The 68,732-nt window shown below is 35.4% G+C and overlaps 8 protein-coding genes across 10 annotated transcripts in view; 5 read left to right on the top strand and 3 right to left on the bottom strand.

Moving 5' to 3' along the window:
• EBS1 (EMS-MUTAGENIZED BRI1 SUPPRESSOR 1) overlaps window positions 1-13,334 on the top strand; it is a 16,216-nt gene extending 2,882 nt beyond the window's left edge. The window contains exons 6-37 of one of the 2 annotated variants that reach the window (XM_021431068.2): window positions 70-166; window positions 251-363; window positions 483-598; window positions 1,205-1,262; window positions 2,138-2,290; window positions 2,413-2,511; window positions 2,626-2,790; window positions 2,978-3,046; window positions 3,788-3,876; window positions 4,010-4,172; window positions 4,606-4,740; window positions 4,838-4,943; window positions 5,036-5,130; window positions 5,239-5,351; window positions 5,464-5,674; window positions 5,876-5,944; window positions 6,082-6,224; window positions 6,556-6,657; window positions 6,883-7,030; window positions 7,553-7,609; window positions 7,684-7,814; window positions 7,964-8,052; window positions 8,163-8,515; window positions 8,631-8,723; window positions 10,093-10,157; window positions 11,087-11,189; window positions 11,318-11,476; window positions 11,564-11,704; window positions 11,849-11,892; window positions 11,976-12,090; window positions 12,398-12,550; window positions 12,683-13,334. In XM_021431068.2, coding sequence (XP_021286743.1) covers window positions 70-166; window positions 251-363; window positions 483-598; window positions 1,205-1,262; window positions 2,138-2,290; window positions 2,413-2,511; window positions 2,626-2,790; window positions 2,978-3,046; window positions 3,788-3,876; window positions 4,010-4,172; window positions 4,606-4,740; window positions 4,838-4,943; window positions 5,036-5,130; window positions 5,239-5,351; window positions 5,464-5,674; window positions 5,876-5,944; window positions 6,082-6,224; window positions 6,556-6,657; window positions 6,883-7,030; window positions 7,553-7,609; window positions 7,684-7,814; window positions 7,964-8,052; window positions 8,163-8,515; window positions 8,631-8,723; window positions 10,093-10,157; window positions 11,087-11,189; window positions 11,318-11,476; window positions 11,564-11,704; window positions 11,849-11,892; window positions 11,976-12,090; window positions 12,398-12,550; window positions 12,683-12,850 — 3,915 coding nt within the window. In that variant the 3' untranslated portion in view covers window positions 12,851-13,334. Of the gene's footprint in view, window positions 1-69; window positions 167-250; window positions 364-482; window positions 599-1,204; window positions 1,263-2,137; window positions 2,291-2,412; window positions 2,512-2,625; window positions 2,791-2,977; window positions 3,047-3,787; window positions 3,877-4,009; window positions 4,173-4,605; window positions 4,741-4,837; window positions 4,944-5,035; window positions 5,131-5,238; window positions 5,352-5,463; window positions 5,675-5,875; window positions 5,945-6,081; window positions 6,225-6,555; window positions 6,658-6,882; window positions 7,031-7,552; window positions 7,610-7,683; window positions 7,815-7,963; window positions 8,053-8,162; window positions 8,516-8,627; window positions 8,724-10,092; window positions 10,158-11,086; window positions 11,190-11,317; window positions 11,477-11,563; window positions 11,705-11,848; window positions 11,893-11,975; window positions 12,091-12,397; window positions 12,551-12,682 lie in introns of both variants that reach the window. The other variant, XM_021431067.2, reaches the window with a different exon arrangement.
• Window positions 13,335-18,740: 5,406 nt separating this feature from the next.
• Window positions 18,741-24,612, top strand: KT2/3 (potassium transport 2/3). Its single transcript, XM_021430674.2, has 11 exons — window positions 18,741-19,214; window positions 20,026-20,244; window positions 21,037-21,195; window positions 21,303-21,360; window positions 21,727-22,044; window positions 22,134-22,373; window positions 22,470-22,787; window positions 22,937-23,128; window positions 23,352-23,427; window positions 23,516-24,082; window positions 24,160-24,612. The coding sequence occupies exons 1-11, from the start codon at window positions 18,979-18,981 to the stop codon at window positions 24,291-24,293; spliced, it is 2,517 nt and encodes an 838-aa protein (XP_021286349.1). The 5' UTR covers window positions 18,741-18,978; the 3' UTR covers window positions 24,294-24,612.
• Window positions 24,613-25,714: 1,102 nt separating this feature from the next.
• LOC110418060 (uncharacterized) lies at window positions 25,715-27,751 on the top strand. Its single transcript, XM_021430676.2, has 2 exons — window positions 25,715-26,352; window positions 26,496-27,751. The coding sequence occupies exons 1-2, from the start codon at window positions 25,993-25,995 to the stop codon at window positions 27,087-27,089; spliced, it is 954 nt and encodes a 317-aa protein (XP_021286351.1). The 5' UTR covers window positions 25,715-25,992; the 3' UTR covers window positions 27,090-27,751.
• A 3,752-nt stretch (window positions 27,752-31,503) lies between these two features.
• Window positions 31,504-35,705, bottom strand: LOC110417613 (serine hydroxymethyltransferase 7-like). Its single transcript, XM_021430053.2, has 4 exons — window positions 34,481-35,705; window positions 33,484-33,889; window positions 32,438-32,539; window positions 31,504-32,339 (listed from the first exon to the last, which is right to left on the bottom strand). Exons 1-4 carry the CDS (start codon window positions 35,531-35,533, stop codon window positions 32,116-32,118), a joined length of 1,785 nt encoding a protein of 594 aa, XP_021285728.1. The 5' UTR covers window positions 35,534-35,705; the 3' UTR covers window positions 31,504-32,115.
• Window positions 35,706-39,884: 4,179 nt separating this feature from the next.
• On the top strand, window positions 39,885-46,522 carry LOC110417668 (T-complex protein 11). The gene is made up of 11 exons (XM_021430123.2): window positions 39,885-40,417; window positions 41,364-41,488; window positions 41,578-42,022; window positions 42,137-42,252; window positions 42,521-43,304; window positions 43,544-43,996; window positions 44,219-44,407; window positions 44,489-44,716; window positions 44,849-45,197; window positions 45,355-45,535; window positions 45,769-46,522. Exons 1-11 carry the CDS (start codon window positions 40,235-40,237, stop codon window positions 46,250-46,252), a joined length of 3,537 nt encoding a protein of 1,178 aa, XP_021285798.1. The 5' UTR covers window positions 39,885-40,234; the 3' UTR covers window positions 46,253-46,522.
• Window positions 46,523-46,894: 372 nt separating this feature from the next.
• RECQ4A (DNA helicase (RECQl4A)) lies at window positions 46,895-57,569 on the bottom strand. The gene is given in 27 exon segments (XM_021430382.2): window positions 46,895-47,522; window positions 47,623-47,700; window positions 47,857-47,951; window positions 48,050-48,182; window positions 48,761-48,816; window positions 48,948-49,109; window positions 49,190-49,270; window positions 49,402-49,560; window positions 49,648-49,770; window positions 49,994-50,062; window positions 50,161-50,231; window positions 50,299-50,422; window positions 51,165-51,300; window positions 51,368-51,519; window positions 51,604-51,724; window positions 52,827-52,954; window positions 53,062-53,148; window positions 53,516-53,647; window positions 53,723-54,086; window positions 54,389-54,519; window positions 54,608-54,778; window positions 55,191-55,616; window positions 55,914-55,971; window positions 56,487-56,626; window positions 56,628-56,661; window positions 56,755-56,866; window positions 57,430-57,569. Coding segments are annotated over 26 exon segments (3,645 nt in total). The 5' UTR covers window positions 56,778-56,866; window positions 57,430-57,569; the 3' UTR covers window positions 46,895-47,131.
• A 1,054-nt stretch (window positions 57,570-58,623) lies between these two features.
• TH1 (thiamine biosynthesis protein) lies at window positions 58,624-62,333 on the top strand. Of its 2 annotated transcripts, none has more exons than XM_021430486.1 (10): window positions 58,624-58,692; window positions 58,877-59,197; window positions 59,473-59,547; window positions 59,731-59,806; window positions 59,897-59,972; window positions 60,160-60,294; window positions 60,745-60,809; window positions 60,917-61,044; window positions 61,188-61,444; window positions 61,596-62,333. In XM_021430486.1, the coding sequence occupies exons 1-10, from the start codon at window positions 58,645-58,647 to the stop codon at window positions 62,143-62,145; spliced, it is 1,731 nt and encodes a 576-aa protein (XP_021286161.1). In that variant the 5' UTR covers window positions 58,624-58,644; the 3' UTR covers window positions 62,146-62,333. The 2 variants fall into 2 exon arrangements, with proteins under 2 accessions (XP_021286161.1, XP_021286160.1); XM_021430485.1 differs by having other exon boundaries at window positions 61,185-61,444.
• Window positions 62,334-63,414: 1,081 nt separating this feature from the next.
• SNRK2.4 (Protein kinase superfamily protein) lies at window positions 63,415-66,858 on the bottom strand. The gene is made up of 9 exons (XM_021430241.1): window positions 66,398-66,858; window positions 66,027-66,101; window positions 65,849-65,950; window positions 65,573-65,626; window positions 65,389-65,481; window positions 65,200-65,292; window positions 64,661-64,765; window positions 64,472-64,570; window positions 63,415-64,135 (listed from the first exon to the last, which is right to left on the bottom strand). Exons 1-9 carry the CDS (start codon window positions 66,515-66,517, stop codon window positions 63,812-63,814), a joined length of 1,065 nt encoding a protein of 354 aa, XP_021285916.1. The 5' UTR covers window positions 66,518-66,858; the 3' UTR covers window positions 63,415-63,811.
• Between the last annotated feature and the right edge of the window lie 1,874 nt (window positions 66,859-68,732).

Raw genomic sequence — 68,732 nt, 5'->3', positions numbered from 1 at the left:
AATGTTTTCTAACCGTAAAACCTGCATGTCATCCTGAAGTTAATGTTTTCTTTTATTTCCATTTTGCAGGAACGCAAACCTGAGCTTACTTCTGAGATAATGGCTTTTAGGGATTATCTATTGTCATCAACGATATCAGATACTCTTGATGTTTGGGAACTGAAAGGTACATTTTTGTTCAAGGTTTTTTTTCTTCTTGTTGTAACTTCTCTAATCTTAAAATCCCTCCCCACCCTCCCCGCCTTAACAGATTTAGGACATCAAACAGCTCAGAGAATAGTACAAGCCTCTGATCCTTTGCAGTCAATGCAAGAAATCAGCCAAAATTTTCCTAGTGTAGTTTCTTCTTTATCTCGGATGAAGGTAACTTCTCAGTATCACTTTCAATGTTGGAGCAGCTGTAAATAACTGTAATATTGGCTCCAGATTAAGGTATCCAATTGGTTTTTCTAATCAATGTTTACAAATTTGTGCATTTGCAGCTCAATGATTCTGTAAAAGATGAAATAATTGCAAACCAGAGAATGATCCCTCCTGGCAAGTCTTTAATGGCTCTGAATGGTGCTTTAATCAATATCGAAGATATTGACCTTTATCTGTAATACTTTTTCTCCTTTATTTCTTTTTCTCTTCACTGGAGATCTTATCTGTTTAGAATTCATGACTTGTTGGAATATCTATCTTTTGCTCCATCTATACCTGAAGATTTTGGGCATAGTTACCACACAATTTTAATTGAATTTCTATTTTAAAATTGAAAAATACACAAAATAACTTTTTTCATGCAAATGAATCACTGCTGTGATTTTTTTCAATTCTATCAAACAGACCCTGTCATGAAATTTCAGATTTAATGGAAGAAGACTTTCTTAGAAGCGGAGTCAATTTGTATATCTGCATAAGGTTTTACTCCAGGGAAAGCCTGATGTTTGATATTGTGATATATTCTTTCAAAAGCCTTATATTGTTGAATGTTTTGACATAATCTAGGGATAGCACTCTTGAGTTAGGGTCATAATAATTGAATTTTTACAGCCAGTGGTTCTCAAATTCTTGTTTGTTTATTATAACAGTGCATTCTTTTCTCCATTTCCTGTGTATGTCATTAGCTCTTTGTTTGGTATCACTTGAATGCCTTTTGATGTGACTCAATCAATGTAATATTACTTCTGATACTGTGTTTTTTCTATTATTTTCTTTATAGGTTGGTTGACTTAATCCATCAGGAGCTATCATTGGCTGATCAGTTTTCAAAATTGAAGGTGAATGATTCTAAGTTCCTTTTTGTTTGATTGATCAGTGAAAGCTACTCAAAAATGCGCTTTATGTATCATATTCATTTTGCTCAATATATATAGCCTTATTTTTTTAATTTTTTAAATTAGTAACTGTTTTTTCCTTTTATGTTTCCTTTGAGCCATAATTAAATATGTGCATTTTCTACACTTGTTCAGATAAGTTTGAAAATGCCCCAGTTGAGAAGAGAACAGTACTAGTATAAGTACTGAAGCAGAATGTGTAGATGTGTGTGTGTGTGTGTACAAGCAAGTGCATAGGCAACAAAAAAGAGCTAGATTGATGTTCATAATTTGGTAGCTAAAGATAAACAAGTTGATCCAATTCAGCATAATTGCAAGGGCTTGTTTGATCCCTGGTTACTTAGAAAAGGCAAATATACCCAGTGCAGGGTCCAAAATTCTTGGTGCCTGTAACTGAGGCCCCCTTTTATTTTCCCTCAAAAGAACTGATTATTATGTGGCTTCCAACAAAATAAACAATTTATATCTGATATTTCTTGTGATCAGGATTTCAATAATTAATTTCATATGAGAAATGCATGTATGTAATATATCAGGGCCATTTGTTGTGCTAGCCTACCATGATTCTGTTCTGCATGATGTGTTTAATTTATTGTTAACTGCAAAAAACAAATCAATTGTCTGTCACCATTGTTCTAGTGCTATTTTCTGCTCAACTAGCATGGTTCAATAATTATATATATTTGATGAGTCTCCTTATTTCTAGGTATTAGAAGATCTTCCATGATACATGAGCTTCTTATCAAGGCATTCTGGCACACATCTCATGTTTGTCAGCCTGCATATATTAGTAAATTATTGATTCTAATTTTTTTCAGATCCCTCAAGGCACCGTACGAAAGCTTCTATCAACTGTGACTCCTCCTGAGTCGGATATGTTTCGTGTTGATTTTCGTTCTTCCCATGTTCATTATCTCAATAACTTGGAGGAGGATGCTATGTATAGGCGATGGAGGAGTAATATAAATGATGTATGTTAATTTCTCATAAAATCTCTCTTAAGACTAAGATGGTTCTGCATGCATGAGCTTTCCTTGGAAAGCATGTCTGCTAATGGTTGTTCAAAACATGTCTTCTGATGACATTTGTGCAGATTTTAATGCCTGTCTTCCCCGGCCAGCTACGGTATATCCGTAAGAATCTGTTCCATGCAGTTTATGTTCTTGATCCAGCAACAGTTTGTGGTCTTCAGGCATGTTTTTCTTCTGTCTTCTGGATGATTTCATCTCTCTCTCTCTCTCTTATTTATTGCGTTATCTTGCTCACATAAGTTTTCTCATTGTATTTTCTAACTGGAATCTTGCAGTCCATCGATATGATTACATCTTTCTATGAGAATAGTTTCCCAATGAGATTTGGGGTGATACTGTATTCTACACAGTTCATCAAGAAGATTGGAATGAGTGGTGGTGAACTTCATTCACCTTCTTTGGAGCATGACAGTGAAATCGAGGATGATAAATCCAGTTTGGTAGTTGCTTACTTTAGTTTTGCTTAATACTTTTTCTTGTACCTATTGTGATACTTGATATTATTTATGCTGAACCATGGTTTCTCCTCAGTTATTTCATGACTTCGTTCTGCTGCTAAGTTAATTGAAGTTTCTGTTTGGCAACTTACAGTGCTAATAAACGTTGTCGATTGTAATTGTTTTGCAGATTATACGACTTTTCATCTATATTAAGGAAAACCATGGGACTCAAACTGCTTTTCAATTTTTAAGCAATGTATGGCTTTGATATTACACCATCTCTTTTATTCTCATATTTTCAACTGTTGATTGGATGTAAAATTGATTATATCTCTGTAGGTTTTTGCTAATGACCTTATTCCAATGTTTCTTTGTTCTTTATCTCCTATATTTTCTGAAATATTAACTGCTTGGGGAGAACAAGAAGTTAGAGGTTCAATTATATGCCGCTGACTAACTTAAAGTTGTTGTGATGCTTATTTATCCTTTTCTTACACAAATCATCTTTCTTCTTTTTCAGTTAATGTTACACCCTTCTTGAATTTTGCATATAGAAACTCGTGACATATTTTTTGCAAAGGAGATAAGAGGATATATATGAGCAAACTTTACTATGTTAAATAGTAAATTAATGATTCTATACATGAATAGATCACCATATTCATTTCTTCATCATAGCTGTTATTGTTGCTGCTGTTCTTATATTTATTGCTATGATCACCGCAAAATGCCATGCTATGTCTTGGAATTGGAAATTTCTTATTTCTGTAGTTACTACACGTAAACCCATGCTGTAAATGGGAAGTCTTAGATGAAAGGAGAGAAAGTTGGGAGAAAGAGGGGGTGGCAGGGGAAGGCAGAGTATCTCTAATATATTAGGCTAGGGTCGCTATCTTCTCTACTAGGAAGGAGAATTTTCCAAAATCATGGATGACACATTTGCTATTTTGATGCATTTGGCAGTGTTAAATAAAATTTTTTGACATGCTTGTGGCAGGCAAATCGACTACGAATTGAATCTGCTGAGTCCTCTGATGATGCTCTTGAAATGCACCTTATTGAAGAGGCATTTGTGGAAACAGTATTGTAAGTTTTGAAGAGATTTATAGTTGATTTATTCTACTTACACGTGCTGTTCATATGTCTATATTTTATGCTCCACAAAGTTTAGAAGGTTTAGATTTGCTTGATTAAATCAATATGACTGTTGTTTCTGTAGACCAAAAGCAAAATCTCCACCACAAGAAATACTGTTGAAGCTGCAAAAGGAATCGACTTTTAAGGAACTGTCTGAAGAGAGCTCCTTGTTTGTTTTTAAGCTGGGTGTGGGCAAGCTGCAGTGTTGCCTTTTGATGAATGGTCTTGTCCTTGATTCTAGTGAGGTACTTATATCATTCATTTATATAATCACAGCATAGCTTATCTTTCCTATGTTGATGTTTTGTGCTTTTTGACTATTTGGTGTCCCTTTGCCTGTTTGGGCTGATTGTTTTATTGGATAACTTCATAACAGGCACATAAGAGTTCATGAATATAACGGGCAGTACAATTTTTTTATTCTGTGTTTAAATGTTCTTTTTCTTGTGGAGAATTATGGTATGCTAGTTTCTTTTACATTTAGTTTTGGCATATTACTTCCTTGCCTTAAAATCATTTGATGATTTATCATGTCAAGTACTATATAAGAGTCTTTCTTTTTTTTCTTTTTTCTGACATTGACTTTTTATCATGATGATCTCCTAGCTGTTTTTGTCATAAAGTTTTAAAATTTCAATTTAAACTCAAATATTCTTTTTTTGTGTTTACTCTGGGCAGGAAGCACTTATAAATGCCATGAATGATGAGCTTCCCAGAATACAAGAACAAGTTTACTATGGGCAAATAAATTCACACACTGATGTGCTGGACAAATTCCTATCAGAAAATGGTGTCAGTCGCTATAATCCACAGGTAAAGCATCACTTAGATTCTTTTTAGAATATCACATCTATATTAAGATATCATTACTAAGATATGTTCGTAGTAATATGATATTGGTTGGATGTAGATTATTGTTGATGGCAAGGTTAAACCAAGCTTTATATCTCTGGCTTCGTCAATCCTTGGAGGGGAATCTGTACTGAATGACATTAATTATTTACATTCTCCTGAAAGTAAGCAGACTTTATTTTAGTTATTAATTTTATTTTACTATTTCATGTAGTTGTTTGCATTCTAACGTAGTTAATGAGTTGATCAATTACAGCTGTGGATAATGTGAAACCCGTAACTCATCTTCTTGCTGTTGATATCACATCAAAAAAAGGGATAAAGTTACTTCGTGAAGGAATTCGTTATCTGGTTATTCTTTATGCTATGACTTTTGCTTTGATTCTTGTTTGAATGTGATGTTATTGTTATCATCACTATCATTATTGATGTTCTAGCAATGCTTGCACTATTTACTAGATTGGAGGGACCAAAGGTGCTCGTGTTGGTGTGCTATTCAGTGCTAGTCAGGGTGCTAATTTACCTAGTCTTCTACTTGTGAAGACCTTTGAGATCACTGCAGCCTCATATAGGTTTCCTAAGTCTAAATGTTTTATGGGATTTATTTCATCATACTGAATTTTGTTACTATGCTTTACCTGCCAATTATAATCTGATATTGCTTGCATTTATGCTGTGTTGCAGTCATAAGAAGAAGGTATTAGAGTTTTTAGATCAAGCATGCTCATTTTATGAGCATAATTACATTGTTAGATCTCCCACAGCAGCTGAAAGCACTCAAGCATTCATTGATAAGGTCTATGAACTTGCTGAGGCTAATGAACTGTCATCTAAGGCATATAAATCCTCTCTACCAGATGCTTCTGCTCAGGAGCTGAGAGAACAATTGAATAAGGTAACATTAGTTGATTCTTTGCTTTTTATGAGCTGTTCTAGCAGTCGCTCAATTCTTTTATTTTTCCTGTTTGACATATTTTAATTCTGTTCCAAAAGTGTTTCTCTTGTAAGGGATAGTAATTAAGTCTTTGACTCAATGTTGATATGTGTTTCTAATTCTCATAGAGATGTTAATATGTTAAATTGCAATTGTATGCAGGTGGCCCAATTTTTATATAGACAACTTGGGATTGCATCTGGTGTTAATGCAGTTATTACCAATGGAAGGGTGTGTCTTATCTCTCTTAAACGTGCCATAAATTTTTAGCATTTTTGGTGGACTGATTCCTTATTTTCTGTTTGCATTAACAACTCGTTTTTTAACTTCTTACGAAGCTTTATCATTCTTATTTTTCTGTTTGATAGGTTACTTCTGTAGATGCTGGTGTATTTCTGAGCCATGATCTGCATCTTCTGGAGTCTGTTGAGTTCAAGCATAGAATAAAGCACATTGTACAGATTATTGAGGAAGTTAATTGGCAAGGCTTAGATCCTGACATGCTAACAAGGTTTGTTAGTTTTCTGCTCAGTGGTTATCTACTTCATGTAATCTCCATCTCTCGCCCATCATTGCAGCATATGCAGTGTATACCCATACAGGAACTTGGGGAGCTTCCTATATTTTTTTCTCCCTGCATCTGTTGTTCTATATGCTCAATAACTTGCAAGCTACTGATTGTGCTGGTTTATGATATTCATTCCTGATTGCCAATAGACTTTTCAAGTTTGGTTGGGAATTAGATTTTTGTTATTTTCTACTGATAGAATACTGTATTTTTGAGCATTTTATCTTTCGGGTTAGACATACTGTGTCTATGCTGATTTTACTCCTGCTTCCAGTAAATATGTTAGTGATATTGTTATGTTCGTGTCATCTTCAATGGCTACAAGGGATCGAAGTACTGAAAGTGCCCGCTTTGAGGTTTTGAATGCACAATTTAGGTAAGGCTTCTAAAGCATATTGATGCCGATGAGGTTTTTGTTATTTCATTTCTTTTTATTCTGTGAAGAGTTGATTTTTTCCAAATTCATGCTGCTTTTCATTTCTTGTTTGCTGCTGACAAGTAGTGTATGTTTCACTTTGTTTTTGCTTATTATTTTTACTTCTCTGATTCCTTGTCCAGAAATGTATAACTAATGCCTTTTTTCTTTTTGAAACGTTTCCAGTGCTGTTGTTCTAAATAATGAGAATTCTAGTATTCATATTGATGCGGTTGTTGATCCTTTAAGCCAATTTGGTCAGAAACTATCCTCACTTCTTCGAGTTCTGGCTAAGTATGTCCATCCAAGCATGCGCATTGTACTAAATCCCTTGGTAAGTTAATATTTATAATTTTGGTTATTGTAACCACATTGTACTAAATCTCTGGTGAGTCAATATTTTCAGTATTGGTTATGTCTAACATGTGATGCTTGTGAATAGAAAATGTAATTGGGAGATGGGAGAGATATGTACTCATGCCAAGGGCAAAATAGCATAGGATTTTAGACTTGGTCCATGTAGAGGATGGGGGAGGGCCATTATATGAGGTAAACAAGCATTGAAAAAAAAAAATAGCAGCAAAGAGTTCTGACTCTATATCCAAAGTTGGAATTGTGTAATTTCACTGTAGTGAGAGTTTAGGGGTCTCACAATTCTCAAAACATTAGTAAAACCAGAGTTTGGTGTTATTGGTGTTGAAATTTTCATTCTGTATGATGAGGCCACTTCATGCGCAGCTTTATATTGAAGCTTGCTCTACGATCACTTTAGCTTTTATTTTGTTCCTTGCTTGAAATCTTATTTTTTATTGCAAAGCTGTCTAGGAAAATATTATATGCTTTACTTTTTTGGCAGAGTTCCCTTGTTGATCTTCCACTGAAGAACTATTACAGATATGTTGTCCCAACAATGGTATGCCTCTCACTTTAGAAACCACTAGATTTGACCCTCAAGAATGGTGTCTTAGCAGTGTTAGGTCCTTGCAGGATGATTTCAGCAGTACTGATTACACTGTAAATGGACCCAAAGCATTTTTTGCAAATATGCCATTGTCCAAAACACTCACCATGAATCTGGATGTTCCTGAGCCATGGCTTGTTGAGCCCATCATTGCTGTGTATGGTTCTTCCTCAATATTAACGTTTTGATTTCCCTCTGAGTCTATTGCCCCCCACCCTTTGTTCCTTATGGAATGTTTAAGAGTTGCAACATCATGTACCTTACTGCCTTGACTAATTTCTCTATCTCTGGATACTAATATTTCAGTCATGACCTGGATAATATTTTGCTTGAAAACCTGGGTGAGACAAGAACATTACAAGCAGTTTTTGAACTTGAAGCTCTTGTTCTGACTGGTGAGTTTGTTTTGTCTAAAAATAGTGTGAAATTTCTAAGCCTAACCAGAGGAGTGAATGAGTACTGTATATATTTTCTGTTAAGACTTATTTTTGGGTGTGTAATTTAGGTCATTGTGCCGAGAAAGATCGTGACCCTCCCAGAGGTCTTCAGCTAATTCTTGGAACAAAGAATACACCTCATTTGGTCGATACTATTGTCATGGCCAATTTGGGCTATTGGCAGATGAAAGTATCACCTGGAGTTTGGTACCTGCAACTTGCTTCCGGCAGAAGTTCTGAGTTATATCTTTTTAGGGATGGTGGTGACAATGAAAGTCAAGAGAAATCTTTGTCAAAGCGCATCACTATAAATGATTTGCGGGGTAAAGTAGTTCATCTAGAAGTAGTAAAGAAGAGAGGAAAAGAGCATGAAAAATTGCTTATTTCAGCTGATGATGACAGCCATTCAAAAGAAAAGAGGGTGAGTTCTTGCTGCTGTTTGAAATATTTTGTGCAATCTTCATTTTAGTGCACATGGATGACTGAGGAATCTGCATCATATAGCTTAACAAATTCCTTTTTCCTCCTCCTAGCAGGGACATAATGGCTGGAACTCAAACTTTTTAAAATGGGCTTCTGGTTTTATTGGCAGCAGTGAGCAATCAAAAAAGAATAATGACGGTTTGGCGGTAAGCTCTATGTATCTTTTTGTTTTCTTTTTAGTAAATCTCTTTTCTTTGTTTATTTTGTTCATTTGTGCTGCAATATAGATTTCACCTTATACAAACCTGGGAAAGGAATCAGAATAAGAAGAAAGATGATACCAGAAAATGGAAAGAGAATGATTGACACATGAACCCAGGTCAAAATAAGTGTGAAAAAATAGTTGATAGGGCCCACATAAAGCTGCTTAATTTTGTTTTCCTGTTGAAATTAATTTCCAGGTACAGCTCTAATATTGGCTTTATTAGTATTGTCCTTAGCACTAGCAATATCAAAATATAGCACATTAAGACATGCAACAACATTAAACTACCCAAAATGACTTTGAAAAATATTACCTAAACAATATGAGCTTTGTTATTTTTCAAAGTGACTTGAAAATAATACCCAAAATGACTTTGCTATTTTCTTATATTTATTAGAGTGATGTATAGTGTAGTGGTTGAATTATATTTCTACGTCAGTATTTCCTGATTGAGAAATTTTCTTGAGCTTTATGTTAATGAGAGGTGAACTTTGTGTCAATAAAGTTACCTTCCTCTTTAGGATTAGTCACTAAGCATTCTTAGGAACATGGATTATAAGTCAATCTTCTGATTATTTGTGTGCCTTTGTGCCTTTGTGCCTTTGAAGTGATTCATACGCTGGCATGGTCATGCTCTCCTTTGCTTTATTCATTGCTGTCCGAAAGTGTTATAGAAAGACTTTGTACTGAGCTTTTCTGATTGGATTAAATATCAAAATTCAAAATGTTATTTCTATAAATTCCCTTCCTTCTATCATCTCTAATTATATTTTATTAATTTTTGGCATCTTTTGGAGAGGATCAGAATTGACAGAAGCCATTTGATTTTTATATCTTACAAGATAACACTGTGGCTTAAAAAAGGACAAGAAAAATAAAAGGAAAAATGCAAAAAAGGGGACTGTAAGCTCTTTCAGAGCTTGATTTCATACCAATATGATTTAACTTAGGTTTACATGGTGATGAATGTACTTAACATGAGAAGGGAAAATTAGGGAAGCGAAACAAATAAGGACATGGAAAAAGGTGCAAGGATTGGGGGGGAAAAACAAAATCAAACCATCAATTAGGTGTAATAAAATGGTAAGTGGATGAAAAATGAATGTTTCTTATTATCATCATTCAGCACCTCCATTTCGGCTGAAACATGGGCAGCATTTTAGTTTTATTTTCTCAGATCTTACTTCGTTCATTCTCCTTATGGTATGATTCACTTGCAGACACGGCTTTGTATCCTTTTATTGTTTTGAGATTTATATTTAATGTCATTCTCAAAGTAGTGGTATGGTTGATGGCTTTTCCTCCCTCAGGAGCATGGGAAGGGTGGACGACTTGGAAAAACAATTAACATATTTTCAATTGCTTCAGGACATTTGTAAGTGTTCAAGTCCTTTTTCTTGAATCATTTAGTTGTCAGTGCTCCTGGTCTATAGTGTTTTCAGCATTTACATGTTTATACATAGATGTGTGTGTGTGGGGGGGGGGGGGGGGAATGCACGCATACATGCTGGTGTATATTGCCCTTGATAACCTTCATCCCTGGTTTAAAATGGCTGTTGTAGATTTTTTATTTCATACTGTTACCCTTGATAAGTTTAACTTTGTCTGCAATACATGAAATTTCTATATTTGTAGTGTAATTTGTGTTTTCCTCTGAGATACAAGAACAAGACTTATTTTATTTTCTTTTGCCAGACAGACTGTGGAAGGTGGATAAGATACCTTTTTTTTTTTTTTGAAAATTGATAAGATACTTTTGAACTGTGCATACTGTATAATTCATTGCAAATTTTCTGGTTCTGCTATATCAGTTCATATAGTAATTTACAACAGTTTGTTTTCTCAGGCTTAACTTCAGTATCTCTCTTCCAGATTGTAGTTTAAATGCACCACTCCTATTGAAACTTGTTTTCCTTTGCTTTATTGCTTGTGTTTTGCCTCATTTCTGTATAACTTTTAAGTAGGTTGTCATGGCAATGCAATTGAAGTAATTATTTTTGTGTCTTTTCTATCTAACTTTGCAGTTTGGTTGGGATGTCAGTCTGCTTATGACGGTAATCTAAACCAGTATTGGGTGTAGCAAAAACAATTGACATATTGCAGCCTCTTCTATTGTATTAAAATAAGACGTTTTTCTCTTGGTGAAGTTAAAATTGCTGCAACCTATAACGTTTCTCATATGACGTCTTCATGTTTAAGCACCCATCCCACATGTTTGATACTCTGCCTGTGCTATGACAACAATTTTGGTATATTCTCTTAACTTCTCCTTAATTTGTTTCTTTTCATTGATTTTTTTTGCAGATATGAGCGCTTCCTTAAAATTATGATTTTAAGCGTTTTAAAGAATACGCGTCGTCCAGTGAAATTCTGGTTTATAAAGAACTACTTGTCTCCTCAGTTCAAGGTTGTATATATCTTTTTAGTGGTCTTTCCATCTTTGTCTAGCACTTTCTTTTCCCCTTGTTAACCTATATTTTTAAGAAGCGCATGTCTTATGTGCATATACTCTCTGGTTATTTACACAAAATGCAGGACGTGATTCCACATATGGCACAGGAATATGGCTTTGGGTATGAACTAATTACCTACAAATGGCCTACATGGTTACATAAGCAGAAAGAAAAGCAGCGAATTATCTGGGCATATAAGATTTTGTTCCTTGATGTTATATTTCCCCTTTCCTTAGAAAAGGTATTGTTGTTTCTTGGTTCTTGTTTTTCAACTGTTCTTTTCTGTTGCATTTCTTGCCACCTTCATAGATGCAAAATGCATGTGCAGGTTATATTCGTTGATGCTGATCAAGTTGTTAGAGCGGATATGGGAGAACTCTATGACATGGATATAAAGGGAAGACCTCTTGCATATACTCCTTTTTGTGACAACAATAAGGACATGGATGGATATCGATTTTGGAGACAAGTAATGTGATACCACATCTGTCCCTGTGCCATGTTCAAAATTGACTTTTGCTGATGTTTCTGTATTATTCCTTTTGACACTTAGTAACACTAACTATAATAAAACAGTCTAATCATGCCCTCTTTGTTCCTCTTTCTTGTGCAGGGATTCTGGAAAGAGCATTTACGAGGAAGACCATACCATATAAGGTTTGTAATTACTTTCAAATTATGTAACGATAAATTTGTTGTCCTTAAAATGATGTTGAGCTTAATGTATCATACTTTTGCAGTGCATTGTATGTGGTTGACTTGGTGAAGTTTCGTGAGACTGCAGCAGGAGATAATTTGAGAGTCTTTTATGAAACTCTTAGCAAGGATCCAAACAGTCTAGCCAATCTGGATCAGGCAAGTTAAATTACTTACTGTCATTTTGTGCTTTTAGTTTTTGCTCTGACTTTACAATGTCAGTTTTCATGGCATAAATATTGTTTTTCTGCCCTCAAATTTATTACATAATGCATGTAGTTGCTCTTTATGTTTCTGGGATGTTGAAGGATCACAAAAGGGTGAGCCAAAAGAAAAAGAAAATTGTTAAAATTTGCATGTAAATGGCAGCTGGGTGTTTTCAATTCATTTTTTTCTGAGATTCGCATTATGGCTTAACATACAGCAATTGTATATGATATTCAAGCACCTATCATTACTATTTCAGGATCTTCCAAACTATGCTCAGCATACAGTACCCATATTTTCATTACCCCAAGAATGGCTATGGTGTGAATCATGGTGTGGTAATGCCACAAAATCTAGGGCAAAAACCATTGATCTTTGCAACAATCCAATGACGAAAGAACCAAAACTTCAGGTAATTGTATATTCTTCTAGATTTATGTTTTCAGTTCCAAGGAAACATATTTATGCTGGTAATCATTGTATCATCATACTATCCTTTTTCCTTGCATTACTTTAATTGTTATCTATGACTCATCACTCTCAGGGTGCTAGAAGAATAGTTTCTGAGTGGACAAATCTTGACTTTGAGGCCAGAAAATTCACTGCCAAAATATTAGGTGATGAACTGGACAACCCAGAGCCAGTATCATCATCTGAGACTTCTTCAAATGAAAGTTCATCGGAAGATCTAGAATCTAAGGCAGAGTTGTGAAAATGTGAAAATTTGGATTTCGAGCGCATTGCGATTTAACATTATTCTTGGCATCCAGTTCGTAGTGTGGTTCCCCAGGCAGACTTAAAGAGGCAACCATGATCTATGGTGCATGAAAAAGATTTTGATACTGGCATTTTGCCTGGGAGAATTGGTGAACTCCTTGAGAATACAACTTTCCAAACCAAAGCTTTGGTAAACATTTTTTGAAACCAAAGCTCTAATTGATACATTAGAAACATCCAATTTTACAAAGGTTTTTTGGATGACTTGCTATTTTACCAAGTTTGTTTGAAGAGCTAGGATGGAATAGAGAAATTTTTGTCGAATGTTATTTTATTAGAACAGTTGCATGCATACAATTGCATTTTGTAATAATTTTATCTGTATCTGTGTGCCCAGGCCTGGAGGGAGGGAGCTCAACAATGAGTTTCCATGTACCATTTCAGAATAACAATTCAAATTAAAGTTGACACATTTTGCAGCCGAATATAGTTTCCAAAAATGGGTTACTGGTATACAAAAACAAGAACAATTATTACTGTATCATTTTAACTGTATGGAAAGCCTAGCCTCTCCATGTCATGGGTAATTATTTTCTCTTCAAAAAGTTATTTTAATAGGTGTGCGGTATCGATATATCAAAATAAAATGACACTTGGTTTCCTTCTTTTGAAATGTTTGGTATAATAGACATTTTCTCTTATTCAAACCAACTAATTGACAACACCCTTACTTAAATCGGTGGTGTCTTCTTTGTCATCGTTTGATAAGATATTCAATGTTTACATTTATAAATTTATTTTTTAAAAAAATTATTTGTTTAATATGAAATTAAAATAATTTTTTTTGAAACCCTTGGTATGTTGTATATAAGATTCAATTTTTATTTTTTTTTTTTGAAGAGCTTGATCTGAAATCTACAGCTTTAACGGTAGAATTGCAAAATTCTTGAAAAATTTTTACAAATTTAATGATTTCATCTGTTTTCTTTTGTAATATATATACAAGTAATTTTTTTAATAAAAAAATATCGATTTGGATCAACATAACAATTCATAAATATAAGATAACATGTTTATGGAATGTATATGTTCATGAATATTAGGAAAGATATAGTGTCAATGTATTTATGTTTATCTCGAGGTTAAGTCTTTAACTTTATACATCTGTCTTTTTTCATTTCATTTTAAGAAAATTCATTTCATTTTTAAAAAAATTTTGTTGTTTAAGACATTCAGAACCAAGAAAAGCAAGAAGGCCTATGAGCGAACGCTGGGGATCATTGTGTTCTAAAACAGAAAAGTTTAAACCAAGATTAATGCTATACTAACCTAACCAAGTTTTAGAATACATTAGTGCCTTGAAAACATAGTTCAGCAAAACCTAATCTTTCTTTTCCTAATTTGGCAAAATGGGTAAACGGATGCTCTTCGTAGGCCTTTGTTTTATTAATAATCAAGTGTGGTTGACGGGTTCCCGATGAATGATCAGGTGACGATGATGCCTGGACAGCCAGAACTAGGTTCCCCTTCAAGCAATATGCAGGCTGTGTCGATATCTATAAAAAATAGTTGGGAGCAGCCTCTTCTACTATTTTCGAACAAACAGCCCCTCACACTCTGGGTGGAGTTTTTTTTTTTTTTTAAAGTTTACCACTCAATTTAAAAAATATTTATTTATTTAAAATTTTATATATTTAATAATATTACTAAATCTGCTAATTTGTTTATAATTTCGTCGACAGTGCTGTCAAAAAGTAAATTTTTTTGAAAAATTTATATATTAATAATATTTAAATATTATTTCAAAAAATAATATTTAATTATTATTTAAAAATAATTTATATATTAATAGTTAAATACTACATAAAAAATAAAAAAATTATTCTATAATTTAATATTTTATTAAAAGTCAAAATTTAAACTATTTCCTCTCCTAAAATTTCAAATCCTAATAATTCATTTTCTACCTTCATCAAAGAAAAATTAATTCGTATGACTCAATTATTTTTTTTTCAGCAATGGACTTAGTGATATTTGAAAATTAACTTGAAAACTCTATTGTAAACTTGCATTTAGAGGAAGAATTTATTGAAGTGGAATTAATGATTTTGCGAAAAAGATGGTTAACACAAATAAAAATATTATGTATCTTTTTATTTATTTGTTGGTAAAACCTATATTAATATTACCAATTACAACAGCGTAAGTTAAAAACATAAATTATGTAATCGAATGAGTTATAAGTAATTTAGTTCTTTAAAATGTTCGTCTTTTTCCAATTAATTAAATTCGCGTCCACTCTTTATTTATTTTATCTGAGTTTCAACTTTCAACTCAGCCACGGACTTAACACGTGCTTCTCCCCACTCAATGCTTTTGCAGATATGAGTCTATTTTTCTTAAATGCCGCATTACATGACCTTATTACAACAATTTATATATTATCAAGAGTACAACATAGGAAAAAGAAATAATGATGAATAATTGAATTGCGATATTTTGGGATAATAACCAAATATATAATTTGTCACCATATCAAAGACAGTAAATTCCCACCAAATTAATTACCATACCAATTCATTAAACTTTAGATACATTTCAGTTATCAATTTGGGCTTGTGCCTATAGTCTCCAAAATAGAGAATCAAGCCTAGGTCAGCTCCACCAAGGAAAATGATTGATACTCAAATTAGTAACCATAATTTGAATTTTCCACATCTAAAGTTCAATTTTGGTTAGGTGTAAGGTGAATGAAACAACGAAGGACTCTGGCTCACCAACATTCCTGAAATAGGAATATGCCATCGAGCCTTTTCACTTGCAATGAAGGGCACTTTTTCCCATCTCAGATTTTGCTAATGTGAGCTTCCGCGAAGGTGGTCCGTCTGAGAGTGGAGAATTCTCCCTGTCCCTATCGGTTCTTCCGTCATTCTGGGTTCATACTTTTTCCATCATTAATTGTTTTTTTAATAAAAAATCCATCAATAAATTAAATAATTAAATACTTTATATTATTTTTAATTAACATTCACAATTATTTAATCTAGAAGAACTACACGTTTCTCACTCGGTGAGGTCAAAATTTATAGTCAAATTTGATCCAAAGTGTTGTGTTTCTGGACAGCTTTTGAAGGGAAAAAACAAAAGATAAAGGAAAAAAAGTGTAATTAAATTGACATGACAATGCAACAATATGTATAGGTGGAGGGTTGTCTTGTGATTGTCTTATTATAGTTAGAAATTAAAAAGAAATTAGTGATCATAATAGCGATGTTTGGGCAGTTAATCAAGAAGGCGAATATATAAGCCCCACCAGACAGCTATACAGATAAGTGTCGGTCTTACGCCATGGGTGAAGTTAATGATTGTTGTTGGCTCACTGCCACCTGAGCTCATATTGGGCTAGACTTTCGGACCGTCTATTTCCAGATCTCACCGACCTAACACGAGCTTTCCTTCCACATTGCTCGAATTATAAATTACGTGGCATCCAATGGAACATGACCCTTTTTTATTATCTTGCTTCAAATTGGAAACCTGGCATTTAAATTCTTAGAAAATGTAAATGTACCATTCCTTCTAAAAGAAGAAGAAAATTGGGTGCAAAAGGAAAAGGAGCAGGCTGAAGTGGGAGGGAATACCCATGGCTTCTTCACCAAATCAATGTCTCCAATATCGAGCAAAGTGAGACGTACAATATGAAAAAAAATGAAAAACTTATTGCTGTGTACGATCACAGCATTATCACTTGCTGCTTTTTTGTGGCCAATGGAAATTTACATCCCAAAGAAATTCATTTGTTTATTTTTTGAATAATAATAGTGAAACATCCCATGAGAAATTACCTACAAGATGATGTCAGATTGCTCTATTCTTTTTAATTCCTACTCACATTGCACATTTGCAGCAGCATTAATATGGCACTGTGGGCATTTTCATCTTGGATTTGATTTTTGATGAGATGTGGGCATTAATTTGCTTGTGCTCCTCCACCAACATGATATATAGTGGAATGTGCATCAGCTGCCTGCCACAGCTTGTTTAAGACTTGAGATCACTTCTTTCATGATTACATCCAAAATAATCTTAAAAGGGTTACACTGATCAGTCGCTTTTCTTTTAGTTTTCGACTTAAGATTTGATAATATTAAATTTTTAAATCAAATATTTAATTAAAATTAATTGAAAATAGATAAAAAGACATGTGTTATATATATATATATATATATTTATTTGTCCCATATACCTCTAACTTAATTAATATAGAATTTTTTTTTATCACCATTCTAATATAAGAGTAGGATTATCAATAATATCCTATCTCAAATTAAATTTTAAAATTATTATCTGAATTCGCACCCGAATATCTTAAGCAGTTGGACAATAGATCGGTACTCAAAATCACTATTTGAACCTATGAGATATAATAAACTCGATTAAAAAATAGTCTAATCTTAATTAATTATGTCAAATAATACTCGATTGTAAGATACTGCTACCTCTAAAACTTTATGAAATTATGTCAGGTTGGGTTGAAATTACAACACTATATGTTGTCTTGAATTATCAAAAAGATGGTGCTACGCAAAGACCATTTGGAATTAACCTGTCTTATTAGTTGCAGTCACCCAACTGAAATAAATAAATAAAAAGGCCTATATTTCCAGTTTAACGTGGACACTCCAAGACATGAAACGACTACTAAAATCAAATTCAAAACCGTTTATTAGAAAAAAAACAAAATTGATATGAAGATTTTATTTTCTTTTTTCTTATGAATGATTAAGAGTGTGTGAATTATCCATTAGCAAATAATGTCCTTCACACCTACCTATTTGTCCTCTAATATTTTCTTTCTCTAAAATCACCAGTAGATTTGGACTTTAATTACACATCCAAATCAATACCTTCAGCAAAAATAATACAAATATCTTTAATTTCCTATGCGACATTAAATAATTTTTTCCTATATAACTATTTATATATAAAGCAATAATAATTGCAACTACCAACCACTGTGTCAGTATACCATAGATTGGACTAGGGAAAGAATTCATTGGGTTCTTCAACTGCTAGAGGTTGCTCCAAAAATTAGGGAAAATAAACAAATATATTTCACTATCAATGATCTATTTTTCTGCCTCACCAAAGAAAAGAGGGAGAAAAATAGTGTGACAGCAAGGCAAATTCAATTAACTTAATTTATTCATTCCTAGCAATGAGGAAGAAGTAACTAATTTTCAATCACATTAATCTGGCCTTTTCCATCAAAGCAAGTTGTATTAGGAATCACTCCGAAGCATTAACATCATTGCATTGGTGTGAACAACTGAAAGTAACAAATAGGGGGCCATTTAAACACTTAGTTCCACTACTGTTAATTAATAATTGCAATTAGCCAAACCATTAAAGTCTAAATTACAGTCATTGTGGGGTACGTAATGTCAAGATAAAGCTAAATGGGTGTGAGCATGAAGGCGACCAATGGATGGAATCGAAGGACGCATTATTTTATCATTGACGCTAGTGGGTTGATTCATTTTCATTGAACAGAGGAACTAGCTATAAGGCCAAATTATGGGATTGTTTGATGCAGGCAGTGCATCGAGGTGGAAACTCTTCCAAAGCTTGGCATACATGTCTATGATGATTCAGCGCAACAAAAGTGTGGTAATATTGGTAACATTATGGTATGATTATAATGTTGGAATTATATGTATCACAGAGAGAGAGAGAGAGAGGAAGAAAATGGCTTTGTTGCGGTCCTTACACGTGCAGATTAAGCCAAATATTGCACAAGCCACCAATTCCATTTGGTATCTTATCGCAACATATACATCAATCAATGCAGGTGGTTTCCATTAGCCATAAAGCCGGTTTTCCCTAGAGGCCTCATTTCACTTCAGAGGGTCACTTCTTCTGCTATTGTTTATGAGGACCACCAACCACTCTCCCACACCCACAATAATATCAACTCTCATCTCGTTCTCTCCTTTTTGGCCTGGCCTTTCCCTCCCGGCTTCTCTGCTTCCATTTAATCCAAGAGGAACTCTCTTTCACTGTCGTTCTCTCTTTAGTAATTTAGCTGATCTTTAAAACCCCACCGTAGAAGTGTCTGTAGAAATGGAAATGAAATTTACTCCAGAAGCTTTTAAGTTTACATCTAGCATGAAGAGGGTTCAGCAGCAAAACGAGCCGGGCAAGGCTGAAACTCCACACTCTGAATCAGATGAAGACACAGCTCTCAGTTTGAGTAGCTTGTCAAAGCTTATAATTCCTCCTTTGGGTGTTTCAAGCTATAACCAGAATCAAATAAAGTCCAAAGGATGGATCATCTCTCCTATGGATTCAAGATACAGGTAATACAGCTGATTGCTTGAGATGAATTATTTTGTCAAATAAAGATAATTTCTTATGTGAAGAATACGATTTGTTGGTACATGAAAAGCAAGCTTATGTTCTACAACTTTGTTACATAAATGCATGCCCGCATGCACATAGTCATGTTCAGTTAGATCAGCAAATTTACCTGCACACACACAAAAAAATTCAAAAAGGTGCACGTGAGATAGATGGTTAAAGCATTTACCTAACTTAGTGGAGATTACCCTAGCAATACCTGTAGCATAAATTTTCTCAGCTTTTTCTTTGTTTGAGTCGATATGGGTTTGACAGATACTTTGACTTAGTTCGGATGTGAGTTGACTTGATGCCTAGTTCTCGTAAAAACAGAAATAAGCTTGAGACTTCAAAATTACCTCAAAACTCGGATTTTGTGTAGTTTGATCTATTTCTAGAGTTAAACTTTCTCCAAATTCCTTGAATTTCCTGTCTTATATTATTACCTGCGTGCCCCATTTCTTGATTATACTTAACCAAATGGGTAGCAGCTGATCTTACTTCTTAATCACTTTTGGCATCTCACCAACCCCAAATCAACTATTCTCAGCAAAAAAGGAAAGAGTACGGTATGCTGGACTTTTAGTTTTGAAGCACTAGCTTTTACGGAAAGCTAAACCCGAAAGAAGGAAAAAGGAGTGGAAAAGGGTCAAAAGTGAAAAACGTGGATGTGTGCGGAGACCTTAGCTAACACTAGTACAATAATTGCAACCTTGCTTTTTGCAAGCAAATTCAAGTAAATTAATTAGTGCTTTGACGTATGCAATGCAGGTGCTGGGAAACATTTATGGTGTTGTTAGTATTTTATTCTGCATGGGTTTACCCCTTTGAAGTTTCCTTTTTTAGTTCCTCTCCTCCAAGGAAACTCTACATTGCCGACAACGTTGTGGACCTATTCTTCGCAGTTGATATTGTCTTGACATTTTTTGTTGCCTACATTGATTCAAGAACCCAGCTGCTTGTCCAGGACTCCCAAAAGATTGCTGTGAGGTTAGTTAACTCAAAATTCTCAATTAAATGTACAGTCATGAAAGGAGGAGATCAGTTCGGACTTGATGCTTAATCAGTCAACCAGAAACATTCTAGTTCATTCGAAAACATATAAAAAATGGAAGAAAGATGGTCTGGTTATGACATGTATAATCTGCAAGAGTAGGTTTCTAAATTGGTAATGAAATGGAAGGAGAAATATAATCCCATGACAGGTTCACACATATTGCTTTGTCTCTTATCATATGCAACTTGCTGGACCCGCAACCACGTTCTTATGGTAGTACTGCTCTTCAAACTGATAACCCTCCACAAAAGCAACGAAAATGCTCTTCCAATTTCTAGTTCTGCTTTGGGACAGGGAACCAGAAGGACACATAATTATTTCAATAATTAAAGGAAATCTACTTTTTGCCATATTATCATAATATTTCTTTCAATAAAACAGAAATTGGGTCAATCGAGATTGTTGGTGGGCTTCAAGAATCTGATTTGCTGCAAAGTCCCATCTAGTCATCATTGCTCCAACTTCAACTGTACAAAGTGTAGAATCTTGCCAGCTACCCTATTCAGTCAAACTAAATTTTGCGTAGTTTACAAATATTTTTTGCATAGTGGGGATTATAGTGTTTGCTGTCTGCCGGCCCCGCTCCCAAAACCCATTTCTGAGCACATAATTTCACTTGGATTAGGATGATTCCCATAATTAAAGCGACTCATCCAAATGGGTAATTGAGAATTATAGGTTCTGCGAATAAAGAAAATTGATGGTATGGTCTTTGGTGGGGATAGGTACCTGTCGACATGGTTCTTAATGGATTTGGCATCAACTATCCCATTTGAGGCACTAGGCTACTTGTTCACTGGCAAAAGCAAAGTGGGCATCTCTTATTTCCTTTTAGGATTGCTCAGATTTTGGCGTCTCAGGCGAGTCAAGCAGTTTTTCACCAGGTTAATATTGCTTCATTTATTCCCTGGTTTTTTAAATCAGGTTCTGATCAAAAAAAATTTTTGTCACCCCTTACTTAAATCTTACGTTTTTCTATCTTTACTTGTAGGCTGGAGAAGGACATCAGATTCAGCTATTTCTGGATCCGATGTGCTAGGCTTCTAGCTGTGAGTAAAATTTGCAACCATTTTTCCTTTTGGGAAAGCAAAAAACATAACCCTAATAAGAGTTTCTGTTAACTTTTAATCTAATGGACACAGTTGTGACTTTCAAGCCAGTGCCCGTCTAGGCCACGAGCAAATTTGGCGATTGATAAAATCACGAAATAAAACTATACTTAAAATTTATGGAAACAGGCTGGTGAATCAGCCTGAGGCCTGTCTTGTAGGCCCATCTTTGTATGTGTTTAAGCCCACCAACCGGTAAAGTATGGCTCCATGGTTGAAAATATGAGAATTGTTTCATATAAAACACTCAGAATTCACCAATATAATGATCAAATTTATATTGACTTGAATTTTTTTGGGATGCAGGTGACATTATTTCTAGTGCATTGTGCTGGATGCCTTTACTACCTGCTAGCTGACCGATATCCGCACCAGGGAAGGACGTGGCTGGGGTCAGTGAATCCAAATTTCAGGGAGACAAGCCTTTGGATCAGATATATCTCAGCTTTATATTGGTCCATCACCACTATGACCACAGTTGGTTATGGTGACCTCCATGCCGTGAACACTGTGGAAATGATCTTTATAATTCTCTACATGCTCTTCAACCTTGGCTTAACTGCTTATATAATCGGTAACATGACAAATTTAGTGGTTGAAGGAACTCGTCGCACCATGGAATTTGTATGTACTCCCGTCTGTTGCCTATTTAATTATGTCCATTCAATTAGGCTATATACTGAGTTTCATGGAATTTCTGGCTGATGGTGCAGAGGAATAGTATTGAAGCAGCATCAAATTTTGTCTCTAGAAACCGGTTGCCTCCTAGGTTGAAAGAGCAGATATTGGCCTATATGTGTTTGAGGTTTAAGGCTGAGAGCTTGAACCAGCAGCAACTCATTGAACAATTACCAAAATCCATTTATACAGGCATCTGCCAGCATTTGTTCTTACCAACAGTGAAGAAAGTATATCTTTTCGATGGTATATCAAGGGAAATTCTGCTGCACCTGGTAGGCGTACTACCTTTTGCTCCTGATCAAATTTGTACTGAACATTAGTTATAGCACAAGAAAATTTGACCTTCAGGAATGTCTCGAAATAATCAGGTTGCAAAGATGAAAGCTGAATATTTACCACCGAGAGAGGATGTGATCATGCAGAATGAAGCGCCAGATGATGTTTACATCATTGTGTCCGGAGAAGTGGAAATCATTGACTATGAGATGAAGAAAGAGACGGCTGTTGGAACTCTGCGTTCTGAGGACATCTTTGGAGAAATTGGTGCACTTTGTTGCAGACCGCAAAGATTTACATTTAGAACAAAGACACTTTCCCAACTCTTGAGGCTCAAAACCACAGATCTGATTGCAGCAATGCAGACCAAACAAGAAGATAACCTTGCTATCCTTAAAAACTTCCTTCAGGTCAGTTGATTCGCTAGTTTCAAGAGTTTATTCCTCTCTTGTTGATTTCTTTAAAATGCTATCTGTTTTGTCTGAGAATTCTTTCTCTGGTTACTAACTAAAATCTAGTTATTCAGAGGACTCAAAGTTGAACATGTAATGTGTTGCAGCAAAACAAAAGGCTTGAGGATCATAAAATCGGAGATTTAGTAATGGAGGGTGGAGAAGAAGATGGTGATCCCAAAAACATTGCTATTAGTTTGCTAACTGTGGCCGATGCAGGCAATGCTGCTTTTCTCGATGAGCTTCTGAAGGCAAGATTGGACCCTGACATAGGAGATTCTGAAGGGAGAACCCCATTGGTAAGTTTCTATTATCAGTCCAGTCATGTACCTCAGATGAATGTTCATGAATTAGCAATTACAATAGTTAGTCTTGCCTAGCTCTCTACTTAGGACCTTGAGCTCAGACTCGAAGGCTTCAGCACTGATTAGTTTTCTTTATAAACTGGTACGATCAGAATAAATTCAACTAACAGAAACCATCTATAATTAGTAATTGCTCCTATCTTGTGTGATTCCTCAGCACATAGCAGCATCAAAAGGGCATGAAGAATCTGTACTGGTACTCCTTAAGCATGCTTGCAATGTACATGTACGAGGTAAAATAAGATGTTCATGCCTTAATTAAATTCATCTCAGGATAAATCAAATTCTTAAGATTATATCTTCTTTTACCATACGTGGCAGATATGAATGGTAACACTGCATTATGGGATGCTATATCCTCAAAGCACCATTCTATCTTTACGGTCCTATACCATTTTGCCACCATTTCTGACCCGTTCACTGCTGGTGATCTCTTGTGCACTGCTGCAAAAAGAAATGATCTGACCGTGATGCAAGAACTACTGAAACACGGATTAAGTGTGGATGCAAAGGATCGCCATGGATTAACAGCGTTACAAATTGCCATGAGAGAGAAACATGAAGACATGGTTAATCTACTTGTAATGAATGGAGCAGATGTCATTAATGCAAATACATATGAATTTTCTTCCATAGCTTTGAATGAAATGCTGAAGAAGCGAGAGATTGGCCATCGAATTACAGTAACTGATACCACGTCTGGTGAAGAACTACTGAAGAAGCTTGAAAGGGATGATGTAGGCATATTAGGCAAATGCAGAGGACTAGACCCCCTAAGGGTGAGCATTTATAGAGGTCATCCTCTAATGAGAAAAGAATCTTGTTGTATGGAGCCTGGGAAGCTAATTAGGTTGCCAGATTCTCTTGATGAGCTCAAGAACTTTGCAGGTTTGTACCAAGCTCAAACAACTTATATCTATATATCATTTTTATTATACAGCAAGTAACTCAATCATTTGTAACAGGTGAAAAGTTTGGGATTGATCCAAGGAATGCGATTGTAACAGATGAAGCAGGGGCTGAAATTGATTCCATTGAAGTGATCAGAGATAACGATAAGCTTTTCATTGTTGAAGAACCAATAAATTACCCTATGTAATCAAACTTAATCGGATCAGACAGATCAACTCTTCTTCAGCAGTATGCGTTCCACAAGGAAAGCACAACCTTATACAATTTGTACATTACTAGCCTCACATAATCAGGGAAATGTTTTTCTTCCCTTGGTTTATTGTTTTTCCTTCCGGGCCATCAGGTTGAAACTGCTAACGGTTAGAGCCCTTAACTTGCCTCTCATTTTTCTCTTTGGATGCTTTTTGTGTACGTATCCAAAGGGTGAATCGTACTTCAAGTAATTTTCATAAGCTTGAGAAATTAAATGATCACTTGATTCAAAGTGATGATGATCTTTAGTTGAACATGCTCAATGCAAGATTGCAATAAGACCAAAAAAAATATGCTAAATTAATCAAATCGATTCCGTAACATCGTGGCTGATCATCATTTTGTTTAGCTAATGAATGTGTTTGAAGTTGAGGAAGCCGTGGGTCTTGGACGTATCTTACAAGGCGCAAACAAGAAGAATTCCCGTACGTATCAGAAAGTAGATTGTTTTCATAAGGGTTGGGCCCCAAATTTTGTAATCTCTTCAAGTTGATGTTACAACACGTTATTGAACCACCGAATATATCATGCAATTCACTCTCGGGAGTGTTGTCCTTTCATTGCTTTGGTCTATTCCAACTAACGAGAGTTTTCCCTGATGAGGTTCCAGATGAATGAATGCTCTCTATATGATGTGAAACCGCGGTTGCTTTGTTTTATTCTTCTTTTCCTTGGTAATACTGTCAACAAGAGTTTAGTTTATATCTGTTGGGCGATTTCAGGAATTTCATTGTTATCGTGCCATGGCCCATTCCCAAGGGCACAACCCTTAAGAAATACCACTGTAAAGAATCAGTCGGTAGCATATATATATATATACATGTTGAAACATAATCATATTCCTTTTAAAAGTTAAACAGATAAATCTTAAATTTGATGCCTAAAATAGAATGTCGGTTCTTGGAAGAGAAAAAGAATCCACATTGTAAAGTGTAAAAACATAAATTAATTAATCTCTCCCATGCAAAGAAACCCCATCATCCCTACTCCCACTTGAATAAAAACTGGCCAAGATAAGGAGCATTCCCTTGGAGGAATACAGAGCCCAACAGCTCGAAGCTAAGTAGATGGGGAAAAGGAGTAGTTGGAGAAGTTGGGGGAAAAAGGTAAAGGAGCCAAAGGGCACTCAATTCAAAAGGAGAACCAAATTAAAATGGAAGAATGAGAAGGAGAATCTCAGTCAAAGTAGTCAAACTTTTACAGCCCACGGAACAAAATCTAACATATCATAGAATAAAGAGCTGCAAGATTGTTTTGATTGATTTACTTTCAACATGTCCATGTAGTATTAATTGTACTGAACCTCCCTCTGGGGAGAGTACTGTAAGTATATTTATAATGAATTTTCATGTTTCATCATTTTTGTGCTTTTTTTTTTCCTTTTGGCTCTCTCTTAAATTTAGAAAAATGAAGCCAACAGATTCCCAATCATCGCCTCCACTCTATAGGAAACATACATAATTGCACCCAACAATCCTTTTCACCATAGAAACCCGAGCTATTAAGCTAGCTATTGATCACTTCTACGCCTTTTTCTTCATCTTCCAATATAAATATCTGTCAATCTCCATCAAATTTTTCTCCCACCATACCATCTTCTTATTGTTTTTAATTTTTTTTTCTCACCTTCTATTATGGATCCTTCATGCACCACTTCTTCTGTCTTTGGCTTCTACAACTTGCTCACCCGAGGACTTGAAGAACTTGATTGCTCCTTCCTTTCTTGTAACTTCATGTCAATCCAATTCCTCCAAAAAGTCCTCTCTTCACTCCGATCCTTCCATTCCCAATTGACCGTTTTGGTTCAAAGGCTTCACCTTCCTGTAGGAGAAAAATGGCTTGATGAATACATGGACGAAAGCTCCAGGCTCTGGGAAGCCTGTGTTGTACTCAAATCTGGCATCTCCGGGATGGAAAGTTATTATTCTTCTGGTGGCAGTATTGCTTCCTCACTCGATCATCATCCGCACTTCAACCCACAGTTTTCTCGCCAGGTCAGTGCAGAAAAACATGACCAAAACATATTGTTAAACACCAAAAATTGTCCAAATAGAAGCGTTCCATCTAGGGTTTTCTTCCTTGTTTATATTAGCTAATGTCAATGAAGTTATTTTATGATCGTCTATTCTTGCTGTAGGCTATACGGGCAATCATTGGCTGCCAAAGGGAAATTGTAGGGTTGGAAGAGGAAAACAGAAATCTGATGGTAACAAGAGCAAGACAAGTGGCACTAAGATTTGATGAGAATGTTCCTGTAGAATCAAAGTTGAATGGTTTCAATGGTTTTCGAGGTGTTCTTTATGCAATGAGGAATGTTAGTTCCTTACTTTTAATGATATTGCTTAGCGGGCTAGTATATTATTGCCCTGAATTGAGCTTTGTCAATAGAGAGCATGAGGGGAATGTGATATTTGGCTCAGCTTTCATGGTTTCAATTGCAAGACTGCATCAAAGGGTATCTAATGAAATGGAACAAATTGGTGGGCAGCCAGGAATTATGCTTTACGAATTCAGGGAAGCCAGGATTGCCGTGGAAGAGGTAAGAGGGGAATTGGAGAGAATTGTGAAGTATGGATCAGAAGGTGAGATCCAAGACAAGATTAACAACTTGAAGAGTTGCTTTGGGTTGTTGCGATGTGGGGTGGAGACTATAATTGGACAGATTGATGACTTCTTTGATGAAATAGTTGAAGGAAGGAAAAAGCTTTTGGACATGTGCACTCATAGGTAGGTAGATAAAGTTTGGACATGTGCAGCTATAGTTAGAGAGAGAAGTGAAAAAAAAAAAACTCCAAAAAAAAGGTGAAAGGATGTGAAAGTATCAGTTGTTAAAGTGGCATCATGTCACTCAGTTTCTTGGTTTATGTTTCCCTTGTTTATTTCTCTTTTGGCCCTTTTAACATGTTTTTAAGTTTCAACTTATTGTTAAAATGTTGGGAGTCAAGTGTTTGCAGCTGCAACAGTCTGGAAGTTGAGAGGGAAGAAGCAAACTTTTTTCTAAGGAAAACCCAGAAAAATGGAAATGGCTTAAGGGAAGGAGAATATGATTCTTGCTTCGAAGAAAAGCAACATTACTATCTCAAGATACGAAAAAACAAAGAAGAATATATAAGACAGCCATTAGCTTCTACAGAAAGCAAGATCTTCCAATCCAGAGCCAGAGGGCAGATTCTTCTCCTGTTAATAGTTTAAAAAAAAAAATGTTATTCAGGAGGAAAAGGAAATGATGCTCCTTGAGTTCATGCTTGTCCAAAAACTAGAATCGGATCTTGTATTCAAATGTACAGAGATATGTTCATGAAGTTGATGAGCAATCTTCTTATCCAAAAACTTGAGGCAAATCAAGAAAATTATGCTTCTTGTTTGCCCCCTTTTATCCTTCTGATGAAAGAATTTCTACTGCTATTCTTCTTTATTTGTTTGATGAAAAAAAACAAAAAGATCAAAAATTAGAAGCAAATCAAGCTAAAATGCTCAATGCTTTTGCCACTTTTCATTAACAGTAGCAATTGTCAACTCATGTCCTCACTAAGTTGTCTTTTTCCATTTGTTGGAACATAGGTAAATTTTTGGCAATCATGAAGGAATTTTCACCTTGTGTTCCAGTTTAATTTGTAGTACAAATTTGAAGATTTAATTGCATGTCTATCATTGAAAATGTGCTGCAATTGCAATTAAGAAAACTAATGGGGAAATGATTTTGAGCATTCCTAGAACAAAAAAATCCCATACAGGAGAACGAACAATTAACATAGGAACAGCTCCCATGCAAAGGAAATTTGGATATTTCTCATCAAAACAAAAGATCCTTCTCATGTCAAACTTAAAAAAGAAAGATTATACCTAAAAAGGGATTTTGTGCTACCCGCCAACAAGACACTCTGAAAAACTAATGAGACAATGACTCATTTTCACTAATGTTTGAAAGGACTGGACTTTTTTGTTTATATATATATATATGTGGGTCAGACATCTAAACCTTCAACTAATTATGCAGCACATTTAACATTTGATTTGGTTTAATACTCTAGTTACTTGAACAGAAAAATACTTCTTTTCAAATATTTATTAACAAAAATATAATGCATGCTACAAACATTTAATTATAATTCAAGGAACTTTGAAAGAGACTCTACCCATCACTTTTTACAATAAGTTAAACTCTATGGTCTGATGCATTTCTGTATAAAGATTTGATTAAACTTAATACAAAGTAACATTATTATAAATATGAACATCAAAATAAATATTCCTTGGTGGCCGATATAGGCAAGGCAAACAGTTGGATTTTGGTGGCACTTTATAGTGGGAAAAGGAATCCTCCAATACTGCTATTTTGGCTGATTTTCTTGCCCAAAGCAAGAAAAACAGTGTCCTCATAAAATGTGGAAATGTTTCTTCAAACATATCTTTTGCAATTTCCATAAGAGATTCTCCAGAGTTGTGATAGTAAATGACTAATCATTTCGGTTGTGAAACAATGATGGAAAAAGTTGGGGGAGGGAAAGGACAACAGGAAAGAGAGAGAGAGAGAGAGAGAGATTCCTAAGTTCCTTCTTTTCTTTCCTTTTCTTTTCTTTTCCTTTTCTTTCTTTCTTTCTCCTTTCAAAAGGGCAGTTTTCTTTCTCACGGCTGCTTTTGTCTGATTCGTGTTTCGTTTGTGTTGAAAGCAATTGTGTTGTTGAGGTTGCTGATGATGAAAGTTCCCTCAAAGTTTCCTGTCTCAACTCAATCCTTTTCTACCCTTCTCCCCGTTTGCTTTTGATTCCTCACTTCCTTCCTCCTCTCTTGGTTCCCTTTCCTTCTTTTCGTTCTCTTTTCACTCCCTTTCCTTGAAATTATCTAAGAGAGGGCATCTATGAAAGTGATTTCTTCTGTTTTGCATTCAATATAACGAAACCATCCTCAACATGGATTGAATTGATAAGATTGACATGAATTTTTGAGAGAATAGATAAGGGAAAGGATGATGCTTATGTACTTTGTATGTTGAAACTTTAATTGGAAAGTAAAGTGTCAAGAAGTTTCAATTTTTACCTCAAAAGATCTGTTTAGACTCATCTTATTTTTTATTCATATTAAGATTCATGACATTTTAACTCACTCAATTATACAATATTCTCATTATATTAATTCTTTCATAAAAAAAAGATTTATTTTAACGCAGATCTTATTTGATCTCGATATCTCGAGATTTTATATTAATAAAAAATTAAATAAATTCTGATTCCATTTATTACGAGTCATACTTTCAATTTAAAGAATATATTTATTTATTTATTTATTAAGTGAAATAAAATTTTTATTTATAAATTTAAATTTTATTTTATCTTTTATTGTAATCATGACAAAAGTAATCAATTCTATACAAAATATTCTTGAAGGAAAAAGAAAAAGAAGAAGGAAATTCCTATATGGTATCATAGATAATTGATCTTTTCATTTTCAGAGATTAAGTAGAGACTTTATATTTTGGGGAGAGACTATAATTTTCAATTGTTGATGCATTTAAAAGATAATTAGAACCAATTTGTCAAAATATCTAATGGAAGCAAATTATAGTGGCACTTAGGCAGTTCCTCATAAGATTACATGAAATTTCATTTTTGAACTTATATAAACTTTCAAAAACATTTTTTTTAATTGAATCCACATCTTCATCAAATGGTACAACCTACTCCATAGATCATAGCATCCCCACGTAATGGAATAGTACATAAATTCACGTAAGCATTCACCAAAATAAAACTTCATTAAGATTCTTGTTTTCCCAATATTTTTTTTTTTTTCATATTTTTCAACTTACAGTCACATAATATCATAGATATAACCAAAAAAAAAAAGAAAAAGAATCAATGAAGAATGTCAAGTGCATGCACTATCGCCTCTTGGGGTCAATTCCACCATAGTACGTCTCGATTTAAACAAATAGCAATTGGCCTTTTTACCTACTTTTAAAATCCTGGCCTGCCTTGAAAAAAATCATTGGATTAAAAAACTAAAGGAAATAAACCATCCACAAAATGGGAATAGATGAGAGGTTTGAATATTTTTCCCACAAAAGAAGAAAAACATCAACATTATTAAGCTGCGTGCTGCCTACCACCTAGTGAACAATGAATGTTGGAAACAATGAAAATTTGCACAAAATGAGTAATGTGTTGAAACAAGGGCTTAATGGCCAAGTCCAGAGCTTTAATTAGAAACACCTTGTCACTCTTAACCACACTTGGAGTCTTTTGACCCACTTTTGTTTTCATATGAATCATGAACAAGTGAAGTCGACAGTCCACATCTTTTTTCTTTTTTCTGGCATGATATCTTGAGGATTTTGTTCCATTGAAACCCAATGGGAACAAGACATCTAGTTGGAAAAGTATCCCCGACTAGATATTGGAATTTGTAACTTGTTGAACTAGAATCTCTGTGCCTATGATAGGCCTTTTTTAGTGCAATGTTGAAACTGAAACAGTTGAAGCAAAACAAAGTGTGGATTCGGAATTATGTTTAAATATACAATATGGGTTTTAGGAGTTCATACAAAGTTTTATAGCTAAAAAGCGTAGTATTAGGCTATCAGCCGCACAACATTGACAACCAACATAAAATAAAAGTTGTTTATATAACCCACTACTGTTTCATTCAAAGTCACGGTCCATGAAATCAGCCGGAGCATAGCAAAAGAAAAAGAAAAGAAGGCGGCCGAAGGATTTTATATTAAGAAGGGAAGAGAATTGTCAATGCAATGAACTTCTGGTTCGCCATTATTTTAGAATTTCAGCATATTCTGTTCAATCAATGGCTGTTCTTGTTGCAAACAAAATTATGTTTCTTCACGTGAATACATGGCATGAAAGATGAAGCATTGAAACCCCTACTACTCCCTAGATCACGAATCCAGTACTTGTTCTGAGTTCTGATGGAAAATTGCATTTCATGTCAGTACATCAGCAGGCCTTTTGATTATGAGAAGGAATTTATAGATAGGTACCTCTACCATAAAACTTAGCATTAGATAGTGTAACTGAGGTTAAGAAACCTTTCATTTGGAAGCCAGATCAGCTTTCTTAGACACCGTGCCTTGTTGATACCCTTTCTCCATATTGCCTATCATAGCTGGCTACTAATAAAACATGAAGAAACAATTTAAAAATATGAATTTTCAGTTTTCCCTTAATTACTTAACCATTAAAATAATCAAAGAGCTGATAAGCTGCTTTACATGATGACATTTTGGTGATACATTTGCAAAGGTAGATCAACGAATTGTTGATCTTATACTGGATTCATTGTATCAAACAATGAAAAGAAAAGAAAAGAAAAGAATTCAGGGTTTAATTTCTTATAATCAAAATTCAACAAATCTGCAAACAACTAGGAGAATTGCAATGAGGGGAAATATGTTTCCAAACGCGAGCGTCTGACTGCAAAATTGTTGCAATCATACCACGCAAAACCCATTTTCACAGCCATTCTGCCAACATTTTAGAAGACACAAGTGAGGTGGAGTGGAGTGGGGTGGGGTGGGGTGTGTTGGTTACAGGAAAACAACCTTTGCTTCCTCCTTGGAGCAACAAGGATTCATCTGCTGAGATTGCATTCAAATTCACGATGGGTGGCAACTGCGAAAACTGTAGCCGATAAAATTGTGGTTGCTAATTCAGAAACCACACAGGGGATCTGAAATTGGGTCATATCAGGTTTTAGTCTAGGAGGCAGAATGAGACTCCTTGGTAAAAGGCATCCCCACAATTCATTCAAATGTCATAACCTGGCATTGCAAACTGGGATGCAAAAGTCTCAACTTGTGTTCGGAGCTCCAAAAGATCCTTATTATTGTGGAGACTCTTCAAGGAGGCCTTCTGCAATTTCCCATGATCACGCTGCATCATACTGGCAATATGTGCAGCTCTAAGGAGAAAGTCAGCAATTGTCTCGAAATCAGACTCTAGGCAACCTCTCGATGTCATAGCAGGAGTACCTGCAGAATTCAACATGAAAAGTCATTATAATAGCCTACACCTCCCTCATCAAGGGTTAGAAACTTGCAAACTTCAATTAAATGAGATCTACACTTACCAATCCTTACTCCTCCAGGAGTAATGGCACCATTATCACCAAAAATAGCGATTTTATTCAGAGTAACATGACACATCTCACAAACCTTTTCATAAATTTTACCTAGCAATAAAAAACATTAGAAGATTAGGCATGCTCTGACATAGAAGAGAGTTGGGATACATGTAATAATTCTATCAGCTAACAGAAAACTAAATACAGGCGGGTGCCAAAAGGCATGCTCCCAACAGATAAAATACATGAACAAACAAAAATGTCTAAATTCTATGTCTGTGTATGTGAAAGAGAAGCAAAGAGAAGATGAGATCCATTATTCTAGACACTTAAACTTTGAAACTTGAGTTCTTTTTATAACTTGAACAATTATAGCATTTAAACCATCCCCAATCAACAGAAGAAATGAAATCATAGAGAAGTTCCGCAAGCACATGCAAGAGTTGTCTGTTTATTTTCTACAAAAGTAGGCAATAAAATACATCCCCTGACTGACTGAAGTCAAGTAAAAATTTGGAGCCAATTATTCTCAATCAAATTGCACACATAACAAGAAAATATTTATTTCCATTTCCTCATCTAAAGCACCAGCTAAACTTGTTTATTTTTTTAACAACTGAAAGTAACAATATTTTCTGCTTTGGGCCACTGGACAAAACAGCACACAGCCCCCCTACTGCCTCCAAAAAAAGACATACATAAAATAGAGGGAAAGATATAAAGAGGGAATCAAAATAGTTGGTCCATTCGATACTCATATTTTCTTAGCCACAGGAGTTTATTATCTCTTAAAGGCCATTACAACATCTATTGCAAGCACAAATTACCAGAAACATGATAAATAATCAATCCCCCAGTTAATTAAACCAAGAAAGTCAACATTAGCAATCAAAAATACAAAATTAGGTCAAGTCCTAACTGTCAAAATGATCTTTAAATTAACAAGAACAACATAAAATGAAAAACAAAAATGCAAAAGCACATGTAGGTTCAACTTTACATCATATAACAATTATTTTAATTTGAAGGAGATTGCCAACAAAGCGTTCTACCTGTCAACCCAAAAGGTCTTAGATCCCAGAGTAACAAATGGTTGTCCGTGCCTCCAGTAATTAGCCTGCATTTTCTTCTTAACAATGCAGATGCTAAAGCCTGAGCATTTTTCTTCACTTGATGCATATAAGCCTTGTACTCTGGTGTAGCCACTTGCTTCAACGCTATGGCAAGAGCAGCGATATGATTATTATGCGGTCCACCTTGCAAAGATGGAAAAACAGCAAAGTTTATCTTTTCCTCAAAATCATATTGATCATTGTCATCTCCTTGGCTTAGGAGCATCCCTCCTTTCCTTGGCTTTGTACCCTTCCTATAGAAAATTATACCTCCTCTGGGACCTCGGAGGCTTTTATGGGTGGTTGAGGTAACAATGTCACAGTAGTCAAAGGGGTTCGCAGCTTCCTGTAAAAGTATCAAACAGCATATTATTTAGGATTAGTTTCCTATAAAGCCGACAGCTGTTTTAAAATTTTCAAAATTGATAGCCTGAAACAAGCCAATGAAGATAAATTCATAGGCATGTCCAAAAATGAAGTTATTCAACCATCTCTAACATAAATCCAATGAGAAAACTAAAAAACTCATGAATGCACTGAAACTAGAATAGTATCTCCAACTATAAAGTTCCATATCACCACAATAGCTACACCAGTCTGAATAGGTAGTCTGCACTAACTAGAATTGCTTATATTAATATTAGTTGCATTAGATACCACCTTTTATATTTAAGAAGTAAACTGCACCTAAGATCCTCTAAAAGACTAGCCTTACGAGATTTAAGAAAACAATAGCACGGTAAGTGGATTTTCTAATAAATTTGAACTCAAAAGGTAAAGTGGAATACTGGATCTAGTATTGGTCTAGAATAGAGCCAAGCAATGTAATTAAACTCCATCATCAAATTCATCAGTGAAAAGTGTCTGCCACTAACACATAAAGCTAACCACATAAAGGAAAGCACCTACTAAATAGTAGAAATTCACAGTTTCACACCTTAGCAGCAATAAGACCACTAATCTGAGCCATGTCACACAGCAAAACAGCACCACACTTATCCGCAATTTGTCTGAACCTCGCATAATCCCATTCCCTCGGATAGGAACTCCCACCACAAATCAATATCTTGGGCCTAAAATCAAGTGCCCTTTCCTCCAACTTCTCATAATCAATATACCCAGTTTGCGGATTCACTTTATATGGCAAACTCTCAAAAAATATTGATGCACCAGACACCTTCCTCCCATTTGGAGTATAATATCCGTGACTCGTATTCCCTCCAGACGGCGTATCCAATCCCATGATCCTATCTCCAGGCAACAGCAACCCAGTATACACCGCAAAATTGGCTGAGGTACATGAATAAGGCTGCACATTGACTCCCCAGCCCTCTGCATCAAGCCCAAAAGCTTCCAATGCACGTTTCCAACAAAGGGTTTCGATTTCATCAATGTACTGGTTCCCGCCATAATACCTTGCTCCTGGCATACCTTCGGAGTATTTGTTGGTTAAATGGCTTCCAAGAGCATCCATAACGGCCCGGCAAACGAAATTTTCAGAGGCAATCAACTCAATTCCCAGGAACTGCCGCTTTTTCTCCTGTTCCATTATGTCGAACACGTCAGGATCCGCCACGTGGAGTGGCTGGCTGCCCCATGATTTCACGGTTGCTTTCCTCGTCTCAAGATCCGGCTCCACCGTCATTCGCTTCGTCGACGACGACGACGACGACGAACAGCTGTCTCTCCGCCTTTTGAGACACATAGGATGCCCTAATATATGGAATTCTTCCACTTCCTTACTCTCTTCATCTTCGTTGTAACTCTCGCTTTCTTTCAGGTTCCCGTTTTGGAGAGAGTTATGGTTCTCCGTTTGCGGTTCCAGTAGTTGGAGGGGGACTGCTGGGACTGGGTGTGTGGTGTCCCGGGTGTCCAGCTGGAGAGTAATGGAGTCATCGACGATCTGGCTACGGTTGGACGGCGGCGATGGAGATACTAGCCCCAAAGAGAGGGTTGATGAAGTGTCAGTAGATTGAGACGACAAATCCATGGAACATATAAAAGAAAAAGGAAAAAATTTTTGATTGGAGGAATTAAGGTATGGCGCATCAGTAACAGAAACAGGAGCAGTGGTTTAAATTGGAATCCATGTGCAAATTCTGATTTCTCTCTGCTTATATGAAACCCTAACTCTTACCTAACACCTTTTAGCTTGGACCTGTATAGAACGGGTAAAGGCTTGGTTTGTTCGGGTAGGGGGTGAGATTCTGGAACGGGTGGGGTCGACGGGGACAGGTAGATTCCAGGGGATGCACCTGGACAAATGGCAGAGGGGTTTGATGAGGAGGGTGACTGGGAAGTTCGGTTGCCTGTTACCACTTAACCCCCAATTGTTATGGGAAGTGAGAAGACATTACAAATGCGGCTGTTAGGCCCACTTTATGGGTAGGCCAACTTTGTGGCTATATACCATGCAGTGGGCAAACGAACCCATCTTCATGTTCGCGACTTCATCCATATCTATAGGGCACACTTGCCCAATGGTTGGCAAGCCGTGAGCCCACCTAATTTGCCAGAAAACTAATCCATATATCATCCGAGGCGTAGGGGTAGGGGTCCGGCATTCCCATGTTGCCAACTTGCCACGCCTTGCGATTACAGAATGTGAACGACCGTGTACAATTTAACATTTTTATGAAGTCCAAGTATGGCATGAGACTTCTCACGGATTTCATCATCGTCATCATCACATGCCACAAATAATAAAACGTTTTAAATGTATATATTATAAAGTTCTATGTTTTTCTAAATCTTATTCATATGGTATTATTGTAATAAATAAGGTCACATCCCAGTTCACCTAAGTATATATCCAATATCTATTAATCAGAGAGTAGGTGTAAACAATGTGCTTCAAGTATTCAACCAAAAAACATCAACAATAATGCTTGAATAGGAGCTTTAATGTTTGTATTTTCAATATTTATTTTCTTGTAGACAATTTTAAAAGAAATATTTTAAAAAATAGATTAGATAAATTACTTCTACCATGTAATTATAAATCCATCCAGTACTAAAATACCATTTAATTCAATTTACTACATAACTTATGTCTATCATGTAATTATAGTCCATCTAATAATAAAATACCATTTAATTCAACTTGATACATCGTCACGCCTTAAAGTGTTATATGACGTTTGCCTTCAATTTAATTCTAACAAGAAATTTACATAAAAATAAACATAAAACTCGGAACTAAACTAAGTGAACAGAAGGATCAGAACTAGTGTGGCAAATAACCACCCCGCACGCTCCAAGCCTTAGTAGATCATACAAGTGAAAGGCATTGCCTGAGTCTAGCTTCACAAGGAAAGACAACCTTCAACCTTAACGTTTTGTTTCCACGTGAATTTGAATTAACCTTTTATTTGTTTATTTTGAGGGGAGAAAATGGTATTAGTGCATGTGGCCGGGAAGAAAATTTCGAAGGCGTACACATCATCAAACACAGTCAATCGCTTTTGTCGAAATATGATCCCACGGGTAGGCCCCAAAAAACAAACCCGTTTAGATGGATGGGATTCCGCGTCTGCTTTAGCCTCTTCACACGTGCTCATTTCACACCTGCTTCTTGTGACAGCCAGCTATTTGAAGCCTGCAGGCGTACGTCTCTGCTTCCCTCCATTGTAGGTCCCTTCCTTCTGCCAATAGTTTGGCGGCAACTGGCGAAATGTGACCGTTTCTAGGGGGTGCCGGACGTCTGGCACTGAATAGATCAATGGACAGGTGAGTGAAAGCCAAAGGGAGTAGATTTCAAGATACATACTCTCGAGAATGGATTAGAGAGTTCCGGAATTCTGTTGAGTGCTGGAAAAGCGACGGTCTTTAGTTGACGTGGCGACTCTCGCCGAAAGGACGTGTCACGTCATCGTGAAGCGTCGCAGCCTAGCTGCCCCCGTAAGTAATTCAAAATGTTCGAATGACGAATCACGGAATTACAAAAGTATCCTCCGCATTAAGTTAATGTCCTTTTCCGTCCCTACATTTCAACTTCCGGCCCTTGTTAGTTGAATTAAAGGCGGCCGCTGCGTCTAGGTGAAATTATCACTTTAATATTTTTTTTAAGGAAAAAGGTAATTGAAATTTATGAAAGCATCCCTTTAAAAATGTGAAAGATTTAAGTTGTTCTCTGATTATGATCACTGATTAGAAAAAACGCTGGAAATGGGTTCAATTCTAACATAATTTGCTTCCTATCAAATTCTAAAGCTATCAATAACCTTTTCATATTGAAGAGCAAGTAATTCATTGCTAATTCTTGAAATGATATTCTCATAATATCTCAAACTAGTTTAAATTTGAAAATTAAATTTATTAGAGCAACCGCTCTAATTATTTAAGAGATTAACATATTTTAAGAGGTCAATATATCTCTTGATAAGATCAACATACTACATATATTTCAATATTTTAAAAAATTAATATATCTTCTAATAAGATGAACACACAATAAAATAATATTCTAATCAAATTACATTATAAATATATTTAAATTAAAAAAGATTGATTCAAGCTTCAATATTAGATAAGATAACTTGATAAAATTTTATATCTTTAAAGATTTATCCAATCTTATACTTGTACTAAGTAAATAAAAAATTTTATTTTTATCTTTAATATTATTTTTATTCATTTCCTTTTATAACATTCATCATAATTCATTTTTGCTGGTTGGATAGTAACAATGCTATGCTAAATTTTGCAAACCTTCTCATCTCCTCTTTCTTCATGAAAATTAATGCAAACTGTTTATTTTGATACATGAAATTAAATTTTAAAGATAAATAATTTAAGAATGAATGTTATTACTTGTTGAATGAAAAATATATATTTTTTATTAAATCAAATATTTTGTAAAAGTTCAACAAATATATTAAAAAATTAAAATATTGTGCAAAATAACTCTTGTTCAGTACACAGACCCCCAACTACCAGGTGCTTCCATTGATATAAATGGTCAATAAAAGCTGTAACCTAAACTTTGAAACCGTTTCCAGGAATGCGTAAATTCAATTTTATTTGACATCATGTGTCACGTCATCCATGGATAGTTGAATTACTGTTGGCTTTCATTCAAAACATTATATCCAGATTAAATGCTTGAAAAATAAAAACTTAAAATAAATCACATTACATTAAAGAAATAAACATCTACAAAACTTGAATTAAAAGTATTTAAAACGTAATCACATGCTCATTGTGTGACATATTTTATAGGAAAATATCTCCAACTAGTATTGTATTAATACTCGAAGATTCAAATATCCAAATTTTATTATCAATATATTACAATAACGTGTAATGTATTTTTGAAGCTTAAGGTATTTAAACAAAATTTAATCAATAATAAGCAATAATGGAGGATTCATGCCCAAATTTGTAACAAGCACGTGCAAAAAGGTCAAAAGAAGATTGCTTAAAAATTGGAAAAGGGAAGAATAACTCCATTATTAAATTAGATTTTTTTTTAATGATGTGATACTCCAAGGATGAAAAAAAGATCTAAAAAGCATTCAATAATTATCCTCTAAATAAACTTTAATTCAAATCACTTTTCCATAATTCCATTTCATGTATGCACAAAATATGTAGATAAAGATGTTTGTATATATGTAATTATTAATATGTTCCTATCGTTATTACTTCAGCTTTTTTTTTTAAAAAAAATTTCTCGAAGGTATTGATGACAATAATTAATGTTAGCACAAGTGGTCTACATTAGTCAGCCTTTGGATAGCCATCTTTCTTTCTCTCCCCCCACATTGAAAGCGTGGCTTTATGCTTTCCTTTCCTCATGGGTTGACAAAGAAAAGTTGCGCTCTTAAAGGTGAAAGGCTAATTTTTTTGATTATTTTTCATCATAGCTAAGGCTAAGGGTATTCAACTTCCTATTCAATACCCAAGAGAAATTATTATAAAGTATGAAATGGACTGCTTACTCCAAATCCAAATCCCATTATGATCTACGTTTCAAAACTCATAATTATTATTGAATATTAAACTAAGCAAAGCACGAGTATAATTCATTATTAAAGGTTAAATTATTTTAACCTCTAGTTTAGGAAAAAAAAAAAAAAGAGGGTGAGATTTTTCAGTTGCGGTACTTTAAAATTTATTTCACCTAACCCAACTTTTTATTCATGTTTTTACCAAACGGAACCGAAAGAAGTATTTTCTTTCCCTTCACCCAACGAAGGGGTAATAACGTCAATTTTTAAGGCAGAGGGGCAAAAGCAGGTAAAATAGAATAGAGTGCCGTTGGGGCTATGGTCCGACGTGGCAAAGACCCGGATAATCAGGATAAGTAAATTCCATATTACACACATACACACACAATTCCAACACGCTTTATTTTGACAAACATTTCCCATAAAATAAAGAGAGAGAAAGAATAACGAAAGCCAAAGCCAGAGCCAAAGCCAAAGCCAAAGTCTCTCTCTCTTTAAAGCTTTCGAAGCAAGAACAATTCCAACCAACAAGAAGAAGAAGAAGCAAAAAAAAAATAAAAAGTTCATCTCTGCTCCAAGTCTTTCTTTTTGTCTCAATTATTTATAAATAATAAGAAATTTGTTTGATCGATTATTAGAGTGTTGATCAGTTTGGAGTTTGAGGATCATCGTGATTGTGGTATTGTACAGATACGTTTCTTTTTTTTTTTTCTTGTGTAAATTTGGTGTATGTATAATTGATGATGATGATGAAGACGCCGGAAAGTGGGAGAGCGGTGGCGTTGGAATTTCCGGCGAGTGAGAAGCGGTCGTTTTCCCGTGTGCCGAGGAGGATTCGGAAGAGGCTTCTTGCCGAGTGCAAGACTCCTTGTACTGTTGAAGAAATCGAAGCCAAGCTTCGACACGCCGATCTTCGTAGACAGGTAAACTCAGATTTTTCTTTTCTTTTTCTTTTTTGTTCTTTTTTCTTAAATCAAGGTTTCTACATTTTTTTTTAATTTTCTCTTATTTTGGCTGGTTGGTGAGAAAATTAAGAGCAACAAAAGTAACGGAAAGATATTTTTAAGAGTTTTTAATTTTTGAAATAATTATTTTATGAGTTACTTAGGCGATTAAGATATTGTTATAACTGAAATAACTAATTGGTTCAGTCGAGTTGAGTCCTGAGTTTTTGTTTGGAAAAAAAAAATAACAGAGTTCAAGAAGGATCTAGAAATTTTCTTAACTTTCTAATGTTAAATTTCAAAATCTGAAGAGAGATACTCCACGACTCCACCTAACCAAGGTTGTTAGGTTAAACATAATAAACCGACATTCATTTTTTGCTACATTTTTCTCTGTTTTTATTCTTATTTTTAGTTATATGAAGTTATGATTCTATTTGTAATGTCATGCGTCATATTTAAATGAAATGAAAAAGTTTTTAAAATGAAAAAAAAAAAGTCTTCCTGCACTTGGTATTCATCAAATCTTTGTTTTGAAAGATGGTTCTATGTGTTACGTAAAGTGGGGTTTGGGTGTTCCTGAATTAATTTTGCACTTTTAGGTGCTTCATTTCACGTGCAAACCTCTCTTTCTCTCTTCCAATGTTCGCTTTTGAATCATGTTGTTTCTTTGCATATCCGTTTACTTACCAGCCGAACGCAGCTGCGGTTCCATTATTCCACATTTCTTTAACTCGTCTAATTTACAGCAAATTCTACTAATTTTGTATGTCAGACGTGCTGATTTTTGTTGAGTAGTGCCTTTTTTTTTTTGAATTATGTTCATTTTTACACTTGTAAGCTAAATTTAACTAGACCTTGAATTTTTTTTTTGATTTATACTTACTTCCCTTCTTCTTTTTTTATGGTTGTTGTTTGAGTGTAGCAATTCTATGAAAGTGTGTCAAGCAAGGCAAGATCAAAGCCAAGAAGCCCCTCCAGATCCTCATCACATGAGGAAGACCTTGGTCAGCGCCTGGAAGCAAGGCTCCAAGCTGCTGAGCAGAAAAGGTAAAGTGAACATTTTCAAAGTACATCATTTCAAGGGACACAGCAGACATTTTTGTAAGTTGAAAGCTTACAGACTGGTGAACCAACAGGTTGAGCATTTTGGCAAAGGCTCAGATGCGCCTAGCCAAGTTAGATGAGTTGCGGCAAGCAGCAAAAACTGGGGTAGAAATACGTTTCAAGAAGGAACGAGAGAAGCTTGGAACGAAAGTGGAATCACGGTTTCAGCAGGCAGAGGCAAATAGAATGCTTATCCTTAAGGCTTACAGCCAGCGTAGGGCGACAATCAAAGAGAGATTATCCCAATCATTGTCACGAAGGATGGCTAGAGAAAGTAAATATAAAGAGCGTGTGCGTGCTGCTATTCATCAAAAGCGTGCAGCTGCTGAGAAGAAGCGACTGGGGCTGCTGGAAGCAGAGAAGAAGAAAGCCCGTGCTAGGTTTTTGCAAGTTCGAAGAGTGGCTAAGTCTGTCTATCACCAGCGTGAGGTTGAGAGAAGCAGAATGAGGGACCAGTTGGAAGACAGACTACAAAGGGTATGTATGTTTTATAAATTCCTGTAGTATGTTCTGCTTCATCTTCAAGTGCAAATATGGTATTGTTTTCATATTTTATTTACTATGTTTTCTTGTTAATTTCTTGACGAATAGGCAAAGAGACAAAGAGCAGAGTACTTGAGGCAGAGAGGAAGGCCTCATAAATCTGTTCAAGTGAATTGGAATAGGATGCACAAGCAAGCTGATCTTCTTTCTAGAAAATTAGCAAGGTATTAAGACCAGCATTTCTAATTGATCATTTCGTGACTCTGTTTGTTTGGTGGACTGCATGGTCTAATTGGTACTGTTTATCATCTATTGTTGTCATCTTGAGAGGGCCTTTGAAAAGATTTCTTGTGCAGTGGTAGAGAAAATTTATTATTTCATAATGTTTACATATCCTTGTTGCAACTTATTCTAAGAATAGTTTTTGGGTGAGAATACCTAAAGGTCTAAAACTACATATGTTCTAGTACCTAATTCTTTTGCATTCTACAGGTGCTGGAGGTGGTTCCTTAGGCAGAGAAAAACTACTTTAGACTTGGCAAAAGCCTTTGATGCCTTGAAAATCAATGAGAATTCTGTAAAGTCAATGCCATTTGAGCAACTTGCTCTTCTGATTGAATCAATTACTACCCTTCAAACTGTGAAGGCTTTGCTTGATCGCATTGAGAGCCGTGTTAAGGCCTCTAGGGTAGTAAGTGCTATTGATCATCTATCCAGTTTGGATAACATTGATCACCTTCTCAAAAGAGTTGCTACTCCAACAAAGAAGACTACTCCCAGGACCTCTATGAGGGGCAGAGAGGCTAAGAAAGTTGGCTCGGTTAGGGAGGCTGCCAAAAGTCTTGCTAAATTATCAAGGTATCCAGTCAGAGTAGTTCTTTGTGCATACATGATATTGGGTCATCCTGAGGCAGTTTTAAGTGGTCAGGGAGAGCGAGAGATTGCTTTGGCCAAATCTGCAGAAGCATTTGTTCGAGAGTTTGCGTTGTTGATAAAGATTATTTTAGAGGGTCCCATACAGAGTTCTGACGAAGAATCTGAATCTGCATTGCCTAAACGTCTGACCTTTAGGTCACAGCTTACATCATTTGACAAAGCGTGGTGCTCCTACTTGAATTGTTTTGTGGTGTGGAAGGTTAAGGATGCTCAGTCTTTGGAGGGGGACTTAGTAAGGGCAGCATGTCAGCTTGAGCTCTCCATGATTCAAAAGTGCAAGTTGACTCCGGAAGGAGATAAGACTGCTCTTACTCATGATATGAAGGCTATTCAAAGACAGGTCTTAATCTTGCTCTTTTTCTTGATAGAACTATTAGTGAAATTCACTGCCAGTATAGAAATACAGTCAACCAATTTGACTACATGTAAAATCGCACACAGCTTAACGATGCAGAAGTTAACTGAATTTTTTAAATATAGACTAATTGTGCTTGGTTCAGAGTTTTAAATATAATCAAAGTAACCACCTTGGTCTACATCATGCTCAGAGGATTCTCATGGAAATTTTTTATACTGCAGGTTACGGAAGATCAAAAGCTTCTAAGGGAGAAAGTGCAACATTTGAGTGGAGATGCTGGTATTCAGCGAATGGAATGTGCCCTATCTCAAACACGGGCTAAATTTTTCCAAGCAAAGGAAAGTGGGAGCCCTATGGGGTCACCAATTACACCCTTCCTGTCTCCAAACACACATGGTTCCCCTAGTTCTTCTGCTAGAATGGATAATAGAAGTGATTTGTCTCAGATGCCGAACCGTGTTGTCCGCTCTCTGTTTAAGGAAAATGGCACATCCCCATCTAAAAATTCTGGTTCCTCTGTGCCTAGCAGCAGCCATTCAGATGCTCAGTTGGGTACTTCTATTGAAAAGCAGCGGGTCACTGAAAATGAATTGATAGTTCATGAATTTCTTCATGAGCAGCAGGGGTTTGTTGATAGCTTCAGTGTCACTGACCAAGATCAAAACGGCATAAAGGTTTGTGCATTTTTCATTAGTCTGGTTATCTGTGGTAGAAGAACCACACACTCAGAATCATCTTTAGAATTTTCGGCACTTTTGCTGGCTTGCTTGATTGTTATGATGGGTTTGATTGGATTTTATGAAATATGCAAGGATAGAAAATTGTCTTAGAAATTGATGAATTTCTTGGCTGCCATGCTGAATAAAACTATACGGCAATGCCTGTATGTTTCACAGGCAAAGATAAGAGAAACAATGGAGAAAGCTTTCTGGGATGGGATCATGGAATCTATGAGACAGGATGAGCCCAATTATGACCGAGTTATTGAGCTTGTGAGGGAAGTTAGGGCTGAAATTTGTGAGATGGCTCCTCAGAGTTGGAGAGAAGAAATAACTGATGCTATTGATCTAGAAATCCTCTCCCAGGTACTAGCACGCCTTTACCATTGCCATATTATTATTTTCATCTATTAAATCCTAATCTTTTTATTTTTCTCCCATTCAAAGGTGCTGAAGTCAGGAAACCTGGACATTGATTATCTTGGAAGGATTCTGGAGTTTGCGTTGATCACTTTGCAGAAGCTCTCCTCTCCGGCCAATGATGATGAAATGAAGGCTGCTAACCAGAGGTTATTGAAAGAGTTAGCTGAGATATGCGAAGCCAGAGAGAAGCCAAATAATTCTCCTGCCTTTGCAATGATCAAGGGTCTGCGCTTTGTCTTGGAGCAGATTCAGGTGTTTTTTCATGACCATTTTTTTCCCTTTGATAGAATGGATTCTTCATGCGTCACCTTTTCTACGGGCATTGAGTTGAGAAAGAGGAAGTTCTTTCTGTTTTTAATAGATTAATATTCATTTTCTTGGCAGGATCTAAAGCGAGAGATAAGCAAAGCTCGTATAAGGATGATGGAGCCATTGTTAAAGGGACCTGCTGGTTTGGATTACCTTAGGAAAGCTTTTGCAAACTGTTATGGATCTTCTTCTGACGCTTACACTTCTCTACCGTTGACCATGCGATGGCTTTCATCTGTGAGGTATTGCAAAGATCAAGAGTGGGGAGAACACCAAAATTCTCTGTCAACTTTGAAGGCACAGGATAGTTCTTCGCAGGGGCTTCTTACTTACATCACCCTGAAAACTGGTGGAAGCTATAATTCAGCAAATGCAAGCCAAAAGATTTTTGTCAACCCTAATGCTTCTGTTAGGAGTGTTACAGGTTTGGATGTCAAACTTTTCTTAATTATCTGAAGGGAAGCTATATTTCCAAAGATTTAAACTTCATGGAAATATTAACTCCCGGAAATCAAAGCTAAAATAGTCAGAGATATGCAATCATTTTTCACATACTCATGGTTCTTATGTTCTTTGGTCAGGTCAACAACCAGAATGCAAGGGAGAGAGAGTTGATGTATTGCTGAGGCTTGGTTTGCTAAAGTTAGTTAGTGGAGTTTCTGGTATAACACCAGATGCTTTGCCTGAAACCTTCATGCTTAACCTCTCGAGATTGAGGGGTGTTCAGGCTGAGATTCAGAAGATCATTGTAATATCCACAAGGTATGCATTGGATCTCTCTCTCTGTTGCTTGTATGCGCCCCTTCCCCTTTTCTTTTCTTCTTTCTCTGAGGGTACATTATACTGTTTTATTCGGTTCCTGTTGTCATGTCATGTTTTCGAAATATTTGAAAACTAAGTCTCAATTTTGAGAACTTGCAAAATTATTTGGTCAGATCTGTCTGGTTTAGTTCTTGAGTGAACAAAGGATCTAATATCTGATTATTCACTCGCAGCATTCTTATTTGTCGGCAAATCCTCTTGAGCGAGGAAGTAGTATCTAGACCTACAGACATGGAAAGCATAATATCAAAGTGCACTGAGCAACTCTTGGAGCTCTTAGACCATGTCGAAGATGTAGGAATTGAAGGCATTGTTGAAATAATTAGTGGGTTCTCTAGAGATGGTGACCAAGTAGCAGATGCCGAGAAGCTTCAAATGAGGAAAGTCATGATGGCCAGGATGTTAGCAAAGAGCTTGCAAGCTGGGGATGCAGTGTTTGAAAGGGTGTCCCGTGCTGTTTATTTAGCTTTCAGGGGGATTGTGCTAGGCGGGAGTGGTTCCCACGGAAGAAAGTTGGCGGAAATCGCCCTGCGGCAAGTCGGAGCTGGTTCCCTGACCGAAAGGGTGGTGAAAGCAGCCGAGGTGGTGGTGGTTGCAGCCACAGTTTCAATTGGCGTCCATGGGCCATGGTATACAAACTTAATCGGTAACATGTGATGTGGATTTGTGAAAGGAAATACGAAGAAAATAAAACACACCTGTAAATAATGTGTAAAAGCCTGCATTTAAGTCCTCTAGTGGACAAGAGTCTCTCCCTGGAGATGGAAAACTTATCCTGTGCTCTAATGGAACATATTGTAAATAGCGTTTAGATTTAGGTTAATGGAAAAGGTTTATTTTCTGTAAATGAAATGGCTTCTCTTTCTTTTCAATGGGGAAGCCAAACGCCAGGATGAATAATATTGGATATCCTTTTTTATTGTTTCATCTTATGTGGCTAAAACATTATTAATAAAAAAAAAAAGTGTGACCAACGAGTTAAGGGGCAAAACCACAGTTAATCGAGGCTGATTACTAGAATCGAAAATATAAATTTTAAGCTTGATAGTATATTAACTACGATTGGGCTTAGATAACTAAGTTGGAATTCGGTTTGACCGGGTCCAAAACATTTTTTATCATATTATTTATTTATTCAGAGAAGCCTCGCAATTACCTAGTCTTTTGGTTCACCATGTTCAAATGATTTGGCCGCAAACTTGTAATTATAGTATTTCTATACTCCTTAAAACAAATAATGATACTAATAATAATAAAGGAAATAGCTAAGGGATATTTCCCATTGATATTGGGCTTCACTATTAAGCTCAGGTATGGATTACCCCCATTAATTCGTCCATTACTGCTCAGGTACGAAGGCCATCCATCAATGTCCTCCCATGGTAGACCCTAAATCCAGCCTAGAAGCAGAGAGCATGGCTCTCAAAAATCCCTTCTTTTTTTTTTTCTGATTTTAAAGCAGAAATGTAATGGGAAATTACCTTATATAAATTTCTTTACTCTGATTAAACACTACAATCTTGATTGTTACCCATTTCACGTTGACCATGAAGGTAGCACCCTTCCCATACCTTCCACGTGGACCTTCATCTCCGGGCAATTAGATTCAACACCATAATCATCATAATCATCAAAGTCCAGGTCATTATTACCTGTGCATTGATTGTTGTAATCTTGGTCTTTTGAAGAATATGCCTTACCATCATTGTTCTGCATCTTTACTGTCCTTTTCTTGGATCGACTGGTGCTTCTGGTGAAGTCATCGTCGTCTACATTTGCTTTTGGAGCACCGTTTGCATCTCTTCTTCTCTTTGCTGAGTCATTGCTGTCATTGCTGCTACTGCCGTTTCTGTCTGTTTTGTAGTGTTCCTTGATGGTAGCTTCAATGGTATCCAATATTCGGTCTCCGTACTTACTTATCTTAGCCCTGAATTTAGTTCGAGTATTTGTTGATTAATCAAATATATAACTCTGACCCCCCCAAAAAGAAAACCAATTTCAATACAAAACTGAAGTCCAGAACTTACTTCCCAATGCCGTTAATCTCCAGGAGTTCTTCCTCTGTTCTTGGAACTCTTTTGCTTATGTGCTGCAGGGTAGCGTTTCTAAGCGAAGGAAAAAATGAAAATTAAAAGAGCAGCTTGTTAAGACAGAAGCAAATGAAAACAAATTTGAAGCATTAAAGACAGCACATAACTTTTAAATTTGAAAAGAATTTCCTGCAGACAAACTGGTGTGAAACAGAAATATCGAGCGCTCACCCAAATATATGGTATGCCATGACTCCCTCACCAGCTTCTTTGACAAGAACAGTTCGAAGCATTCGCAAAGCAGAATACAGTTTTGCTGAGAGATTCTGTTGTAAACGTAAACAATTTAGTTTATAACCCCAGAATCATGTCTGGCAGATAACAAAGAGAAGATATCAAGATGCAGAGAAACACAGAAATATACCAAGTCAACTTTGGATTGCGATTGGGCTGGAGTATCAACTCTTGGAGGACTTAGCTTCCCAGATGTCAATGAGCCTTTTGCTGGAGTCACTTCAGATTTGCTCAGTTTAGTTGCTTTTACAGTGCTTGGGAATCTACATAGTAAAACCAGATGTCAGGAAGAGCATCGCGATATTCTGTGCAACTCGAGAAACAAAACTAAATGTCCACAAGCCTGATGATAAGATTCAGGTGAAATTACTTTGTGCACGCCCACGAATCTTAACTTTCTAACTACAAGCATTCCACAAACATATGATTGCATAAATTGTTGCCACTATTATAAACTGTAAAATATGTCGATAAGAAAAGAATCAAGTCAAGGGATTTCTGTGTATTGTGGGAAATGGGAATACGGCATGTGTATTTATAAAAAAAAAAGAAGGAAGATTTGAATATTTTAACAGCAGGAAGTGCTAAATTTGAAACCCAAAAAAAAACCTTAAATCTGATTTCTGTAATAATTAGAAGAACAGAAAATGGAATGAGCACTAGTGAAAAGTAGATATGTAAAAAATTTTGCTGATAGATAAGGTCTAGAGGTATTAATCATAAATAGAATTAAATATTTTTGCGCATCATTACAATTATAAGAAAAAAGAATCCAGTAACTACAAGTTATCAGAACTTAAAGCAAGAAACAACAGCAACCAAAAAAAAAAAAAAACAGAACCTTAATATTATAGTCTGCTCGCCAACGCAGAGATTTTGAGCCTTAGATTCATTCACCTGGAAGCAAATCAACCTAGTAATTGAGTATCTGTGACTAATTAAACACAGAATGGAGAAATATTTTGGCTCTTTTTTAAATAACAAATCTACCAAATTGAGCATTGAGAGAGGTAGATATTCAGGGATACCTTCAGCACTGATGACACAGATCCATAAATATCACTCTTCTTTACGTCTTCCACAAGAAACTCCTCAATAACAAGATGACGTAATATGCGGGAAGCTTCACCCTTGGCTAGATGTTTTCCCGCACCATGCAGGCTCAAAGTCTCATGTCTCTGTTTCTTGACCTGGTTTTAGCATTGCCCCTAAAAATTGCAATCAGAGAAGATAAAATATTGAACAAGCAAACAAAAAGTGTAGGACTTACAAATTGGCTTAAGGAACCTCTATAGACTTCTAAAATATGAGATGATGAAAACTGCTGGCCCGTTAATTTCACTAGTTCAACCTACCAAAAGATGTTACAAAATTGTTTGAAAAGGCAACATAAGGAGTGATAAAAGCAAAGTAGAATTTCATACCCCAAACAAAGAGAAGGGAAAAAGAAGGAACAGAAAGATATATAAAATGCTTTCTAACCAGTTGCTTTGCTATATTAGTGACATCCTTATCAACAAAATTTTTAACCCTGCAACAATTATCACATGTTTTTTTGCAGTTTCCAGAATCAAATTTTTCTCCAAAATGCAGAAGCTGTAAAAGACGTCGGCAATCAACATCATTTTCACAATAACTGACCTGAAACATTTAATTCATAAGTTAATATATATTGAAAGATAATAATAAAAATAGCAAGAGCAAAAGTAAATGAGTTTATATAAATACCATGCGCAGGAGATTTTCAGTATTTGTTTCCAAAACCCTCCCTGAATTATTGAAGCGACTATAACCAGACACAAAGGGGCTTTGCTCTGCAGCACCTTGACTAATCATATGCTTGACTCGTATCTTCAAAAGAATAATATGTGATAGGAAATAGGCAAAAAAGAAATATTATTCCTAGTTTATTTGACTCATCCAAGCCTTAATATGCAACGATACATAGATACATAAGAGATATCACTAGTCAGTATAAGTTTGTTCAGAATTAACAGTAGGTGAATAAACCCTGTTTTCTATACCAAGTTCATAAAAATCACAAAGATGCATGACAAAAACTGGAGCAACTTACATAGTCACTGTAACTGTAGTACAATAGGCAAGATGAGCGCTGACCATCTCGACCAGCACGACCACACTCCTATAACATGGAAAAAGCACATTAATTATGGAGAATGTAACTTGGCGGAAAAAATGTATATTCAGACTGCATCACATCATGTTAATTGTAATGATTACCTGATGGTAACCTTCAATGGATTTTGGAAGAGAATGGTGAATGACAAAGCGAACATCCGGTTTGTTGATACCTGAAATAAATGTGTTGTTAGTTGTTTTCCCTTGATCAAGGAAGCAACCACCAAAAATGAATGATACCCATTCCAAATGCCACTGTGGCACAAATTATGTTGATTTCATCTTTGCTCCACTGCTTCTGAATAGCGGCACGTTGTGCAGGATCCATATTGCCATGGTAAAATGCTGCCTTATGTCCACATTCCTGAACAGTCAATGCATCATAATAGGCACACATGATTTAGACAGAATGGATTATTGATTTTATTATAAATTTTTATTCCTTATCTTATCAGCTTCACTCAGATTGTGAATTTTTAGGTCTTAGACAGCTAGATCATTCTACCAGTCCACTTAAACATGCACATCAAAGTTAAAATAGCAAACTGTTCTTGCAGAGACCTTCGCATTAGGATAGGCAAAACATCGAGCTGTTAAATTTGCAAAAATATTTTCTTCAACACATGAATGTGTATAAATAAAACTCTTAACGCAAGAGAATGCAAGAGTTACAGCTTAAAAGCATAAATACAACTTCAATACTTATTCTGTGTTTGAACTAGTTTCCTCAACCTGAAAACAGAAATCATTTACAATGCTCTTCCATTTCATTATATTCTTTTACCATGAAAAAGTTTCATGATCACCTTTACAATTAATTATCTAGAAAAGCAATAAATAAGTTTTCAAGAAGATCAACAGAAACATGTTAAGTCATTAATTGTTTACCTGTACATATAGAATTAAATGCTTGTTAAATAATTTTTCATAGCACATCACTAGGGTTTAGCTCAAGTCCAAAGGATGGGATGGGATTTGGGTACAGGTCCTATGTTCAAGCCTTAGTGCTCTCATTTGCAACAAAAAAAAAATTATAATAGTGCATTTTAAAGAGCAAAAATAGTCTGCCTCCAACAAGAAAAAAGTGAAATACCAGAAAGACAAACCTGCAACTTCTCAGCAACTTTTTCACAGTCCATTCTTGAAAGACAATAAATAATTCCACATTCATCAAAATGATTTTCTTTAATGAACTTGTCAATGTCATCCACACACTTCTTGGTTTTGGCGATAACTGAATACCTGTGATCTTAAAATCAGCAATGATTTGATCTTAACATTTAGTAACAGCTCCATATTCAACACTTACCATAGATTTGAGCGATTAAAACTTTGTCTGAATATAATGCAGTTATTGAGACCAAGAGCTTGCACAACATCTTCTTTTACACTAGCTGTTGCAGTTGCTGTTAAAGCTAAAACTGGAGTCATTGGAAACTTCTGTTTCAAGATACCAAGGCCCTGGACAGTTTATGAAACAGCTTAATGTCAAACAGAAGTTATACGATCATGGGCAACAGTATGAAAAATTCCAAAGCTTACAACCTGATAATCCGGTCTAAAGTCATGCCCCCACTGACTCACACAATGAGCTTCATCAATAACAATCCTTGCAATCAAGTCACGTGCATTTAGACTGTCCAAGTGCCGCAACAGGACATCACTCCTGCAACCAAAATAGAGGTTATATAAGCAATTAAGGCTACATCAAAGCTAGTGGATGCAGCTGAGTATTCCTTTATGTATTAATACACTTATAGATATATATTATCATTGTAGATTAAATTTTCCATCAGATGGACGTTAAAAAGCCCTGGAAGAAGGCTTGTAAAGGGGAGAAACTTATAACACCAGAAAGAGAGAGAGAGAGAGAGAGAGGGAATTTTATGGTTGAGGAACAATTGGCTCTCTATAAGGAAAGAGGAAATGGCAGAAAAGGGATAACCACCTAGGTTTAAAATGAGAACCAAAAAAACCATTAAAAAGGTTAAGTTTCAGTATTTGAACTATGGAAGTTATCTTAAAACAATTGCCTTTTTAATAACTTTCATGTTCGATTTTCTGAAATACTTCGGTTTTAAATTATCAGCCTATACTAAATTTGGCACCTTTAATGTAGTAAAAGTTAGCACATTTATGGTTAAAAGACAGTCTATGTTTGCAAAAAGGATAAAAATGCACTAAAGACATATAACCACAGGATGTAAATCATTTTCTATTCTAGAAAGTTTTCAGTGAACCAACCGTTTCTTTCTTTCCATGTTTTTTTTTTTGACCAATCCAACTGTTTCTTCAAGTAATTCAGAAAAGAAAATTTTGGAATCTCACCCAAAAAGTGGCTTTCAGTTACTTCTGACTACAATGTTAAACAGCATAACAAGCATTTGAAATGCAATACTCAACTAGCTGCAGAGAAAATCGGATAAGTTGCAACCTTCCTAAATTTTTAAGCTAAGAGCCTATTGTGAACTGACTTAAGCTTTTATTTAAAGGACATGTAAGATCAGTCTCCTTGGTACCTTCCTAATTAGGTTTGCCTTAACAAAGAAGACAGCATCTGAAACAAAAAGGCTAGTTCTGAAGCTGCCCTTGTCATCTAGAATAATGCATGACCCAATATGCTCTCTATCTGAAATTAATAAGACACTTCTTAATTTCTTGTGCCAACTCTCTTATTTCAAACCTCGTAAGTGATGCAGTCAAAGTAATTGCTGCAGATATCTGCAAACACTATTTGCAACAATATGATGGATAAAGAGGACACTTACTTAGCTACTTTCTCTGGTGTAACATATAACAACTTGTATTTGCAATAATCAGAAGTAAGCTCTCTAAGGATCTCCTGTTGTTCAGTCCATTCCATATTGGCACTCAAGTAAGCAGCAGGTATATTTGCCTATCATGCACCAAAAAGGATAAAGAAAGTACATTTCATCATTAAGCTGCCGATCAGCTATCTGGATAAAGGGTAAATTATAAGAACACTGATATAGAACACATTACCTGCAATAAATGCATTATTTGATCTTGGATGAGTGACACAAGGGGCGAAATCACTAATGTTATCCCCGGACAGATAAGAGCAGGCAGCTGAAATAGAAAAAGAAACAACATGCTTAAAGTCATGCTTTATGAGGCATCACACTTGCATCAACCAAAGACAAACCTAGAAAACTTTCGTCAGTTGCTACTAATACGCTAAACCAGAATCAATGCATATGAAGAACAAAGTAAAAGTAAAGTCCATATCATTGTATGGCTTCTCCAGAAGTTACTGCATGACACTAAAGGTTTGAAAACTCAAAAAAAAAAAAAACCAGCAGACAGCATTTTCACAAATCTAAAATGGCATCAGATTGTAACAGCAACAGTGCCTGAGAGAGGAGAGCAAACTAGTAGTTGCCTAAATAAAAAAGAAGCACCGAAGGATAAGCAGGCCTTCAGAAAACCTCTTTACCTGATATGTCAGGCTCTTTCCCCCTCCTGTAGGCATAAGAACAAAAACATCACACCCACTCATTGTAGCATTAATAACCTCTCTTTGGTTGGGGCGAAACGAGTGGTTCCCAAACACCTTCTTATTATTGGCCTGAAAAGAAAGAAGTAAATAAACATTAGAAAAAGGTCATGCGTATGGAAACTTTTGAACAATTAGGATAAGCACCTCCAGCTTTTTAGTCCACGGGAAATCCCTACTACTCCACTTTTGGTCATTTGAACCCTCAATATAATTTATTTCAATAATCTTTGGAACGTATGGTTCTCTTTCCATAGGACCTGATGAAACACCAAAACTATTTACAGGGGAGAAAGAAACTGATGATGAATTCCACTTTTCATACCCATTTGGTTCATTACATAAATGAACCTGGGCATCAAATCGAATTGGGTCAATGCTGAATGATGCTGTTTGTGGTGTTCCATATAGAAAGGTGCGAGTTGCTGTTGATGCTGAGAAATGTGACTTTTGCCTTTCCATATCACAGATATATCTCTCAAGCTGCTGAATTTGCTTATTCAGCTGCAACCTGACCATCAACATAAATACATTAACCAGAGCACAAATATAGCAGTGGTTGGTTCTTATCTCTTTGAAAAAGGATCTTAATGTGTTATGATATGCAAATAATGAAATAATGAAGAGCATAATGTCCAGTGCCATCTATCGCACTTTATCCCATACTTCCTAAATTTAACTGCTTTAATTATCTCTTCTTTTCCGTGAATTATAATTTTCAATGATTGCCTCAAAATACTCCTGATTGCAAAACCCCTTGTCATGAAGGGGGGAAAACAAATAACAAACATTGTAGGGGGAAGAAGGATAAACCTATCCTCACGAAGCTTCTCTATCTGCTCTGGACTCAGGTTGGAAGCATTGTCAAGCAATTCATTTGACACAGCAATTAATTTGTCCTTCATCTCCTGCACATGACTAGCAGCTTCTGGGCAGAGTCCTAGCTGCATCAATTTCCAGAATCAGGAATATCAAACTTGGAGAAAATTCAGATGACATCAGAGTAGAAAAAGATGCAGATGAGATGTATACCTTACACCCATGACTGCAGTTTGAGCATAATTCAGGAGGCAAGCAAGCTTCTTCTTCTCCTGCAAAAGCATTTTTATCCATTTGGGCAATGAGTGGGAACTTAGAAACTGAAGTTTGAGGCGTGCAAGTTGATTGATAGTGTTCTGAGACAATCTGGTCCACATCAATATCCTGAAACCCAATATCAATAAAAGATAGATAGGACTGGAATTAACTATCATATAAATGATCAGAAAGTGTGACTTACAATGGATAATATACTGGGACCTTATTAATAGTTCAAAAACAGGACAAATAAATGCAAAAAAATCAGCATAACTTATAACTTCAGAATAGCATTAGAAAGGAGAAATTTACACTTCTTAAAGCAATCAATAGAAGGCATTTATACAATCAAAATTATGCCCAATCGACTGCATCAAGTTAGCCCAAGATTTAACATGCTTGACTCAAATGGCAGCAAATTCAAGTTAAAATGGACTTGGAGAGACTAGGGAGAAAGTTAGATAGAACTAGATCAATTTATGTCAACATAACCAACTTTCAATTGAATACCACAGTGGCAAAAAAGGTGAAGCATTACCTTGAGTAAGTCATCATCATCAATTTCATCAGCCAAAACCTCTGCAGACTGCTCCAGTTGACCAGCATGAACAGTACGATTCCATAATGACCCACCTAAAACTTTCAAATTACTACGGTTGGACACGGATGCTTTAATCTCACTGTGCCTTTGTGGATGATTTCCATCTTCCAGAGCATTGGCATTACTTGATGGAAAAGAACTGGCTATGCACCTTCCCACTTCATTGATCTTGCTATCGGTTTCATTGATGTTTTGACTGACATGCATTTGTTTAGACCACTTCATGTCTGATGAGTTTGTTAGGGTAGATCTTCCTCTCCAATTATGTGAAATCTCATTGTTTGAATTCTTAACTGGAGCAGTTGTTCCGGGTCTTAAGTAGGTCCTGCAAGATGTTGGAAGACTAGAAAGAATCTGCCAAGCCTGGACAATATTTCAACAAAAAGGTTCAATACATCAGAAAATAACAATAAATAAGCATCCATGCAGTGGATATCTAAGAAAATCTTTGTGTATGAAGGAAATTTGGAATTAAGAAGATTAACAACATTACATATACAGACAATGTTATCAAAAGAAGAAAAAAAAAAAGAAAAGACAGGGAAAGTTATCTCCACATAAAGTAAAGTAAACAGAGTAAGAAAAGCAACTTAAAATGCGAATGTATGCACTGAAAGCCAACTTAGTGAAAGTACTTGTCCATCTGTCAATTGGATTTACCTTTTCCACCTGAGTATGCTGAACTTTTTGAGAATTCTGAATCTTGCAGACACTTAACCTTAAGGACATGGGAAAGGTTCAAAGAAAAATCAATAAATTGGTCAAGGGATTGAGACTAAGAAAAGTGTTCCTTGGATTCTTTGAATTATGTAATATAATGCAATCAATAAATCTTATGAAGAAATCAGAGAAAAACATTAACTAAGAAATGTGCTCCTTTGATTCTTGAAATTATGTAACATAATGCAATCAATAAATCTTACGAACGAATCACAGAAAAACATCAATTGTTTGATTAAAATAACATCATGACATTATTTTTACCAGACATAAAACTGCAATCACCAGAAAGCCTGTTGTCCATCAGATAAATATCAAGCTTTACAATTATTCCTTCTTAGTGTATCTTTACAGAGACAATTCTCACTGTACTAACCATACAGCCATTTTTTCTTTATCCAACTAATTCTAAACCGATAAAGCAAAATTCATATTCTAAGGAAACAGTTAAGGGAGAAAGAGTAGGTAAGTGCTACTCAAAGAAAAACATCAAAGTATATAACAGTAACATACCTTGCACGAATTGCTTCTTCTGTACAAGGTTTTTGTGTTTCTAAGGAGTAAAGAAAATTTGAACTTAAAAACTTCTTTTGGCATGAAAAATTGTCATGTGCATCAACATGCGACAACCAATTGATTTTAGGACGTTTGTCATTCATCTTTGTAACCTTCACCTGAATTGCTTCGACTGCATATAAACAACTATAAATAATTAGCCAACCAAGAACGGCAAAAATAATGGATGGCCCAATAAATAGAAAAAAGAAAGTCATACTCTTACCTCATATAGTTTTCCTTGGACATTGACTAACATAAATCCTGAATTGCTGACAAAATTTCCATTGCTCTAAAACTTCACCATGCAACAACCTGGAATAAATTGTTCAAGCCAACTTGAGAACAAAAAGGGCCATACGTCAGAATTTGACAATGAAATGCCATATAAATCTAATCCAAATAGTAATACAACTTCCAGGGCTTTCTCATGTTCCTTTTATCAAAGCCTAAACAATTTTTTTTTTTTAAAAAAAAAGTTTGATTGAACAAGCATTCCCTCCCCTCTCCCCCGCCCTAAACATCAAAGCTTTCACGCATTAGAAACAAATATGCAATAATTCTAGGAAAAAGAGAACGCTATGTTTCAAGAACAAATATATTTAAACCAAAATATCCAGAAATTGTAAACGGTGCCAAATTTGATATTTCTTCAAAAAATAATAATCAAATTTAAAAAAAAAAAAAAACAACAATAACGATGAGTAAAAAAGTTTCGTCTCATTTCAACCACCAGGTAAAATCCAAACAACGCCCCTCTTAAAAAGCTACACCGCCTAAAATGACATGAAAATATACTTAGTTACTTACAGATAATACGTGTGCAAGTGAGACTGAAGAAAGGAATGAAACCCTATATTTGAATCGATTGAGATAGAATTGAACCGAAGAATGAACTAACCTTTTTTGTCTGATCTGATATCGGATTCCTTAGGGTTTAATCGGAGAGAGAAACCTGGACAGCAAAGAATATGTTTGCAAGGAAAGTAAGACAAAGCGCTTTTAAAATGCAGCTCGGTCTGTAATGGCGGGATAATTGGCCCCGCTCGCCAAAATGAAATTAGTACCCGTGTTTTTATAACCGGACCCGTTTTGACCCGGGAAAAATTAACCAAAAGACCGTTGAATATCTTGAAAGTTAATTGTACAAAGTTCCGAACTATACATTTGGTACATATTATTTTTTAAATAATTTGGAAAACAGGAAAAGGAAAATGCGAAGCCACTAACGTTACACCTTTAAAATGCACGAGAAAATTAGTATAAAAAAAAGAAAATATGAATATTTGGCAAAGCTTAAATACAATGAACAAAACTTCGTGGGTTACCTTCATTTGGGAACCCCATTTTGTTATTATTAAAATATTCGAAATATAATTATAATTTTATTAATGAAATAATTGTTACACCAAATTAGCTATTGATTTATTAAATTGAAGTCATTTATCAAATTTGTGTACACTCATAAAGAATTAAGAATTATCGTGAATAATTCGGTTAGAAAAAAGAAAATAAATAAATTAAAGGAACAAAGTTTCAAATTACTTTTGATTATTTGAAAAATTAAATAAAGTCTTATTTTTTAGGTATATTTAATTAATTTTTTATTTTATATTAAATAAATTTTTATAATTAATGTTTGATTAAATATAATTAATTATTATATTTATTATTTTAAATTCATTTGATATTAATATAATATTGATTATAAAATATAAAATTATCACATGATCATATATATATATATATGTCACATTTATTATGTCATAACAATAATATATACTATAAATAATAATTAGTTAATAGTTAATTATAATAAAAAATTATTTTAAATTTGTTAACTAATTTAATTTTTTAAAAATATTGTGCTTAAATTAAATTTACAGTCACTTGTTAGTCCTGTTATTACTGGACTCCTTTTCAACAATTTTTCTTGTGTTTGGACGTTCCCAAAAACTTGTTGGGCTTCACAGCAGAAATGAGGAAGCAATGTTAACATCTAGATTTAGGCCTGAAACTTTGGTTCTAAAGATATTGGACCGGCCCATTAAATGGGAAATAAATCGTGAAGAAATTTTTGATATTTCAATCAACGAAATCGCTTGCCGTTCTTTAAATGGCCTCCTCCACATTTCTCTCTGCTTCTTCCTTGTTCGCCACCAAGGTAAAGTAACCATTTTTTTTTTCCTTCTCGTTTCAAGCCACTAGACTCCATAGAATAATGATTTAAATATTCCTAATAAAGTTGGTAGAAATTATATTGGCTGGATTGATTTTACTATTTGCATCAGTTGAAGATAAGCATTGTAGAATAGGATGCTGAAATTCCGTTTTGTCTTTTCTCTCAGCATTACTTGCTCTTGATTCCTCCTCAAGCTTCTGCAAAAGGGTATACTAATAACAACTTAAGAGTTTCAAATTCACCATCCTTTGTTCTAAGAACCAAGAATTCTACGCATCTGCAAGGTTTCGTTGCAATGCAAGAAAAGGATGCTTCAACATTGGGTGATGATTTAAAGATAAAAATCCCACACGTGTTGAGTGTTGCTGGGTCTGATTCAGGAGCTGGGGCTGGAATTCAAGCTGATCTTAAAGCTTGTGCTGCACGTCGAGTTTACTGCTCTACTGTTATAACTTCTGTCACTGCACAGAACACTGTTGGAGTTCAGGTTCTTGTTCTTCTCCTTGGCATTTCTTTTCAGTACTAGGAAACAAATTGGATATTTGATTTTTGGGTTGTTCTTTACTAGATGAATTCTTAAGATTTTAGCTTCATTGCATCGGAGACTTTATCATTTAAAACCTGAAAAAAAAAAAAAGATAAAATGATTATGTAGATAAAGAATCATTATTTTTGTAGAAGGAAATGCTCAAGTTTGTTTTACATGAAATAATGTTGAGAGTCGCAGTTAGCTCTGGTTGACGATTCTCTAATGATTGTCAGGGTGTGAGTAATGTACCAGAGGATTTTGTTGCAGAGCAGTTAAAATCTGTGCTCTCAGATATGCAAGTTGATGTGGTAAGAGTTAGTGATGTCATGAGCTCTGAATCCATTTTATGGGTTGTTCTACTTTTTCTAAACCCTCTTTAAGTACGTAGACATGATTAACTCATAGTTGGGCTTATGCTATTTTCAAAATTTGATCTTTTAGGTATAACTGCAAAAGAATTAAATTTTAGCTTATCATCAAAATGTTATTAGGTGAAAACAGGCATGCTTCCTTCTGTCGGCATCATCAACATTCTTTGTAAGACTCTGAGGGAGTTTCCTGTTCAAGGTATGCACCCGAATTAAAAGTTGAAAGTGTGATTTTCAAATTACAATTTTAATGGATTTTTAGTTGGCTTTTTCTGGTAATTGAAGGCAGCTTTGGTGGTTGATCCTGTCATGGTATCTACAAGTGGGGATGTGCTGGCAGGTCCTTCCATTCTTTCCGTGTTTCGGTATGTTATGGCTTTTTTCTATGAATATTCAGTGATATATATGGCTGACCCTCAAGGTTTTGCACATGAGCATCATCACTATGTAAATTCATTCTCCAGCTATCCCACAACTTCATTTCATTTGAGGTTGCCAATGTGAACTGTTGTTTGTTCTCAGTAGTTTTTATTTTCTATTTCATGCTTTCAGGGAGGTGCTCTTTCCAATGGCTGACATAATAACCCCAAATTTAAAAGAGGCATCCGCTTTACTTGATGGTGTACAATTGGAAACAGTGGATGACCTACGCTGTGCTGCTCGATTGTTGTATGATATGGGCCCAAAGTTAGTATAAAAGATTTCTTTAGTTTATATTTCTCTTTTCTGATCTGTAATTATATATTCTATATCCATTTGCAGCCATCAGTAAACTTTCTGAAACTCATCCAATGGCTTTTATTGTCATTGGAGTCAGTGTTGTTTCTGCCCAACAGATTTTGTTGGATGACAATGTACAAATACCTAATATAACTGTATTTTTAGTTTCTTAGAGTAGAAAGACTTAGGATAGGTATTTCACTCTCTCTTAGCTGAGGCATAATCTTTGAACATCAAGGGATGGACCTTCTGATTTCATAAGAAGAGTAATTGTCAATTTTTTATTTCTTATTAATTTAATGCAGATTTTGCAATTGCACTTACAAACTTCATGTTGCTCAGGTTAAACTTTTATAATTTTATTCCTAAGCTGACAGGTAAGCGGATACTTTGTCTTCTGATAATTTTGCTTCTCAGGAATGTGCTTGTCAAAGGTGGTGACCTCCCTGATTCATCAGATGCTGTTGATATTTTCTTTAATGGTAAGATTAAATGTATTTTTCTCAAGCTAATGCTTTCCATTACCCTTGCTTTGATGTACCTGAAGGTTTTTGATAGCTAACTAAAACTTCTAAATTTGCTTTTATAGGTGATAACTTCTATGAGCTGCGTTCACCCCGTGTAAAAACTCAAAACACTCATGGTACTGGTTGCAGTTTGGCATCATGTATAGCAGCAGAGTTAGCGAAAGGCTATCCAATGGTCTCAGCTGTTAAGGTAATTATATCTGTGCCATGTCTCATCTTCCCTTGTTTGTGGGGATATGACTTCATTGTTTTCTAGGTCTCTCTCTCTCTCTCTCTCTCTCTCTCTCTCTCTCTCTCTCTCTCTCTCATTCTTATTCACCTGACTTTTAGCAGGTAGCAAAACGCTTTGTTGAAACTGCCTTAGATTACAGCAAAGACATATTTATTGGAAATGGGCCTCAAGGTCCCTTTGATCATCTATTGAGGCTTAAGAGGCATTCTCAAGACTGTCATAGGCTGCAGGCATTTAATTCAAGTGACTTGCTTCTGTATGCTGTCACTGATTCAGAGATGAACAAAAAGTGGGGCCGATCTATTACAGATGCTGTTAAAGCTGCCATAGAAGGAGGTGCTACCATTGTTCAATTAAGGTAGATTTCTGTTGTATGCTTTTCTCAGTTATCATGACCTATACTAAGTCTGAATTATCTTTTAGCTTGACCTGAACATTATAGCAACTGAATCTACAAAACTGTTTGCGAATATTTATTTGTGATGAAATTATCTTCACTTGATTTTTAGAGAGAAGGATGCTGAAACACAGGACTTTCTGGAATCTGCCAAAGCATGTCTTAAAATATGCCGTTCACATGGGGTCCCTTTGCTGATTAATGACCGTATTGATATTGCCCTTGCTTGTGATGCTGATGGAGTGCATGTTGGCCAGTCTGACATGCCTGCTCGTGTTGCGCGCACTCTTCTTGGTCCAGAAAAGATTGTCGGCGTCTCTTGCAAGACACCAGAGCAAACCCGACAAGCATGGGTTGATGGTGCTGATTACATTGGGTGTGGTGGTGTATATCCAACCAACACCAAGGAAAACAATATTACTGTTGGTTTGGATGGGCTGAAAACTGTCTGCATGGCATCTACGTTACCTGTGGTGGCTATAGGTGGGATTGGTGTATCAAATGCACGAACTGTGATGGAAATTGGTGTACCAAATCTGAAAGGCGTTGCTGTTGTGTCAGCTCTTTTTGATGGGGAATGTGTTCTTACTGAGACTAGGAAGTTGCATGCAATGCTATCAGAGTCCAACATTGATGGATACACTCAAAAACTTATTATCTGATTCTATAACTTACCCTAGATGAGTTATACAAGACTAAAAGTCGATTGCCTTTGCATCGCTTTAACTTTTTATAATCAACGTAAAAGAATGTAACTAAGTGAGCTCGTACTGCAGGGGAAAGGAAGCTATAATTTGGACAAGTTCCTACATTTTACTTCTGCCTATATCTAATTATGTTTTTGTATTTATTGTTTGTTGTCACTACTTTTACCAGTTTCTGTCCAGTGTCATTTCCAGTCATCTGCAATTAATTTTTTGAAGGGATTAGTATCATAGGTCATTACCCACTTTATAAAAAGCTCAAGATCTCTTGTTTATGTCTAATGTGGGATAGAGGCACTTTTTATGACACTCTCTCCCACTTGATTCATGTGGGATAAAGGCACTTTTTATGATACTCTCTCCCACCTGATTTCGACAACGCATTCGTTGCCGTCGGCCACCTTACCTATCCCGATCCGTTGAGGCGCTTAACGTGAGTCAAACGAAATTCGATCCACTTTGATACCATTTATCACAGGATCATTATTCTCTTTTTCATAAATGCGTTTATAGAGGTGTACAGTACATCCGTTTTATAAAGAATTCAAGATCTCTCATTTCTGTCTAATGTGGGATAGAAACACTCTTTGTGACATAAGGACGTGGACTTCCAGAGTTTAGCCTGAGATGTCATGTTCACTTAGGCCAATGTTTTCTTCAAACAATGAAACGTCATTGTTTACTATAAACTTACGAAATGAGATTTCAAACCCATCAACCACGTTGAGGCAATGATAAACCTGATCTGAAGCCTAGTTCGTGGCAAGTAAAGAATCAGGGGACCTTGTAGCGACCTCAAAAGTTAACCTTTTTTTTTTTTGTGAATGTAAAAAACGAAAAAAGAAAAGGAATCATCTCTAATTTATGTATATGCAAGATGACTTTACAAGGTGTTTCCTTTCGTTGGCTAGCGAGGATGATGCAAATTGCAAAGCATAAGATGCACCCCTTTAACGTTCAGTTTTCTAATGGAAATATTTAATGCGAAACAGAAAAGACAGTAGAAAGTAAAAGGAAGATCCACCACTTGCAGAAAAAAGGTATATCCGTACAACAAGTTCATATAGAGAACCACCGACATTGCTCTCATCGCTCCTTTACTTCAAAATCAAGCATGAATATGTCAAATCTATGTGCATTTCATATCCATATCTACATCAATGCAGTCTATAATTTGAGTTCAACAGGAATACATACCCGAAGTAAAGAGTCAAGCAGAGACAGACGAAAGCAACGATATAAATGTTACTTGCATTATATTGGATATATTTTAGATTTATAACGAGTCAAACCGCCAGGCATGCCATTTTACGATGGAAAGAAATCAACTTACAAGACTCGCAAATCTTCAATTGTGGTCTATAGACCATAAACAACCCATAATTTTTGAAGCTGAACCCTATACTGGGAATTGACCAAACTGAGTAGGCTTCAAATCCTAGTAGTTCCAAGATCAGTAGCAAGACACCGTAAACAATCATACCAAAGACTGCACAAACTTCTTGCCCAAGACACCACTAATTTACAGAATGTTTATTCAACACCAGGTCCTAGCTACAAACTGACTTCATATAAACACGAGGACTGAAAGCAAAACTCCATTTTGGAAAGCATACACTTCTTTTTAACTGACATTAACTTCTCCACTGGCATGTGCCTCCTTTACTCTCTTCTCGTATTCATCTTCTTCCTCCTCTTCTTCTTCCTCTACATCTTCTGCCTTTGCATCCCCATCTTCTTCCCCACCCCAGCCAAAGCCTCCAATAGACCGCGATACTGGAGGAGCAGCTTTAGCCTCTTCAACTATTTTCATGATTTCTTCAACACTTTGAAGAGAGAAAGTTGGGTTTTCTTTCCTGTAGTATGCAGTTTGAGCTGCTTCAGTCAGTTCCCTGGGCAAGTTCTTCAAAATCCATGGATGGCTCTTGACATCTTTGATGGAGATCCTCTGTAAAAACATGAGTTAAAACAGTGAGGCCCAAAAGGAGAAAGAGGGAATGGAAGAGCAGGAAAATCAAAAACCTCTTGTCTAATCAAAAGCCTACAAAATTTATTTTTCAACACACAAGTAGCAGAGAGTTTATATAAGCCTATGCTTTAGCACAACATGAAAATGATGGGAAAAAAGGATATATGTCAAGGCTCCAACCATGCCAAAAAGCAACCAATTAAGAAACGGAAATTATGGGAGAACAAGCATCTGTCCGCATGAATTTAAATGCGTTTTAACTTTAATATCGGTTTATGGTAATTCTTGAACAAGTTATGTAACAGCAGAACATACTCTGGAGGGGCCAGCAACAAATATGCGAGAAAGGAGGTGTCTGCAATCTTGAGATACGTGAACATAGTCTGGGATTTTGTATTGAACAGACATTATTCTCTGCAGCAGGTCAAAAACATAAGAAATCATAAATAAATGCAATGATTAAGGATAGTCAACCAAAGGGATGTGCAGAAAAATGTAACTTACACTAATAGTTTTCCTAAAATTCTTTGGATCTTCTTGATCCTCGAATGGGTATGCACCCACCAACATAACGTAAAGAGTCACGCCACATGACCATACATCTGCCATCTGAAAAGGAAATAAAATCCTAAATTAATCTTAAACTGCAAAAGGAAAAACGTTCTATCCTTGTTTTGGAAAGACTTGCTAAACCTCAGACCACGGTTTCTCTTTGATAAATATCACAAATGTTGTTTCATCGTCATTAAAATGAAAACTTCCTCACAAAGAGGCACTAGCTGCAATAATGCACTATTTGCAGATTTCCAACAAATTGCTAAATATGCTAAGGATTGATCTTATACAAAGCATATAAATACCATCCACAACTCAAATACATGGCCAAGTAACATCAGCTGATCTTTGCACAGCATGTAACGCCATCAACTTCTCTAACACACGATCAATTAACATAAGCACATAACCATAATTAAAATATCCTAGTCTAATAAAGGAGCAACTATCAACAATATTTGAACAAAGTATATGAAAGATTAAATTACCTTGCCATCATATTCTCTCCGAGAAAGAACTTCTGGCGCAATATATGCTGGAGTTCCAACAGTTGACTTGGGTCTTGAATGCAGCAGAGATGACTACAAAAGGGGGGATGGAAGGAAGCATCTTAAACAACAACAATTTCCACATGCATTTGATTATGCTTACAGTAACAACCCTATTTTCAGTTATACCTTTGAATAACCAAAATCACAGATTTTCAGACGAGGAGCAGGGCTCCCATCCAACAGGGTATTCTCCAGCTTCAAATCTCGATGGCATATTTGCTGAAAATCAAAAGAGGTAATGAATGGTAAGCTTAAAATAGCAGGTCAATTGTAACTTCTCATTATAAAAGAACTATTAAATCATTGTTACCATAGCGTGACAGTAACTAACTCCTGAGATCAGCTGCTGGAAAAAATATCTGGCCTGGAAACAAATATTAGAAAGAACATCATTAGCAGAAACTTCAAAAACACTTACCAGCCCATCTCTCCCTTAAAAAATAATTCAGGTTAACTCAATCCAAGGCATTTCATCTCACACAAGTTTCTATATGACTATATGAACTGAGAGGGGAAAAGAAAATTAATAAATGCAGCCAGTTACAAAGTAACGTAACATTAATAAGGTAATGAAATCAAAGCAAACCTCATCTTCGCTGAATCTGCCAGCATTGCAAATTCGCTCGAAGAGTTCACCACCAGCTGCATACTCCATCACAATTGCAAGATGTGTAGGAGTCAAAACCACCTGCAGTTTTCCTTTTAAGTGAATCATGTAAATTAATTTAAACACAACAAAAAAAAACAGGAATAAAAGTTTATACCTCTTTGAACCGAATTATATTTGGATGACGTAGCGATCTGTGGTTTATAATCTCTCTTGCCACATTCTCATCAATCTATCGAAAGTTAAAATGTAACAAATTTATAACGATATATCCAATTTTCTTCAAAATAAAATAATAAACAACTATAAAGCATTTCCCTCAGCTGCAAATATCAACCTTTGAGAAACAATCCAGAATGATTTGTTAGAATTAAAAAATTAATTTTCCCTCGGAAATTTTTTTTTAAAAAAAATCCAAACAGCCATACATATACTTGCATGCGTAATACATAGAAAAGAGACATGTAAATGCATATATAAATATGGATATTAAAAAATAAATAGATAAAAACCAAAAAAAAAAAGGACCTTATGGCCGCGATCGATGTACTTCATGGCGACAAGTTCTTTGGTTTCTTTGTTACGCATCAGCCTTGCCACCCCAAAGTTCCCAGATCCTATGTCTTTCACCAGCTCGTACTTCTCCATGTTTTATTTTTCTTACAAATAAATCAGCAATATCAAAAACCCTAACTCAATTATTCACAAACAAAAGCAGACGCCAATTTATACGCAACACATTACAAATCGGAAATTCGCGGCGGTGGTGGGCGGCGAAGGTGGTGGTGGAGGTGGAGATTGGAGAGATTTGAAGGAAAGCAAAGAATATCGAATTTTCAAATCTTAAGAGAGCTAAAAATCAGTGCTTTGTGAACAGAAAGAATCTTTTACTGTATTACAAGCTTTTTGTTTTTTTTATTTTTTTCGTTTTATGGAGAGAGAGGAGAGAGAGAAATCTTTGTAAAGAAACAGAGAGGCACACTATTGGAATGTACCGTATGTTTTTGCAAGTGAGCGTGGGGATAATTAGAAAGGAATATCTCACTGCTCCTTTTCTTCTTCAATGGCAGTTTTGATTCTCTGTGGGCGACCCTTGCTGAGCTTATCCTGAGGTCTCCTCCTGATTCCGCCCTGATTCTTTTCGATGGAGTTGCTGATTGTGAGAAGACGATGAATACTTGGAAAATGTCTTGCAAAGGTTTTCGTATCAGCTTTCGGACCAGAGTATAAACAATTGATGGTATTAGTTACCAATGGCAAGACAGATTACTAATGTTACGATGCTTAAACAAAATAACGCGAAAACATGACATAATCTCGTACCAATATATTAGATAATATGATTTTTTTAATCTCAAATATATATCGATTTATCAAGTTTATTTTTCAATGTTATGTATATATTATTTATCATATTTTATAGTTCACGAGATAAAAAAGAGGTTATAAAATAATTATTCTTAGATGTGATCGATATCATACTATCAATTATGATCATTGGCATTTATTATTGTTGATATGTATGAATTTTAAATTAATTACAATATATTTTTCTATATATATTACCTCAACCATCATTTATATGCATTTATTAACATTATCTTGTAAATTAATAATCAATTAAATCTTTGTCAAATTTGAAAAGAAAAATCTTTGAGGAGTTAAGTTTTAAGAGATTCTATTTATGAGTTTCCTTTAATTGTTCACAATATATATATTGTGTATATATCTTAAAATTATTTACTGTATTTGATTTATTTTTTATTAAGTTGTTATGAGTTCTGATTTCTTGAATTTTGATCAATTAAAGTATTTAAAAAAATTACCTATGATGAGTTAAAATTCTATGATTGACTAAAAATGTGGAAACTGTTAATTCAATTAATTCAATTAAGAATTTCTTTAATCGAATTAAGTGAATGTCTTATGAAAATTTATCTAAATTGATGAAAAATGAAGTTTTAACTGATTAATTGAATGTGTTATGGAAATTATCCAAATTGATTGATCTCAAGGTTTAATCGCTGAACCAAATTAAATCAATTAATAATCATATCAACCAAAAAATTTTATAGTATTATATAAACATATATGTTGTAACAATATAATATGTTTATATGATTATATATTTTATAACTTATAAATGATTTATATACAAATTAATTATTTTGATTAATCGAAAAAAATTGAAATCAAACCAATTGAATTAATTGTATTTATTTTTTAATTAATTTAGTTAATCAAATTGTTTTAATCGTTTTTCAATTAATTCACTTTTTAATCGAAAATTGCTCAACCTTTTGTTGTAATTTAAACATATTAAGATTTCATAGTAATCTCGTAATATTACAATCAATATTCATTCAAAATCAACATTTTATATCTTAAGATGAGTGATTGACATATTAAAAATTGAACATTGAATCCCACAAATTCATTTCAACAATTAAAGTTCTTATAAAAAATTTAAATAGACAAATTTAAATTCTAATTTAGTTCTAAAACTTTATAAAATATAATATTCTTTTATCATTTTTTTTGTCTAAATTCATTTATCAGCTTCACTATCAGGCACCATTATTACTCGTGGGTCAACTCCTATGGCTACTAATAATCAATCTAACTAAATAAATACAATAATCGAAATAGATGATTAGGCTGGCGAAGTATGGTGGTCCACAACCTACATGATCTTCTCTCCTCCAAGAGCGCGTGGGTCAGTGCCCGCATCTGCGCGTGGGAGGAAGATCGTCCCCGTATATCATCCCGCTCAAACAAACGAAACAAGCCAACGAGCATTGATGAGAAACGCAAGTGGGAGATTGCTCGGATAAAAAGAGCAGCCCACGCGTGGGACACATGC

Source organism: Theobroma umbraticum, unplaced genomic scaffold (assembly GCF_002168275.2).
Source record: "Theobroma umbraticum cultivar Fairchild unplaced genomic scaffold, ASM216827v3 scaffold_50.0, whole genome shotgun sequence".
NCBI lineage: Eukaryota > Viridiplantae > Streptophyta > Magnoliopsida > Malvales > Malvaceae > Theobroma > Theobroma umbraticum.
This window is presented reverse-complemented; position numbering and strand designations above follow the sequence as displayed.

Coding starts and splice junctions, on each gene's coding strand:
- KT2/3 (XM_021430674.2), top strand. CDS start 18,979: ATGGAAATGAAATTTACTCCAGAAGCTTTTAAGTTTACATCTAGCATG. Junction 19,215..20,025: donor CCTATGGATTCAAGATACAG/GTAATACAGCTG, acceptor TATGCAATGCAG/GTGCTGGGAAACATTTATGG. Junction 22,374..22,469: donor GGGAAATTCTGCTGCACCTG/GTAGGCGTACTA, acceptor CGAAATAATCAG/GTTGCAAAGATGAAAGCTGA.
- LOC110418060 (XM_021430676.2), top strand. CDS start 25,993: ATGGATCCTTCATGCACCACTTCTTCTGTCTTTGGCTTCTACAACTTG. Junction 26,353..26,495: donor ACCCACAGTTTTCTCGCCAG/GTCAGTGCAGAA, acceptor TTCTTGCTGTAG/GCTATACGGGCAATCATTGG.
- LOC110417613 (XM_021430053.2), bottom strand. CDS start 35,533: ATGGATTTGTCGTCTCAATCTACTGACACTTCATCAACCCTCTCTTTG. Junction 33,890..34,480: donor GTGGTCTTATTGCTGCTAAG/GTGTGAAACTGT, acceptor ATACTTTTACAG/GAAGCTGCGAACCCCTTTGA. Junction 32,340..32,437: donor TCCTGGAGGAGTAAGGATTG/GTAAGTGTAGAT, acceptor TGAATTCTGCAG/GTACTCCTGCTATGACATCG.
- LOC110417668 (XM_021430123.2), top strand. CDS start 40,235: ATGATGATGATGAAGACGCCGGAAAGTGGGAGAGCGGTGGCGTTGGAA. Junction 42,023..42,136: donor TGGAAGACAGACTACAAAGG/GTATGTATGTTT, acceptor CTTGACGAATAG/GCAAAGAGACAAAGAGCAGA. Junction 43,305..43,543: donor TGAAGGCTATTCAAAGACAG/GTCTTAATCTTG, acceptor TTTATACTGCAG/GTTACGGAAGATCAAAAGCT.
- TH1 (XM_021430485.1), top strand. CDS start 58,645: ATGGCCTCCTCCACATTTCTCTCTGCTTCTTCCTTGTTCGCCACCAAG. Junction 59,198..59,472: donor AGAACACTGTTGGAGTTCAG/GTTCTTGTTCTT, acceptor AATGATTGTCAG/GGTGTGAGTAATGTACCAGA. Junction 61,045..61,184: donor CAATGGTCTCAGCTGTTAAG/GTAATTATATCT, acceptor CCTGACTTTTAG/CAGGTAGCAAAACGCTTTGT.
- SNRK2.4 (XM_021430241.1), bottom strand. CDS start 66,517: ATGGAGAAGTACGAGCTGGTGAAAGACATAGGATCTGGGAACTTTGGG. Junction 65,482..65,572: donor TTAGTTACTGTCACGCTATG/GTAACAATGATT, acceptor TTTGATTTTCAG/CAAATATGCCATCGAGATTT. Junction 65,293..65,388: donor GTGATTTTGGTTATTCAAAG/GTATAACTGAAA, acceptor CCCCTTTTGTAG/TCATCTCTGCTGCATTCAAG.